Source organism: Lactuca virosa, chromosome 5 (assembly GCF_052849685.1).
Source record: "Lactuca virosa cultivar CGN04683 chromosome 5, Lactuca_virosa_CGN04683_v6, whole genome shotgun sequence".
In the NCBI taxonomy this organism is placed as follows: Eukaryota; Viridiplantae; Streptophyta; class Magnoliopsida; order Asterales; family Asteraceae; genus Lactuca; species Lactuca virosa.
Window position 1 is genome coordinate 218,830,707 of NC_136430.1, and position 72,089 is coordinate 218,902,795.

General features: G+C 37.4%; 2 protein-coding genes across 2 annotated transcripts; both read right to left on the reverse strand.

The window, feature by feature from the left end:
• Positions 1–26,552: 26,552 nt before the first annotated feature.
• On the reverse strand, positions 26,553–29,607 carry LOC145112369 (uncharacterized). Its single transcript, XM_079048539.1, has 3 exons — positions 29,207–29,607; positions 27,323–27,365; positions 26,553–26,645 (listed from the first exon to the last, which is right to left on the reverse strand). Exons 1-3 carry the CDS (start codon positions 29,605–29,607, stop codon positions 26,553–26,555), a joined length of 537 nt encoding a protein of 178 aa, XP_078904665.1.
• An 81-nt stretch (positions 29,608–29,688) lies between these two features.
• On the reverse strand, positions 29,689–30,048 carry LOC145112371 (uncharacterized). The gene has a single exon (XM_079048540.1). The coding sequence runs from the start codon at positions 30,046–30,048 to the stop codon at positions 29,689–29,691; it is 360 nt and encodes a 119-aa protein (XP_078904666.1).
• Positions 30,049–72,089: the final 42,041 nt, after the last annotated feature.

Sequence of the window (72,089 nt, forward strand, 5' to 3'; positions counted from 1 at the left end):
CTGCGACTAATTTACTCAAGGTCTACGAGCGATATTGTTTTATAAGTGTTAAACAATACATATCAACTACTATGTACAGGCAGGGGCCATATATGAAACACCGGAGGGCAGGACCATTTTGGCATTTAAGCTGTTCTGAAATCTAACAACCCTATGCAGCCCTTCCAAACAGATTCCCCGTACCGCGAGCAGTTAAAAGGTATTATAATAACACCTTTTATAATTTATACTTAGCACCTATAGTGCTTATAGGTTCATAATAACGATAATGAACTTAAATATAAGCTATACTTAAAGTAGGGTAAGCATAACTTACTTAAAAGGGGGTTTGTCTAGGAACCGGGCTCTGCGGGGGCAGAACTTCTGAGCCGAATGATCATCTTCTTAAAGCCTTTTGGTGCTTCGGGACTCGCTTCTTAGCACTAGGGAAGTACTAGGGATTGGGAGGGGTTTAGAGAGATGTTTGAGAGAGAAATAAAGGTTGAGGTGTGAAGAAATGAGGGTGCCTTCGCACCTATTTATAGGAGCTGGCTTCAGACTACGTGGGCGTCATCCTCAGAGTACGCTGCACATACTTAGTATGCTACGCGTATGAGGGGGTAGCTGTCAGCATCCGAGGTGAAGACCGTTGAGAGCAAGCGATGGTCCAGATTCAACCACGTGTCCCTATTCGCATCAGCATATACACAACTTCTAAATTCCGTAACTTTCGCATACGAGCTCCTTTTTTGACGTTCTTTATATCCATGTGTAGGTGGTGACGTAATCTACAAATTTTGTTTAGACTCAATTGGCTAATTTTGACTTTATTTTTAAAGTTATATTTTAACAGGATTAAACAGATAAAGTCTGTTAAAAATTCATAAATTTTCATCTGATGTCCGTTTTCATCTGTCTTTCTTTATTTGAGCTCTTATTAACGAGATCTTCGATTCTTATTTAGATTGTGTCGGCTAAAAATCGATTGATCTAAAATTCAAATTCCAAGTTGTGCACTACTACGCTAAATTTTAGAAAAATCATAACTTCCTCATACAAAGTCAGATTTGGATGTTCTTTTTATGCATGCTCTCAGTTTAATGTATAGTACGACTTTCGTTTAGATCCCTAAGGCTAAAAAGTAATTTATCAAAAGTTCACTTTTTACATTACGCGGTGGCGTGCCGGTTTAGCCGTAAAACTTCGACGAGTCATAACTTCTTCATTATAACTCGGATTACAGCGTTCTTTATATGTACGAAACCCTTGTGACATATAATATAACTTGGTCAAGATTATTTATTCTAAATAATCTTCTATCAATAAATTTATTTTTGATGCTTATTGTCTCTAAATTGACTAGCCCGAATTTACGGGCATTACAGAATCGTTCTCTAGAACATCTTTTTTTTATTTAATCACACATCGTACAAGACTTCTTTGTCAAATTACAACTATGAATAGTTCATATTCGGATTCGATGAACAATCTAAACTCAATATTCATTGAGGGGAAAGTATGAATACGATATAAATGCACCAAACGGGAATTTAGGAAAAAGATATTTGAAATCTTTTTTTCTATTACTCTAGATCATATATAGTGTAGTTGGGTATTTTCATTCCCTAAGTCAATTTTTTTTAGCCACACAACATTGCCTTAGGTTAAACTAAAAAAAGACTATTTAGAAAACTAGTCAATGGTGGCCCTCCATGGATTCACCTATATAAGCCGCAACTAAAATTGCGAAAATAAGATCTTGAATACCACTTGTAAATAATCCAAGGAACATACAGGGATAGGAACCACTGATGGTACTAAAGAAACAAGAACAACAACTACTAATTCATCGGCTAATATATTTCCGAAAAGTCGAAAACTAAGTAATAGGGGCTTTGTGAAATATTCTAAGATGTTAATAGGTAAAAGAATTGGAGTTGGTTGAATATATTTACCGAAATAACCTAATCCTTTTTTTAAGACCCGCATAGAAATATGCCACTGATGTGAGTAAAGCCAAAGCAACAGTAGTATTTATATCATTCGTAGGGGCGGCTAACTCCCCATGAGGTATATGTATGATTTTCCAAGGTAAAAGGGAGCATGACCAATTAGAAACAAAGATAAATAGAAACATACTTCCAATAAAAGGAACCCAAGGACCATATTCTTCTCCAATTTGAGTTTTACTCACATCTCGAATAAATTCAAGGACATATTCGAAGAAATTCTAACTGCTGACCGGAATGGTTTGTGGGTTCCGAATGGCCGAACGGCTAGAGTGGCTGAAGCTAATAAGATAGCAGTTATAACCCAAGAAGTAATAAGTACTTGGCCGTGGACTTGGAAATCCCCGATTTTCCAATAAAAATGTGGGCCTACTTCTACACTGGATATATCGTATAACCCATTTAGTGTGTTGATGGAACATGATAGAACATTCATATTGCCTTCTGAGAAAAAGAGAATTTTAAACAAAATTATTTTGCTTCAACCATCTTTTTCTCGACTTGACTACTTGAATCATATATTTTGAATACCAACTAATCAAAATCTATTCCTTGTTATTTTTATGAAAGACCCCATTCATACTTAACATTATTATTACTCCAAACATGCTACATGCATATTCATAAACATATTTTACATATATGGTCTTATTTCAAAAGACTGGATACAAACCAACTATTAAGATTTTCACAGAGTTTTATATATTACATAACTTCCCAGGACTTTATACCCTAATTACAAAAGTGATAATATTAACTAATCTACATCTTCTACCAGTACATGACTATACCGGATGCTTATCACCTGCAATAGTTTAAACATTGAGAGGGATAAGCGGGTGACGCTTAGTGAGTTCAATAACAGTTACAATATAACGCTATGCCATATACATATCAATATGACAGAAGCAAAGAGGGATAAAGAACAACAAAGGCATATGTGTATCATATGATAGGCTTTCCATATCAACCAATAATCTGATTCAATGATTTACAATCAATGAGACATAACAATTTCAACTTGATATACATCAATAAAGCTTCAGCCCAAATGGCACAGAAAATACAATTTTGGATTATCATTTTGCTAGAATATACAGGCTTTCAGCCCTACATAGCCCTATGCCAATACCAGAAGTTATACGAGTCATGCTCTACATGGCCAAAGGCACAAAACCAATATCAGAAGTGATACGAGACATGATCTACACGGCCAAATGCATAAATCCGATACCAAAATAATATGAGACATGCTCTACATGGCCAAAGGCTCAAAGCCAATATCAGAAGTGATACGAGTCATGCTCTACATGATCAACAGTATAAAACTAGAATAACTCAGGAAAGCACATTGCACATATAACGCATAACATACTATTGTCCCTATATTGAACTCACCGTCAAATAACCGAATGATAAAATGATAATTTGGGCAGCACTTCGCCTCTAAAAATGACTTTCTTTGACGAAACCGGGGATTTTAGTTGAAAACCGGGCCTTGCGCGGGCAGAGTTTCAACTTAAAATGATTATTTTCTTGGGTCTTCGGTGCGTCGGGACTTGCTTCGGGTGTTAGGGATGTTTCCTAGGATTCGGGGGGTGTTAGAGTAACTTGAAACGAGGTAGAAGGTAAAAGAGAGTGAAAGTTGTAACCAAAATTCGGAGAACCTCGCTTTCTATTTATATTACCCGAGGGCTCTCAATTACGCTGGGCGTAATTCTACGGTACGCCGGGCGTACTGCCTCGCAGACTTCTTCGTTGGGCGTAACTTCGTATGCTGGTCGTACGAAGTGGATCAGCTCGGACGCGTCAAGGCTACGATACGTGGCACTCATGCGAAGGACTAGGGAGGGTGACAGACTCCGGAGCACTTACACGGGTACACTGGGCGTACTCCTTCGGACCAACCTTGAAGTTTGTGCCTAAAACTTCAAAAATTCGTATCTTTTGCATACGGGCTCCGCTTTTGACGTTCTTTATATGCACGCGTAGGTGATATTATGCTCTACAACTTTCTTTTAGACTCCGTCGGCTAATTTTGAATTTATTTTTTTAAAGTTGTATTTTTAACAGATCGGGACAGGAAAAGTCTATTAAAAATTCATAACTTCTTCATCCGACGTCCGCTTTTGTCTGTCTTTTTACCATTGTACTACTATTGACGAGATCTTCGATTCTCGTTTAGGTTGTGTCGGCTAAAAATCACTCGATCTTTATTTCGAGTTTCGGGCTGTGTACTAATATGCTGAATTTTAGAAAATTATAACTTCCTTATACAAAGTCAGATTTGGACGTTCTTTTTATGAAAGTTCTCGGTTTAACGAATATTACGACTTTCATTTAGATCACAAAGGCTAAAAAGTAGTTTATCGTAAAAATCACTTTTTACGTCATATGACGTCGTGCCGGTTCTGTTTCGAAACTTCAATAAGTCATAACTTCTTCGTTATAACTTGGATTTCCGTGAGATTTTTGTCTAAATGTTTCTAACGAAATAATCTACAACTTTCAATTACATTATTTTTACTTATTTCCAACTTTATATTTTCTTTAGTTTTGATAATTGACTTTTGATTGGAATCTCATAAGACTTCCAATACTTTCCGAATGATTCTAAACATAGTTTTACTTCAAATATCATAAAACTATCTTGTTAGAACTCAATGCTCAAAACCATATAATATTTATTAATATTCATTTTTTTTAACAAAACACGATAACTGAACATGTACATGTATGTTACAAATACCTCATCCTTTTGAGGATTGCGTCCCCGAAATTACAACGATTTAAAAAAATGGGGATATTTTGCTCTTATCTCATTCTTATTTTCCCAAGTATAGTTTGGGCCTCGATAGTGTTTCCATTTGACAAGCACCAAATCCACTTATTTATTACGCTATTCAGTAGTTCTTTCGTTTACGATCTCTTCTGGTTCTTCTACATATCTTAATTTATTATCCAGTTTCACCTCGGATAACGAGACCGTTTCATCATATATGCTTAAACATTTACGTTGATAACTCACATGAAACACATCATGAATACCTGCCAAATCTTCCGACAATTCCAAACGGTATTCTTGCTTACCAATTCTCTGGATGATTTTGAAAGGACCACCAAATCTAGGACTCAACTTTCCTTTCTTCCCAAATCGCATAATGCCTTTCCATGGGGATACCTTCAGCATTACGAAATCACCCACCTGAATTTCTATGGGTCGTCTCCTCTTTTCTGCATAGGACTTCTGTCGATCCTGGGCTGCTTTCATTCTTTCTCGTACAATTTGAATTTTGTTAGTGGTGTCTTGAATCATTTCAGGGTCTCCAAGGATTTTCTGTCCTACATCACGCCAACATAATGGGGTACGACATTTACGACCATATAATGCTTCATATGGTGGAATTTTGATTGAAGTGTGGTAACTGTTATTATATGAAAATTCGACAAGAGGTAAGTACTTATCCCAGTTACCACCGAACTCCAAGATGCATGCACGAAGCATATCTTCTACTGTTTGGATTGTTCTCTCCGTCTGACCATCTGTCCGGGGATGATAAACTGTGCTGAGAGCAGTCCGAGATCCCAATTCACGTTGCATACTAGCTCAAAAATGAGAAGTGAAGCGAGTATCATGATCGGAAATAATCTTTAGTGGCATACCATGTCTTGCAATAATTTCATCCAAGTATACTTGTGCATATTTCTCCATTGGAGCTGTTTCACGCATGGCAAGAAAATGTGCACTCTTAGTTAGTCGGTCGACAATTACCCAAATGCTATCATTCTGTCTCGCAGTCTTCGACAATTTGGTAATAAAATCCATGGACAACTCCTCCTATTTCCACATAGGGAAATTAATACCTTCTGGACTACCATATGGCTTTTGGTGTTCCGCTTTGAATTGTAAGCATATTAAGCATTCTTACATGTATCTTCCAATGTCTCTCTTCAATCCAGGCCACCAATAATCAACTTGTACATCATAGTACATTTTACTTTTACCAGGATGTATTGACAGCTTAGACTTATGGGCTTCATCTAAAATCTTTTGTCTTAATCCACCAATCTTCGAAATCCATAGCCGATTCTTAAATACTTTCAGTCCACATGGATCATCAAGTAAAATATCAACATAATGTAACATCCCTTCCTTCTTCACATTTTCTGGCTTTAAGGCCTCTACTTGCCATTTTTCTAGTTCATCAAGAATAGTGAACTTTACGGTAGTATGGGTAATAACATAACACACACTATTATGATAAACCTTCCTGCTAAGTGCATCGGCAACTACATTGGCCTTTCCAAGATGATACAAGATTTCATAGTCATAGTCTTTGATCAGCTCCATGGATCGCTGTTGTCTCATATTCAATGTTTGCTGACTGAATATATACTTGAGACTTTTGTGGTTAGTAAACAATTGGCATTTTGTACCAAAAAGATAATGCATCCAAAGTTTTAGGGCAAATACTAGTGCAGCGAGTTCGAGGTCATGGGTGGGATAATTCTTTTCATACTCTTTCAGTTGTCTTGAGGCATAAGATATTACTCTACCACGCTGCATCAACACACAACCGAGTCCCAACCTTGAAGCATCGATATACACGGAAAAATCATTATCACCTTCTGGGAGTGATAAGATCGGAGCATGAGTCAAAATATCTTTTAGAGTTGCGAAAGCTTTTTCTTGGGCTTCACCCCATTCGAACTTTACTTCCTTTCGTGTAAGACTTGTGAGAGGTACAACTATACATGAAAAATCTTTAATGAATCTCCGATAATACCCCGCGAGACCCAAGAAACTACGAATTTCAAAAGCATTACGGGGCGCTTCCCAATTCTGAATGGCTTCAATTTTGATAGGATCTACTGATATACCGTCACCAGAAATCACATGGCCGAGAAATTGAATTTGGCGAAGGCAAAATTCACATTTTGAGAATTTAGCATATAATTTCTCCTTTCGAAGAAGTTATAATATTTCACGAATATGAATGGCGTGATAAGCTTCAGACTTGGAATAGATTAGAATATCATCAATGAATACGATGACAGATTTATCGAGCATTGGACGGCATACCCGATTCATCATATCCATGAATACGGCAGGAGCATTTGTCAAACCGAATGGAATGACAAGGAATTCGAAGTGTCCATAACGAGTACGAAAGCAGTCCTCGGTACATCCTGCTCGTGTACTTTCAACTGATGATAGCCAGACCTCAAATCAATCTTCGAGAAATAGCTAACACCCTGAAGTTGATCAAACAATTCGTCAATGCGAGGTAGCGGGTACTTGTTCTTGATAGTCACCTTATTTAGCTCATGGTAATCAATACACATTCGCATCGAACCGTCCTTCTTCTTGACAAACAATACTGGAGTACCCCAAGGAGAGGTAGTTGGTTGAATAAAGCCTTTGTCAAGTAATTCCTGCAGTTGGATCATCATTTCCTTCATCTCAGCTGGCGCAAGATGATAAGGAGTCTTTGCAATTGGAGCAGCACCAGGTACAAGATCAATTCAGAATTTTACTTGCCTATCCAGGTAAATCATCGGGGAAAACATCAGGATATTCATTAACAACGGGAACATCATTTACAGTTTTCTTCCATTCTTTTGAGATATCAACTGTATAGGCCAGATAAGTAGAACACCCTTTCGATATAAACTTACGAGCTTTTAATAAAGAGATTATTTTTAAGATTTTAATTCTTTGTTCACCGTAGACATAAATAGGATTCTCCCCTTCAATAGGAATGTGTACTATCTTTTCATAGCACAAGAGTTCTGCACGGTTCTTCGACAACCAATCCATGCCGAGAATAATATCAAAGTTGGGCAAGGAGATAGGAATCAGGTTAGCAAGAAAATTATAACCTTCAATTTCTATGACACAATCCCTATAGACTTTATCAGCAAGTAATGATATACTTCCCGCAGTATCTACATGAAATGGTTGCGCGAGTGCATAGCAAGCAATTTGAAGGGAATGTGCGAATTCATGAGACACAAAAGAATCTGAGGCACCAGAATCAAATAAGATATGAGCAGGTCTAGAGTTGACTAGAAATGTACCAGTCACAACATTCGGTTCTTCACATGCCTCCTCTGTGGTAATTTGGAATGCACGACCTTTAGCTTTTGGCACCTCCTCCTTTTTAGTTGGAGTACTCTTTGGTTGTTGGACAGAAGCTTGACTCCCCGCCATTTGACTAGTAAGAGTAGGGCAGAAACGCTTCCTGTGGCCAATAACACCACAAGCAAAGAAAGTAACATTCTTCATCAGGCAAACGGGCTTCACGTGGCCTATTTCTCCACATCCATGACAGATCACTGATCCTTTTTCTAATCTGCATTCGCCCGGATGAATCTTTCCACAATTTCGACACGATGGGGACTGAAGAGAAAAATATTGTGACCTACCGCGGCTATGAGAGGTATTATGAGATTGAACTTGTTTGCCAGGATCAGATCGAATGGATTGAGCTGGTGGAATAGATGAAACAGGAACAATTCGATCAACACGTGGATACTTCGGAACAGAAAGAGTGGCACCACATATTTCTAAGTCATGCTCGCGCTTTAGAGCATACTCAATAACTTTATCAAATGACAGAACATCCCGATTAGCCACGAAATCGCGGATTTCATACCGTAGTCCATCCATAAATAACTGAATTTTATCGTCTTCAGTTGGAATATACTTTGCAGCAAACCGTGTTTTTTGATTGAATTGAGTTTCATAATCATTCACAGTCATTCCTCCATGTTTAAGCTCTATGAATTCTTTCTCCAATCTTCTCCTCATGTTTACAGGAGAATACTTTCCTAGCAAACGAGTTTTGAACATTTCCCAAGATAAATTATCCTGGTCATACTCGTTGAGAGCTTCAAATGTTGCTTCCCACCAGACCAAGGCTTCCCCGATGAGTATTGCAGAAGCATAATTAGCCATGTCTTCATTAACCACATGAGAAATACATAATACTTTTTCTGTGTTCTGGATCCAGGTAAGAACAACAATGGGATTAAGAACACCCGAAAACTCTGTAGCACCATTACTCTTGAAAGTTTTGAACGAGGGACGTTTCGCCTCCCCTTTTGAAGATTCTCAGGTGGCTTTCTCTTTACCTTTATCACTATTCTTTTTATGTTCTTCGAGAGTCTGCCGAATAACACCAATAAGTTTATCCACAAGTCGCTCCTCACGAGGGGATACTGGAATATTTACTTCATCAGGTTGAGGATCTCCACCCACATCTGGTGTATGGCTACTCACCTGTTCAACCATTGTTCTGAAAATTTGGAGTAATATAGTATTTTAGAATATTAGGATTTATCATTACTTAATACTTTACTTAAGTCTTTCCTATGGTGTGTATCCATATACTTACAATAAATCCATTCATATATTGAACCTCTGATGGTTTAAGTCTAAATACCAATCTGTGGTATTTAGTTCACTTAAATTACTGCGCTGATACCATGATAAAAAGACCCCTTTCATACTTAACATTATTATTACTCCAAACATGCTACATGTATATTCATAAACATATTTTACATATATGGTCTTATTTCAAAAGACTGGATACAAACCGACTATTAAGATTTTCACAAAGTTTTATATATTACATAACTTCCCATGACTTTATACCCTAATTACAAAAGTGATAATATTAACTAATCTACATCTTCTACCAGTACATGACTATACCGGATGCTTATCACCTGCAATAGTTTAAACATTGAGAGGGATAAGCGGGTGACGCTTAGTGAGTTCAATAACAGTTACAATATAACGCTATGCCATATACAATATGACAGAAGCAAAGAGGGATAAAGAACAACAAAGGCATATGTGTATCATATGATAGGCTTTCCATATCAACCAATAATCTGATTCAATGATTTACAATCAACGAGACATAACAATTTCAACTTGATATACATCAATAAAGCTTCAGCCCAAATGGCACAGAAAATACAATTTCACATTATCATTTTGCTAGAATATACAGGCTTTCAGCCCTACATAGCCCTATGCCAATACCAGAAGTTATACGAGTCATGCTCTACATGGCCAAAGGCACAAAGCCAATACCAGAAGTGATACGAGACATGCTCTACATGGCCAAAGGCATAAATCCGATACCAGAATAATACGAGACATGCTCTACATGGCCAAAGGCTCAAAGCCAATACCATAAGTGATACGAGTCATGCTCTACATGATCAACAATATAAAACCAGAATAACTCAGGAAAGCACATTGCACATATAACACATAACATACAATTGTTCCTATATTGAACTCACCATCAAATAACCGAATGATAAAATGATAATTTGGGCAGCACTGCGCCTCTAAAAATGACTTTCTTTGACAAAACCGGGGATTTTAGTCGAAAACCGGGCCTTGCGCGGGTAGAGTTTCAACTTAAAAAGATTATTTTCTCGGGTCTTCGGTGCGTCGGGACTTGCTTCGGGTGTTAGGGATGTTTCCTAGGCTTCGGGGGGTGTTAGAGTAACTTGAAAGGAAGTAGAACGTAAACGAGAGTGAAAGTTGTAACCAAAATTCGGAGAACCTCGCTTTCTATTTATAGTACCCGAGGGCTCTCAATTACGCTGGGCGTAATTCTCCGGTACACGGGGGTACTACCTCGCAGACTTCTTCGCTGGGCGTACGAAGTGGATCAGCTTGGACGCGTCAAGGCTACGATACGTGGCACTCATGCGAAGGAGTAGGGAGGGTGACGGACTCCGGAGCACTTACACGGGTACGCTGGGCATACTCCTTCGGACCAACCTCGAAGTTTGTGCCCAAAACTTCAAAAATTCGTATCTTTCGCATACGGGCTCCGTTTTTGACGTTCTTTATATGCACACGTAGGTGAAATTATGCTCTAAAACTTTTGTTTAGACTCCGTCGGCTAATTTTGAATTTAGTTTTTTTAAAGTTATATTTTTAATAGGCCGGGACAGGAAAAGTTCGTTAAGAATTCATAACTTCTTCATCCGACGTCCGTTTTCGTCTGTCTTTTTACCGTTGTACTACTATTGACAAGATATTCGATTTTCGTTTAGGTTGTGTCGGCTAAAAATCACTCGGTCTTTATTTCGAGTTTCGGGGTGTGTACTACTATGCTGAATTTTAGAAAAATCATAACTTCCTCATACGAAGTCAGATTTGGACGTTCTTTTTATGAAAATTCTCGGTTTAACGAATATTACGACTTTCATTTAGATCACAAAGGCTAAAAAGTAGTTTATCGTATAACTTACTTTTTACGTCATATGACGTCGTGCCGGTTCTGTCGTGAAACTTCAATAAGTCATAACTTCTTCGTTATAACTCAAATTTCAGTGAGGTTTTTGCCTAAATGTTTCTAACGAAATAATCTACAACTTTAAATAACATTATTTTTACTTATTTCCAACTTTATATTTTCGTTAATTTTGATTATTGACTTTTGATTGGAATCTCATAAGACTTCCAATACTTTCCGAATGATTCTAAACACAGTTTTACTTCAAATATCATAAAACTATCTTGTTAGAACTCAATGCTCAAAACCATATAATATTTAATAATATTTATTTTTTTTAAACAAAACACGATAACTGAACGTGTATGTTACATTTTATCTCTATTTTTAAAATTCAGAAATAGTAACCGATTCGATAAATCTATGAAGGTTCTGAAATTAAATAAGTAATCTTATTATGAATCACATATTTCTTATATAGCCAATATGGCCTTCACAATTTGCAAATACTAATTTGTTAAGAATTAATCGTATTGAAGATATAGCGTCATCATTGGTTGGAATCGAAATATCTGCGAGATCGGGGTCACAATTTGTATCGATTAAACAAATTGTAGTAATTCCCAACGTGATACATTCTTTGATGGGTCGTATATTCTTTGTGCTGATCAACGATGATTATAATATCAGGTAACCCTGTCATATATTTAATCGCATATAGAATACTTTTCAAAATAATTGTTAATTTAATAGCTTACTTTCTAGAATAAGGTAAACTATTAAAAATGAATAAAAAATTTAAAAGCTGATGCAATATAAAAATCTAAAATACACAATTGTCAAAAATAGCAAGAACAAATAATGTTTCTTTCTAGGTTTTAATGATTTGTCTTAATAAAAATAATGACCAACTTACCATTCTATTGGTATAAATGAAAAATGAAAAATGAAAAATGGTGATCTTCTACTTGAAAAAAAAATGTTTTGAATTTTAATAACCAAAAGAGAACATTGCAACACTTCTTGTTGAGTGTTGATAGAATGTTTAATAAACGCTTATTAATTTGTTTTAGAAAAATATCATAGAAAAGATAATATAAAATGACCAAGATACCCCTCCCCTGCGACAACCAAACACAAATATAGTAATACCCAAAAGAGAATCAATGTTTATTATAACATCTTACTTTCAGTTAATTTACTTATATAGCATCCTACTTTCAATGTTATAATGAATAAATAGATTAAATAGAAATAAATGAGGGTACGATCCTAAAATTCACAATAAAATTTACAATAGATATAAGTATCACCTTTGAATAAAAAACCAATATAACAAATTTCCTTGCATGAGCCACCCAATATAACAAATTTCCGAATAAAAAACCAATAGAAAAATCCACAATAAACCTATGATAAATCCACAAAAAACCAAAGTTATTGCATTTAATCAACCATTTGAGACCTGCAACATAGTTTATATATGAAACAATCTACATAAACCCTATGACAAGATAAATAAAATAGTTATGCTTACTTGTTGTTATGCTTACTTGTTGTGGCAGTGCATTGAGTATAAAATAAGAATTTTTCAGCATTTCTTTAAAATCAAGAAGATTGTCGAGTCTACATCATAAGAACACTGTTAGTAAAATAATAAATGCATACATTTTCAGGTATGAAAGATCTCTACAACTCATTTAGTTGGTCAGAGAGTGAACAACTCTACATCATTCCCGTTTTCTTGATTTTCTCCCGTACGACAAAAAACATGCAGAACATCAAACATGTGATGAATCAAATAGACAAAATGGTAGACACAAAAAATGAATAGAATATTAATACAAAGTTGAATAGAAAAATCAGTACCTGAAAACACCAAATAGAAAAATCAGTACTTGGTATAAACATAAACCCATAAATCTATCGATTTTCAAGTAAAATATTAGACAAATAATAATATTAGAAAGTAATAGTTAATACTATAGGGGTTAGTATGTAAATGTGTAAATGTCGTAGACTATATATATATTCATTCTCTGTACGCTTTTACATTGATATCAATATAATCTATTACCAAGTTTGATTTGGTATCAGAGCATTCTACGTTAGGTTTCACAAAAACCTAATCCAGCCGCCAAACAACCTTCCTGCTGTCGCCACTTCTTCTACTGAAAAATCACAACACTGCCATCGCACAAAGATTGGTTTCGTCCTCCTGATTTCACAAAAAAACCTATTACACGGTGTAGATGGCTAACGATGCTCATGTACGTATGTTACTTTTGTCGACTATATTTAAGGCTTCCTTTATACATGTTCAAGGCTCTACATCTCAAGATCTCTGGATTTCTCTTGAGCGTGCTTGTGCTCCACACACATCCTCAAGGGAATATACATTAAAGACTCAACTCCTGAAACTCGAGATGAAAGGTGCCGAAACCTCATCTGCTTATCTGAACAGGGCTCCAACGTATGCTGATGCCCTTGCAAATATCGGTGAACCAATGAAAGAAAAGGACCTGGTCATGCTTGTTAACTCTGGCCTTCGGGACGAGTATAATGGTCTCAAATCTACCATTCTTACTCGATAAATTCCCACTGCTTTCTCCGAAATCCATGGCCTTCTTGCAGATCATGATTATATGGTATGAAAATCTGCCCCAGAACATGAAGTCTCTCCAGTTCAAGCATTCACGACTACCACCACTACAAGTCGAAATCACACACCACTCTTGGCGCCCTCTTCTGACCAGTTGCAAGCATTGCAACAACTCTTGTGTCAACTTGGCATTCAAGCTCAGCTAACCAACAACTTAAATGCTCAAGCTCTCTTTACCAACAGGTATGGAAACAACCGTGGCCGAGGACAAAATAATAGACATGGACGAGGCAACTTCAATCGCAACCAAGGAGATTTCAACAATAAAAATCAAGGTGGAGGTAATTGTAGTCAATTTTCTTGGGCTTCTAATCAGAATACTGTTTTTAGGACATGTAACAGGTGCAGAATAGGCCATGTCCCTTCTCAATGCCCAAACCGTGATCCTACCACTTCCAGGAGACCACCACCCTCGGCCAACTATGCTGACTACCGCTCTCTAGCATCGATCTCCTGGCTCACTGATACAGGATCTAGTCATCATGTTACTTACAATCAATCTTGCTTTGATAATTCCGAGCCCTACTATGGCGAGGATAACCTCCATGTTGGCAATGGTAAAGGCTTACCCATTCTTCACATAGCTTCCTCTAAACTTTACTCACCCAATAAAACCTTTTCTTTAACAAATATCCTTTACGTCCCTAATATTAAACAAAATCTTATTTAATTTAAAAAAATTTTCACTGACAATCTTGTTTACTTTGAATTTGACTCTTCTTTCTTTGCTATAAAGAACACAAAAACTCACAGTACCCTCCTCACGGGTCCAAGTAATGGAGGGCTCTACTCAATCAAGCTACCCTAGATTCAACCACTTCCAAAACTTGCTTTTTCTGCTGTTCGTGCTTCTTCTCAGACTTGGCATCAACAACTTGGGCATCCTCATCCTCAACTTTTGTAGTCTATGATATCTAGATACAATTTACCTTCATCAAATAAATATTTTGTTCTTTTTGTGACTCATGTTTTTTTTGGAAAATCATCTAAATTACATTTGTTATCTTCTTCTTATAAAAGTTCACATATTTTGAATCTTGTTTTTTTGTGATGTTTGGGGTCCTGCTCCTGTTACCTCTATTGATGGTCATCATTATTTTCTTCTATGTGTTGACCACTATTCTAGTTTCATGAGGTTATTTCCTTTAAAACTAAAATCTGATGTCTTTCCTACTTTTAAGCATTTCCTTTCCACAGCCAAACGACATTTTCAAACGAAACTCAAAACTGTTCAAACCGATTGGGGTGGGGAGTTTCGAAATCTCTCCCCATTTTTCTCCTCTCTCGGTATCATTCATACACTTTCATGTCCACATACAAGTGAAAAAATTGGATTTGTTGAACGACTCTATCGCCATGTGGTGGAAGCCGGTCTTACCCTTCTTGCCCAATATCATGTTCCCCAAATGTCTTGCCCAATATCATAACACCTCTCCGTTTGAACTTATCTTCTCGACACAAACCTGATTTTTCTTTCCTTCGTATTTTTGGTTGTTGGTGTTACCCCCATCGCCGTCCTTACAACAAACACAAAATGGATTTTCACTCCACTCTATGTGTCTTATTAGGGTACAACACTTCCCATCATGGATACCAGTGCTTTAACCCCCTGACTGAACGTATCTATATTGTTCGTCATGTACATTTTGACGAAACCACTTTTCCCTTCTATACACACCCAAATGCTCAATCCCCAGCCTATTCACGAACCCTATATTCCCTCATATCCCAATCCTATCCCACTACCTGACCCTCCTGCTACTCCTACTCTACAACCAGAATCTTCCCCAAAACCGCAACTTTCTACATAATCTCCACCGGTTGTCCAAGCACAACCACTTCCTAAACCTCCCCTCATCCATACATACCAACATCGAAACAAAACAACCTCTTTTTCTGAAGCCGAACCACCACCTCCATTGGTCTCAACCATACCACCCAACTTGCAACCTCATCCAAAAAAACCAAACCGTTCGAATCTTTTCATACAACTACAAACTATCATGACACTGAACCTCTAAACTTTACCATTGCTAATGCTCATCCCCAATGGAGGTCAGCCATGTGTGAGGAATATTCCGCCTTGAAGAAAAATGGAACTTGGTCACTTGTGCCACGAACCAAGCATATGAATGTTGTGGACTGCAAATGGGTGTACAAACTAAAAAGAGACCAGACGGGTGCAGTAAAACAATACAAGGCGCTTCTCGTTGCCAAGTGATTTAGATAACAGCACGGTATTGATTATCGGGAAACTTTTAGCCAAATTGTTAAAACAACAACAATTTGTGTTGTTCTTTCCTTAGCTGTTGCACATCAATGGCAATTACGACAGTTTGATATTGAAAACACATTTTTACATGGGGATCTAAAAGAAACCGTATACCTGCAGCAACCACAAGGCTTTGTTGATCCAACCAAGCCGAATCACGTTTGTTTTTTACACAAGTCTCTATACAGCCTGGTTTCATTGGCTCTCTACTTTTTTCTTGGCACTTGGTTTTCAAGGATCCCAAACTGACCCATCACTATTGATTTATTCATCACGGGGTATTCTAATGTACATGCTTGTCTATGTTGATGACATTGTTTTGACATGTAATAATTCTCAGGCAATTAATCAGGTGGTACACAACCTTAGTAAATCTTTTGCAGTTCAAGACTTTCGCGCTTTATCGTATTTCTTTGGTATTGAAATTCGCCATCAACCTGATTCCATAATCCTGTCTCAATGAAAGTATATTCTCGAGTTACTTCAACGTGCAGGTCTCTCTGAGTCCAAACCAGTCGCATCTACAATGACACCAAATGGTAATCTTGCCATTGGTGACAACAAGGCTTTTGACAAACCTGTTCAATATAGACAGATTGTTGGTGCACTTCAGTATGTTACACTTTCAAGACCCGACATCACTTTTGCAGTAAACAAGGTCTGCCATTTTATGCAGTCACCAACCAAGAACTATTGGTCAACAGTCAAGCGTATAATACGCTACCTTCAGGGTACAAACTCTTATGGATTGCGGTTACAACGTAATTATGATCTTAAGTTGCATGCTTATACAGACACTGCTGCTCCTTCCATTACGGCTTACTCTGATGAGGATTTGGCTGGTAGTCCCGATGACTGTCGATCCACCGGGGGATATGCAATATACCTTGGTTCTAATCTTGTCTCGTGGTCTGCTCGTAAACAACGCACTGTCTCACGGTCATCAACAAAGTCTGAATACAAGGCTCTTGCAGATACGGTAGCTGAACTCACTTGGCTGCAAGCTCTTCTGGGAGAACTTCAAGTTCCTCTCAAAACTGTTCCTACTTTATGGTGTGATAACCTAGGCGCCACCTATCTTTCAGCAAATCCAGTCTTTCATGCTCGTACCAAACATGTCGAGGTTGACTTTCACTTTGTTCGTGAAAAGGTAGCACAAAGGAAGCTCTCGGTTCAATTTATCTCCTCACACTATCATATTGCAGATGTCTTCACAAAACCACCGCCCTCTTCTCGATTTCTTCTATTACAGTCCAAGATACGGCTAGCTTCTCGGCCATAGCTTGTGGGGGAATATTAGACAAATAATAGTATTAGATAGTAATAGTTAATACTATAGGGGTTAGTATGTAAATGTGTAAATGTCTTAAACTATCTATCTATATATATATATATATATATATATATATATATATATATATATATATATATATATATATATATATATATATATATATATATATATATATTCATTCATTCCCTGTACGCTTTTACATTGATATCAATATAATCTATTACCAAGTTTGATTCATAACAATTCTTCAATTTTCAAGCATCCGACATATTTTTTACTTAAATCGTGAAACCTATACAAATATCTGAATAAACATATGATGGTACCTAAATAACAAAGAGTTGTCACCTTTTAGAAGCTGAATTCTAGAGAGGAGAAATAATTACTGGACAAAGAGCTTGAATAAAATTCAATAAATTTCAAAATCAATACATTCTAACAAAAAATGGAGAGGAGAAAGACGGTACTAAAAATCTGCAGACAAATTGGAAAAAGGGTGGTTTATGATTTCCATCCCCAAAATAAATGTTCCTGTGATTGGAACCTTAAAAAACAACCATTTAAACAAAAACAAACCAGTTCAACATAAGATCGGCAGAAACTTAAATCAGTGGTCTTAAATTCTCAACTTCTACGAAACATAACAACTAGAACAGATTTGCAAAAAGAAAAAAAAAACAATCTTAAAACAAATGACTCTTTTATTCAACAAAAATTATCAATACGAACTTGGGAATCAAAAACGATGATGGTAGCGTGGTGGTGAGGCTGTGGTTTGGCGCCGTGGTGGTGATAGTACTGGTGAATGACCCGACCTCGAAGATAGAGTTGAGGGGGGGGGGAGAAGAAATAGGTGTTCATAGATTGAAGGGTGTGCGACAACCCAGTTCGTCGTGAGAGAGAATATATAAAGGACAGAAGAAGACGTATAACATTATAGGGCGAAAGAAAGGGCTACATAGTGGAGAGCTTTTTAGCGGGATATGGAATGGAGACCGAGTCAAGATCGATATTGGTTTAATACGTAATGTAACGTCCTGAAAATCATAGGATAAAAATTTCATTTTTATTATAATAAAAACACTCATTTAATATTTAATCAAACATTTGGAAGTTTTTTAAATAAAAAAATTATCAGAGTATATTCCCAAAATCACGAATTGCGGAAAACACGGGTGTATGCGTTGCGATCAGGCCAGGCCCTTCCCTTTCGAACCGGAAGTACTTGAAACCATAAACTGTAAGCACAAAGCGTTGTGAGTTCCCTAAAATACCACATACCATATATAACATATGATCCATACAAGTCATACATATCAAACATGCAATGAGATGCTATGTGCCAACCCTAGTCTTGCCACGAGCCATATCGTGGTCTTCCTTGCCGGGCCGGGGGCCAAAACCGTAGGTCTTACAGACAAGTGCAGGAACCACCTCCTGGTCTTCCATGCAAGCATCACAAAGACAACTAGCATACAATCTACAAGTACTTATCTACTTAACTGCCAGAGTCCACACTCTGGTCTTGCATACAAATTTGCCAGGAGCCATCTCCAGGTCTTTCATACAAATGCCAAGGGTCATCCCCTGGTCTTCCTACAATACATAAACCAATAGGGCCGACATTGGTGCCTTCAACCCATAGAATAGTGAGGAGACTCACCTCGACAGCTGAACCACCGAATAAATCTCTGACCGTTGATCCGCTAGAAACCCCGAGCTATCAAACAAATAAAACCCAATTAACAATTGGCTTCCAAACCAAATCCATTAATCCACATATATGGGATAAAAAGACCATTTTACTCCTCACTTAGTTTGGTCCAACACTAAGGCCCAAACTCCCACTCAAAGGCCCACAACCAAATAATCATCCAAGGTTCACTTATGGCCCAATTTTCCAAATTGGGCTCAAACCCTTACATGGGCCTTACCCTAAATCCCAATAACTTTTCCCTAATCCAAAAAACTTGTTCTCAGATGGCCCAACAATTCCCCAATAAAACCTTTTCTTTAACAAATATCCTTTATGTCCCTAATATTAAACAAAATCTTATTTAATTTAAAAAAAATTTCACTGACAATCATGTTTACTTTGAATTTGACTCTTCTTTCTTTGCTATAAAGAACACAAAAACTCACAGTACCCTCCTCACGGGTCCAAGTAATGGAGGGCTCTACTCAATCAAGCTACCCTAGATTCAACCACTTCCAAAACTTGCTTTTTCTGCTGTTCGTGCTTCTTCTCAGACTTGGCATCAACAACTTGGGCATCCTCATCCTCAACTTTTGTAGTCTATGATATCTAGATACAATTTACCTTCATCGAATAAATATTTTAGTTCTTTTTGTGACTCATGTTTTTTTTGGAATATCATCTAAATTACATTTGTTATCTTCTTCTTATAAAAGTTCACATATTTTGAATCTTGTTTTTTTGTGATGTTTGGGGTCCTGCTCCTGTTACCTCTATTGATGGTCATCATTATTTTCTTCTATGTGTTGACCACTATTCTAGTTTCATGAGGTTATTTCCTTTAAAACTAAAATCTGATGTCTTTCCTACTTTTAAGCATTTCCTTTCCACAGCCAAACGACATTTTCAAACGAAACTCAAAACTGTTCAAACCGATTGGGGTGGGGAGTTTCGAAATCTCTCCCCATTTTTCTCCTCTCTCGGTATCATTCATACACTTTCATGTCCACATACAAGTGAAAAAAATGGATTTGTTGAACGACGCTATCGCCATGTGGTGGAAGCTGGTCTTACCCTTCTTGCCCAATATCATGTTCCCCAAATGTCTTGCCCAATATCATAACACCTCTCCGTTTGAACTTATCTTCTCGACACAAACCTGATTTTTCTTTCCTTCGTATTTTTGGCTGTTGGTGTTACCCCCATCGCCGTCCTTACAACAAACACAAAATGGATTTTCACTCCACTCCATGTGTCTTTTTAGGGTACAACACTTCCCATCATGGATACCAGTGCTTTAACCCCCTGACTGAACGTATCTATATTGTTCGTCATGTACATTTTGACGAAACCACTTTTCCCTTCTATACACACCCAAATGCTCAATCCCCAGCCTATTCACGAACCCTATATTCCCTCATATCCCAATCCTATCCCACTACCTGACCCTCCTGCTACTCCTACTCTACAACCAGAATCTTCCCCAAAACCGCAACTTTCTACATAATCTCCACCGGTTGTCCAAGCACAACCACTTCCTAAACCTCCCCTCATCCATACATACCAACATCGAAACAAAACAACCTCTTTTTCTGAAGCCGAACCACCACCTCCATTGGTCTCAACCATACCACCCAACTTGCAACCTCATCCAAAAAAACCAAACCGTTCGAATCTTTTCATACAACTACAAACTATCATGACACTGAACCTCCAAACTTTACCATTGCTAATGCTCATCCCCAATGGAGGTCAGCCATGTGTGAGGAATATTCCGCCTTGAAGAAAAATGGAACTTGGTCACTTGTGCCACGAACCAAGCATATGAATGTTGTGGACTGCAAATGGGTGTACAAACTAAAAAGAGACCAGACGGGTGCAGTAAAACAATACAAGGCGCTTCTCGTTGCCAAGTGATTTAGATAACAGCACGGTATTGATTATCGGGAAACTTTTAGCCAAATTGTTAAAGCAACAACAATTTGTGTTGTTCTTTCCTTAGCTGTTGCACATCAATGGCAATTACGACAGTTTGATATTGAAAACACATTTTTACATGGGGATCTAAAAGAAACCGTATACCTGCAGCAACCACAAGGCTTTGTTGATCCAACCAAGCCGGATCACGTTTGTTTTTTACACAAGTCTCTATACAGCCTGGTTTCATTGGCTCTCTACTTTTTTCTTGGCACTTGGTTTTCAAGGATCCCAAACTGACCCATCACTATTGATTTATTCATCACGGGGTATTCTAATGTACATGCTTGTCTATGTTGATGACATTGTTTTGACATGTAATAATTCTCAGGCAATTAATCAGGTGGTACACAACCTTAGTAAATCTTTTGCAGTTCAAGACTTTCGCGCTTTATCGTATTTCTTTGGTATTGAAATTCGCCATCAACCTGATTCCATAATCCTGTCTCAATGAAAGTATATTCTCGAGTTACTTCAACGTGCAGGTCTCTCTGAGTCCAAACCAGTCGCATCTACAATGACACCAAATGGTAATCTTGCCATTGGTGACAACAAGGCTTTTGACAAACCTGTTCAATATAGACAGATTGTTGGTGCACTTCAGTATGTTACACTTTCAAGACCCGACATCACTTTTGCAGTAAACAAGGTCTGCCATTTTATGCAGTCACCAACCAAGAACTATTGGTCAACAGTCAAGCGTATAATACGCTACCTTCAGGGTACAAACTCTTATGGATTGCGGTTACAACGTAATTATGATCTTAAGTTGCATGCTTATACAGACACTGCTGCTCCTTCCATTACGGCTTACTCTGATGAGGATTTGGCTGGTAGTCCCGATGACCGTCGATCCACCGGGGGATATGCAATATACCTTGGTTCTAGTCTTGTCTCGTGGTCTGCTCGTAAACAACGCACTGTCTCACGGTCATCAACAAAGTCTGAATACAAGGCTCTTGCAGATACGGTAGCTGAACTCACTTGGCTGCAAGCTCTTCTGGGAGAACTTCAAGTTCCTCTCAAAACTGTTCCTACTTTATGGTGTGATAACCTAGGCGCCACCTATCTTTCAGCAAATCCAGTCTTTCATGCTCGTACCAAACATGTCGAGGTTGACTTTCACTTTGTTCGTGAAAAGGTAGCACAAAGGAAGCTCTCGGTTCAATTTATCTCCTCACACTATCATATTGCAGATGTCTTCACAAAACCACCGCCCTCTTCTCGATTTCTTCTATTACAGTCCAAGATACGGCTAGCTTCTCGGCCATAGCTTGCGGGGGAATATTAGACAAATAATAGTATTAGATAGTAATAGTTAATACTATAGGGGTTAGTATGTAAATGTGTAAATGTCTTAAACTATCTATCTATATATATATATATATATATATATATATATATATATATATATATTCATTCATTCCCTGTACGCTTTTACATTGATATCAATATAATCTATTACCAAGTTTGATTCATAACAATTCTTCAATTTTCAAGCATCCAACATATTTTCTACTTAAATCGTGAAACCTATACAAATATCTGAATAAACATATGATGGTACCTAAATAACAAAGAGTTGTCACCTTTTAGAAGCTGAATTCTAGAGAGGAGAAATAATTACTGGACAAAGAGCTTGAATAAAATTCAATAAATTTCAAAATCAATACATTCTAACAAAAAATGGAGAGGAGAAAGACGGTACTAAAAATCTGCAGACAAATTGGAAAAAGGGTGGTTTATGATTTCCATCCCCAAAATAAATGTTCCTGTGATTGGAACCTTAAAAAACAACCATTTAAACAAAAACAAACCAGTTCAACTTAAGATCGGCAGAAACTTAAATCAGTGGTCTTAAATTCTCAACTTCTACGAAACATAACAACTGGAACATATTTGCAAAAAGAAAAAAAACAATCTTAAAACAAATGACTCTTTTATTCAACAAAAATTATCAATACGAACTTGGGAATCAAAAACGATGATGGTAGCGTGGTGGTGAGGCTGTGGTTTGGCGCCGTGGTGGTGATAGTACTGGTGAATGACCCGACGTCGAAGATAGAGTTGAGGGGGGGGGGGGGGAGAAGAAATAGGTGTTCATAGATTGAAGGGTGTGCGACAACCCAGTTCGTCATGAGAGAGAATATATAAAGGACAGAAGAAGACGTATAACATTATAGGGCGAAAGAAAGGGCTACATAGTGGAGAGCTTGTTAGCGGGATATGGAATGGAGACCGAGTCAAGATCGATATTGGTTTAATACGTAATGTAACGTCCTGAAAATCATAGGATAAAAATTTCATTTTTATTATAATAAAAACACTCATTTAATATTTATTCAAACATTTGGAAGTTTTTTAAATAAAAAAATTATCAGAGTATATTCCCAAAATCACGAATTGCGGAAAACACGGGTGTATGCGTTGCGATCAGGCCAGACCCTTCCCTTTCGAACCGGAAGTACTTGAAACCATAAACTGTAAGCACAAAGCGTTGTGAGTTCCCTAAAATACCACATACCATATATAACATATGATCCATACAAGTCATACATATCAAACATGCAATGAGATGCTATGTGCCAACCCTAGTCTTGCCACGAGCCATATCGTGGTCTTCCTTGCCGGGCCGGGGGCCAAAACCGTAGGTCTTACAGACAAGTGCAGGAACCACCTCCTGGTCTTCCATGCAAGCATCACAAAGACAACTAGCATACAATCTACAAGTACTTATCTACTTAACTGCCAGAGTCCACACTCTGGTCTTGCATACAAATTTGCCAGGAGCCACCTCCAGGTCTTTCATACAAATGCCAAGGGTCATCCCCTGGTCTTCCTACAATACATAAACCAATAGGTCCGACATTGGTGCCTTCAACCCATAGAATAGTGAGGAGACTCACCTCGACAGCTGAACCACCGAATAAATCTCTGACCGTTGATCCGCTAGAAACCCTGAGCTATCAAACAAATAAAACCCAATTAACAATTGGCTTCCAAACCAAATCCATTAATCCACATATATGGGATAAAAAGACCATTTTACTCCTCACTTAGTTTGGTCCAACACTAAGGCCCAAACTCCCACTCAAAGGCCCACAACCAAATAATCATCCAAGGTTCACTTATGGCCCAATTTTCCAAATTGGGCTCAAACCCTTACATGGGCCTTACCCTAAATCCCAATAACTTTTCCCTAATCCAAAAAACTTGTTCTCAAATGGCCCAACAATTCCCCAAGAAACCAAGCCCAAAAGATAGCCCAAACCCAAAATGACACCACAAGCCCAAAATACCCAATAACTAACTTCTCGTCAAAGGCAAAAGTCAAAGTCAAGGTCAACAGTCGATGTTGACCAAACACGCCGTGTTGCCTCTTGGATACGCCGTGTTCTTCAATCATCCAGATAATCGGGAAATCCCTAGCCAACACGCCGTGTAGGCTTGCAAACATGTCGTGTTTGCTCGAGATTCAACAACTTAACCAATAATCACTTAATCCTTAAAGACATATCCCCAAAACATAGATCTGACCTCCTTGAGCTGGATTATCATGTAAAGTTGCCAACTTTACATACATATATGACTAAATGAATATCTTAAGCTAAAAAGGGACATAATAGGGGACTTGAAGCATGCATGAAACCATTCTTCACATAAAGCTTGCACCTTTATGCTCAAGGATACCAAAACAAACCCGGATCCAAAAGAACAAGCCCTTAAACAACTCAACTCATCCAAAGACCCAAAAGGAGACCAAAATCATACTAAACTAGACATGAAGAGATCTAATAATACACAAGCCAAGATGCAAACTTGATACCTCAAAGAGACTGCAAGAAGTGGAGAGATTCAGGATCTATGATCTTCCTTCCAAGCTAAGCACCTTCAATCTTCAAAGCTTACTTTGGAAATGAGCAAAATAATTTGAAGAATCCACTCAAGGATCAAGAACACCACCAAGAAAGCTTAAGGGACGAATTAGGGTTTAAATGGCAATGGAGGCTGGTAAGGAGACAAACCCTTGGGGCTTAAGGAGATTATATAGGGTGCAATTTAGGGTTTCCTTCCCTGCTCCTAACATACCGTGTTTAGACACCAACACGCCGTGTTGGTCTTAATGAAAACCGTTCTTGTCCTTAACTAGACACGCCGTGTTGGTTCCTCCAACACGTCGTGCTCCAGTACCCAAAATAGGATTCATTCCTTACAATTGTTGCTCGAGATTCCAGGTGTTACACGTACGTTCACCAAATAAGAGTTTTATTTTTTCAGTGCATAGATTCATTGTAAAAATCGCAGTATGCCCTTGTCCCTCTTAAAATTCAATGTTTGACTACATATATATACACACACACAACACACACACTAGCCGTTTATATGCGATTTTCATTTGGAAAATATTTAGTATCATTTGGAAGATGTTTAGTTAGGTAATGATCTAATGTTGAAATCGCAAGTGTTGATTGTTCAAAATAATAGTGTTTTGTTGGTTTTAGTTAAAATAAAATTTCGTTGTGATTTTGGGCTAAGACAAAATATGTTGTGATTTTGTCTTAATAATAAAAATATGTTTTTGTTTGTTTTAAAAATATAACTATGTTGCTTTATACGGTTACATAGAAAAACATTTATGTTGGTCACCATTTAAAAATAAATAACGTATGTTGCTTCTTATTTGCTGTATAATTTTGTTGGATCACTATTAATAATCATTTCTCGTTGTCTCAAAACAAATATATGTTAAAAATGTTACCTTTAATCGGTTTTACCTAAAATCGTTTAATTTTAAGTTTGATTGTTTTCTCGTGACCCTGGTTCCTACAACATTTAATTTTAATTTTGATTATATGTGTTGATCCACTAATATTTATATTTTTTAAAATAGTTTAAAAGTGAACATGAGTTTTACTTTTTTTATGATAAAATTGTTTCGGTTTAAAAAGGAATTTAGTTAATTGAAAAGCAATTTTGTGATTCAAACATTATGAGTTATTAAGAAACAATATAAATCTAATGTAACTACATTCCTTGCCATAGTAATCAAATCCCACGAGAGTTTACTCAAATTAGTGACAACAACATCACAAGATACTCTAAAACATCAATTTTTTTTTAATACATTGATATTAGATGAGAAGTTGGGATAAGCATTTAGCCCCAGAACCGCTGAATCAACATAATCCCTATCGTATCTCATATATATCTACAACTTGAAACAACCAACTTTGGGAAAAAGTGGCCACAAGATATGCTTCTTTTCCAAGACTTCGCTGAAATTGCTACTCCCACATTGACAACCAACTTTGGGAAAAAGTGGCTATAAGATATACATGTGGTTTGACAATTGAAAATTTGTATCATAATTAATAGGTAGAATTTAAATTAATTAGCAATAAGTTTCACCTTGTGTATCTCCAACTCTGATTTCTTAGCATATTTGGCATTTTCTTCGGTCTTCACCAAGCTTAACTCAACCTGTTGATTAATAACATTACAAACTTAAACAAAAAAAATAGTGTGTTTAAAGTTGTTTAATTAAACCAAAAGTTGTTATAGAGAAATGGTCAATGGATATTACTGGTTAATGATGAATTGTAGGTAGCTTTCCCTGAAATTAAAAACATGTAGAAATATAGGTTATGTTCCAACATTACAATGAACAAAATAGAGTAGTTAGAGTCGAGATTTGAGTTTTAAAAGAAGGAAGAAACAGAAATATGGGAGCTGTTAGATCTACGTTTGTATGTGGTGCGTATGTGTGTGTGTGTTTGTGTGGTTAGACCCAAGCTTAACATTGGCCTCATGTTTACTTTATAAAAACCAGAAAATATGGTGAACTGAAGCACCAAGATAAGTAACATATAACATGAAATTTGGAAAAATAAAAGAACCCTACACAAGAGAAGTTCTACCAGATCCGTTATCAACATTTTCTCAAACCTATTTCTTTGTTTTTCAAGCCCGTATCTATGTTTTGTATGCTCTAATATTCAAGAAAATAAAACATTGTTGAACCTAAAAAGTTCATGAAAAAGAAGTTTCTAACTTACAAGATGAGTGAGGTCTTTCTATGTACATGTACCCAAAAAGAATTCTCTGATGGTTGATGGTGTGACAGAGAAGCAAATAAATCCAAAACATGGAACTCATACCTCATTCTTCTTCAATATATGCCCTCTACTACTGCAACAAAAACTGAAAGTCAAAAAATAAACTAAATAAAAAAGTTAATCAATAAGATTTCATTGGGTGTAAATAGATAATTGAAATTAATGCGTGTAAGTTTATTTAAAAGCTTACATGGTTTTAAAGGTTTTCAAAGGCTACAACAGCCAAGAGAATTTATTGAACATAAAATACAACTCATCAAAACAAAATGTTCATAGATTTGGAGACTGGTTGTTCGAGCACTTAGGAAGGAGTTTTATGAGTTCTTTATTTAGAAAAATTGAAATTATAATCATGTAAAACAAAAATTTGAAAGTGTTAAATGAAAATTCATAATCAGTGTTTGTAAAACAAAACATATAGGAGCAAAAACCTTATGGTTTGAAACCAATGGTGGTGCTGGTTGTATTTAGGCTACCATATTGGCCGTGACCGAGAAAAAGCCAATATCAGGATAATTTGAACAAACCATATCTGAAACAACTTGAAAAAGGGCATGTAGGTGAAAAAATCCAACATGTAACAGGGCTAATCTCACCCTTGTTCCTTTTCTTTCCCAAAAAGAAATTAAGTTACTAAATCTAATTTCCTTTTACTCCATCAAAAAAAATTAACAAAATAATAGAATAATAAGAATTTTTAAATTCAATGGAGTTAGGGTTTACACTTGGATATGAGGGGAAAAAGAGGAAATCATTTGGTAACAAAAGAAAAAACTTCAAAGTTTTTCAAAAATATGGATAGATAGAACCTGGTGATCTTTTGTCATAGGAAAAATTTGAAGTTATAACTTCCTTATCTTCGTATGATACTGATGTTATTATGCGGAAGGATCTTCGCTTTAGAAGTTTAGGATCCTTATCTGACTTCATTTTAGAAAACTTCACGAAGGATCCCTTATTGGAACTAACTTCAACATGAGGAAAGTCTTTGTATGATGATGCTATAAATATTGTTTACTTTCTGGGGAGCATCCCATCTTCAGATAACATTCTAATGTTATGATTTTATAGGAAGTATCTGGGGAAAATACCAATTCAAGGTAACATGTACATGCTACAAACCTTACTAAATAACTAGGGGAAATCTCAGAACGTATGATAACATGTAAATGTTATAAAGCTTATGTATTTTCTGGGGAAGTTCCCAACTTGAGATAACATGTAAATATTATAAACCTTAGGAATTTTCTTTGGAAGATTCCAACATAAAATAAGATGTAAATGTTATAAACCTTACGAATTTTCTGGGGAGGATCCCAACTTAAGATAACATGTAAATGTTATTAACATTAGATTCAAACTTTAGGATCTCAACTTATGTTCAGAAATGAGAGCATTGCCAAGTCACTGAAACGTGAAATGATCCCATTATTCACATCCCATAGTTCGATAGCATGGGCCCAAGTGAGTTGTATAAACATTAACTCGTGTGAAAGAGGTAATTAAATCTTTAAACCTTAGAGGGGGTTAAGTACCCTTATTCGTAGTAGAGACGATCAGTCTCTATTCTTAGGAAATTCATATTGTGAATCGTCAAATGTTTGCAGTCACGAAGCTCTTTTATGTCAGTGGTCTTTTGAACGTCAGGATCCTTATTTATTCATCTGTCAAAATGCTTAGAGGTCAGCATTCTTGAGTGTTCAACCGTCATGATCCTTATTGGTCAGGATCCTTAAATCCCTGCGTGCATCAAACATTAGCTAAGGGTGGGTGTTAGCCTAGCTGACGGCCCTCCGATATGCCCCCTTTCCTGCGTGCAGCAACCGTCATGGTATTTGAGGAGAATAAATAGTAATAAAAATAAAGGGTAAAAGGTCAATATCATGCGAACCTTAAGTGTGTTGGGAAACGACTAACCTTACTTACATAATATAGGCTTTGAGATGTATAGCATTCCAGGATCTTGGCAAGATGTTTCCATCTACAGTGGCCAACCAATATGCCCCCTTTCCTGCTTCGGCATCTATGATATATGGCCCTTCCCATTTAGGTACCATTTTACATGCACTAGGATCCTTGGTATTTTGGAATGTTTTCCTTTGTACCACGTCTTCTATTTGGAATCTTATGACTTTTATATTTTTATTGTACGCCTTGGTGATCCTCTGTTGATGAGCAGCAATTCGGATCTTGGCAAGATCCCTAAGTTCATCTGTAGTGTCAATATCCTGGGCTAGGATCCTGTTGTTGTCCTCTTGGTTTTGAAGTAGGTATCTTGCTATTGGGATCACCACTTTAGTGGGAATTATTGCTTCTGTTCCAAACATTAATGAGTATGGAGTTTGGCCCGTAGCTACCTTGGAAGTGGTCCTATCTGCCCATAATACGAAAGGAAGTTCTTTTGCCCATCATCCTTTCTCCTCATCCAGCCTTTTCTTCAAGTTGTTGACTATAAATTTGTTACTGGATTCTGCTTGGTCGTTGGCTTGAGGGTGCACATGAGTAGACATTACCATCTTGATTGCCCAACTTGTGCAAAAGTCCCTTGTTCTTTTGCTTATGAGTTGGGATCCATTGTCGCATATAATTTCGGCAGGGATCTCGAATCTGGTCAAGATGTTACGTTTGATGAAGGAAACTACCTCTTTTTCTCTTACTCGGACGCAGGCTTTGACTTCTATCCATCTTGAGAAGTAGTCAGTCATCACTAGCATGAAGACCTTTCCTCCAGGGGCTACTGGCAATTTACCCACTATAACATTCCCCATCTCATGAATGGCCAAGGGGAGATGATAGGATGTAGACCTGCTATAGTTTTTTTGTATAACTTACGTTGGATTATAACAAACCTTAAGATCCTTGTTTTGAACGCCCTTTCGCTTTTCTCTTCTCTAGGGATCGTTCCATTCTAGAGGTATTACATAATGGGTTGGATCCAGGATCCTGAGGTTGGAGAAGGATCCTTGATGTTGGGAGCCTGATGCCGAGTCGTCGAATCGGGATATCCGATTGTGGCAACGTCAGTAGTTTCCACGTGATTGTCGGGATCCTTCAGTCACTTGGCAGGATCCTCAATTTTCAGGATCAATACATGGGTTATAGGGATCATGGTTTCTAGCGGGATCCTTAGGTAAGATCCTAGATTGGCCAAAGCATCTGCTTCAGCATTGTCTTCTCTAGGAACCTGGTTTAGGCTAAGTGTTTCTAACTCTGAGGCCAAGTTTTTGAGGATCCAGAGATATAGTGCTAGCTTATCTCCTTTTACTGCATAGGATCCATTAAAATGGTTAGTTAATAATTAAGAATCAATGAATACTTGGAGATCCTTAATTTAAAGATCTTTGGCTAGCTGTAGTGCCAAGATTAGTGCCTCATATTTTGCTTTGTTATTGGTTACATTGAACTCTCAACTGATTTCTTGGGGTAGGATGTCCCCCTGTGGTGATTTTATTATGATCCCCAATCCAGTTCCTCTTTGGTTTGATGCTCCATATGTGAATAGTGTCCATCTTCCCATGTTCTCTTCTTCTAAAATTTGTTTGGCTTCTATTTCGACTTCCATTTTTAGATCATCACTAAATTCATCCACAAAATCTGCCAATGCTTGGGACTTTATAGCAGATCTTGGTTTGTATTTTATGTCATATGTTCTTAACTTCACAGACCACTTTTCCATCCTTCCTGACATTTCTTGTTTTCTCATAACATTCTTAATGGTATAGTTAGTTCTTATAGTTATAGGATGTGTTTCAAAATAATGTCTTAATTTGGTAGAAGCTATTACTAATGCAAGTATAATTTTTTCAAGGTGGGAATACTTGGTCTCAGGATCCCGGATACTTTTACTTACATAGTAGATGGGATGATGGTCTCCATTGAGATCGTTAGCTAATACTGCACTTACCGTGTTCGAGGATACTGAGAGGTAGAGAATGAGTGGATCCCGGTCTAATAGGTTTACCGATAGAGGTGGTGCACTCAAATATATTTTAAGTTCATGGAAAGCATCTTCATGTTCTTGGGTCCACACGAATCTTTTGTACTTCTTCAAGATGTCGTAAAAAGGCTTTCATCTTTCTGAGGATCTTGAGATGAACCTGTTTAGGACTGCAACTCTTCCTATTAGTATCTGAATATCTTTTGTCAAGGAAGGTGATTTTAGATCAAGGATGGCCTTGATTTGCTACGGGATTGCCTCGATCCATATTTTGGTTATCATGTATCCAAGGAACTTACCCGATCTCATTCCAAAGTGGCACTTGGAGGGATTCAGTTTCATGTTATAATGGTCTAGGATGTCGAAGGCTTCTTCGAGATCCTTGAGGTGATCCTCAACTTTTTTTGGAAATGACCACCATGTCATCGATGTAGGTTACATGGTGTCCCCGAGTTTCTCGTTGAACATCTTGTTGATCAGTCTTTGTTAGGTTGCACTTGCATTTTTAAGACCAAATGGGATGGCAGTGTAGTAGTAGATACCTGTTGTAGTTATAAACGTGATGTCCTCTTGGTCAGAGGGTTCCATCTGGATATATTGGAATCCTGCTGATGTGTCCATGAATGTTAGTAATTCATGACCTACTATTGCCTCTATCATGGAGTCTATGTGTGGTAGAGGGAAAGGATCATTGGGGCAAGCCTTGTTAAGATCCATGTAATCTACACACACTCTCCATTTAACAGTCTTCTTTTGTACCACGACCACCTTAGCTAGCCATCTTGGGAATTTCACCTCCTTGATCAGGTCAGTTTTGAGAAGTTTTCTACTTCTTCTTGTATAACTTGGTTTCTTTCTGGTGCAAATTTCCTTCTCTTTTTGTGTATCGGCCTGAAAGATGGATCAATGTTAAGTTTATTGGTTATTATGCTTTTATAAATACTTGGCATGTCCTCATGCTTCCATGTAAACGTCTTGCGTCTATCCTTGAGGAACTTTATGAGATCATGTTCGACTTGTTCGGGCATTGGTGATCCTATGAGGACTTTGGCTTCAAGATCCTAAAGTTTCAGGGGCAGTTCTTTTATGTCTTGCTCTCTTGCTTCTAGCACGTCTCGTGCACCCCGCCTTAATTTCTATACTTTTCGTGGTACCGTTGAAGATTTCATTGAAGTCTTGTAGCATTCCTTGGATTCTTGTTGGTCCCCTATGATCTTCATTGTCCCCCATCGGGTTGGCATCTTTATATACTGATGATACGTTGATGGAACGACCTTCATTTTGTGGAACCATGGTCTACCTAGTTTGATATTATAAGAGGATAATGCATCAATTACAAAAACCATTGTATTGAGTTTACCCCCTCTATGTAGATTGGTAGTTTTATCTAGCCGATGGTGTGCTTGGTTTCGCCATTGAATCCGATCAACAATGAGGATCTTGCAACTATCTCAGACTCCTGGATGTTCATTCTTTTGAATGCGTCTAGGAGTATCATGTTAACCGAGGATCCTCCATCGACGAGGATCCTTCTGACGAAATGGTTGGCGGTGTAGAGAGTAATTACAAATCTGTCATGGTGAGCATCCTAGATGTCTTGTCCATCCACTTCGTCGAAGGTAATCTCCTTTTTGTTTGTGATTAATGTGTTCTTCCATGGTCCTTTTTCCTTCTCCGTTTTTGATACCTTGGCGTACCTTTTTGCTGCAAAGTAAGAGGTATCACAAGTGTCAAATCCTACGGAGATCATGTTGATTACCTTGACGTTGGCAGGGGGATCCTGGTCTGTCGAGGATCTTCTGAGGATCCTGGTCTTTTTCTTTGGCATCCTTTGCCTAGGAGATAGCTGATCTCCTTCCTGAGAGCTATGCAATCCTCTGTGATGTGACCAAAGTCTTGATGATATGCGCACCATTTAGACTTGTCTTTCCAAGCGGTGATTTTTTCTCATTTTCTTGGTCATCTTGCTTCGACTCTAAGATCCTACATAGCAAATATTACACCTGAAATATCCACAGAAAAACAATAGTCATTAATCTTAGGAGATTCATCTTCCTATCGCTGATGTTTAATGGCATTAACCCTATGATGGTTAGGCTTGGAATAAGGTTTTGATTTATAGGATCTTTGGGGCGAGGAATTGGCCTTCCTATTGGGGTGATCATAAGATCTTGGTGGGTTGCTCCTCTTTTAGATCTCCTTGTCCTCTTCGAGCCTGATGAACCTTAGTGCTCTGCTTCTGACTTCGTCCATTCTCTTGTATGGAGTCACTACGAGGTCTTCATAGAAGGGTAAATCCTTCTATAATCCCATTTTAAAGGCCTCAACTGCAGTTGCCATGTTGAGTTGGGGATACTTAGAGCTTCCCTACCAAACCTGTTCACAAAAGCCCTAAGTGATTCCTTAGGATCCTGAACCACCCGATAGAGATCACTAGTGATCTTTTCGAATGTTCTGCTACAAGAAAATTGATTGTTTAATAAATTAATGAAATTAGCAAACGATGGAATTGAATAAGGGGAAGGTTAAGAAGCCATTTTAGAGTTGATCCTGTGAGGGTGGAACCAAAACCCTTGCACCGGCAATCTTCTTTCAAATGAGTGGGGACGGGAATGATCTCCATCCTCTCTCTATATTGTGTCACGTGTTCCTCAGGATCCGTAGTTCCATCGTAAGGCTTCATACTGGGAGTCTGAAAGCACTTCAGGACTTCGGTATCAGCTATTGCTGGAACAAATCTGGACATCTTGTGGCTCTTGGGGGACACTTCCGGTATATGCTAAACTACTCCGGGTATGCTTGAGATCACTTGTCTTAGTTGTTATAGCTCCTTATCCATGATTGGGCTTAAACCTTTATCAAGATCCATTGAGTTATTATTTTTGATGGGGTTACCAGGATCCTTGTTATTGGGAGTGACAAAGGTTTCGTTGGGATCTTGGGTCGTATGGGCTTGGTTTTTCGGAGTCGGGCCCCAAGCGAGAACAAAAGTCGGTATTGAGGATCTTGTCTCGTGATGAACCGCTGAGGATCCTGGGTTATCAAAGTTCAGGATCTTGGGCTGCAAGATCGAGGGAGCTTCCTCCTTAGGCTTGTGGATTTTTGTCCTCATTCTTTCCACTTCCTTGATAATTGTCCTATTATCCTTCTGCTGTTGGGCGACTTGTCGTTCTAGTCCCTTTATTATAGAAAGATTTCGTTGTTAGAAATCAACACAGAAGGATCTTGGAGTCCTGGGGTAACGACTGGAGAGGTGTTTTTCTTTGGCGTTTCTGAGACTTTCTTGGGAGCTCCAGCCGGCAGTGGCGGAAGGTTTTTGGAGGAAATGGGAGGAATCGAGGAAGAGGATAGAGCCAAATTATTTTGGTCAAAAAATGAACCAGCAAGAATCAACTAAAGTGTATGAGAGGCTGTGATGTTCACAATAATGCAAGTATAAAATGTTGATCAAATTGAAACAAGTTTTTTACAAGGAAAGCCCTTAATCCTTCATAGGATCTCCAGCATAAAACCTTGGGATATGATAATGATCACTTGGCTTGATGATTTTATTGATTGAAAATGGCGATTACAGAGAAAATGTAAAGAGTATAAGTACAACTGTTGTTGTTCTGCTAAGTATCGTGTGTAGTGTGATGAATACAAGTGATTTTTATAGTCTAAAGCTAATAACAAGAACTCCGAAAATTCCAGGATCCTCCGAGATCAACTTATAGATGTTGCTTGACTTGGGTTTCCGGGTCTTTTGCATGGTCATGACGACTATTCGTTGAGAATATGTGTTGGCTTGATTATTTCTGCACATGTGAGAAAGATAATAGAGTATATAACCATTATAAATATTTGAAAAATAATATTCAGGATCCTAAAGTATGCTTGGGATCCTGAAGTTTGATAATCCTAAGGTTTGAGGATCTTGATTGTAATTCTGAGATCCTAGCCCTAACAACACGTCCATACCTAAGATGTTTGGAAGATCACGAAGCTACAGAAGATCTAAAAGATGTACATGGAAGAGATTGTGGCAACCACACTAGGAGTAGATCCTTATGCTCCAAGATACTAAGGACATGGTACTATTGGACAACAATGAAAAAGGATGCCTTCTTGCATGCACAAAAGTGTGATGCTTGTCAAAGACATAGTAACATCCTTCATCAACCAACAGAACATCTATACCCCGTCATGTCCTCCTAGCCATTCATGAAATGGCGAATGGATATAGTTGGCAAATTACCAAAGGCTCCTGGTGGAAAGGTATTCATGCTAGTAATGACATACTATTTCTCAAGGTGGATAGAGGTTGAATCCTTTGTTCAAGTAAGAGATAAAGAGGTAGTCAGATTTATTAAATGTAATATCTTGACCAGGTTCGTGATCACATCTAAAATCATATGTGATAATGGGTCTCAATTCATAAGCAAAAGGACTAGAGACTCTTGCACCAGTTGGGGAATTAAAATGATAACTTCCACTCATGTTTATCCTCAAACCAATGGTTAAGCAAAATCAAGCAACAAAATCATAGTCAATAATTTGAAGAAAAGGCTAGATGCGAAGAAAGGAATATGGGCTAAAGAACATCCTTTCGTCTTATGGGCAGATAGGACCATATCAAAGACAACCACTGGTCAAACTCCCTATTCTTTGGTGTTTGGGATAGAAGTTGTCATCCCAACCGAGGTGGTGATCCCTACAGCAATATACAAACTCCAAGATAAAAAAACAACGATGAGATTATGTCCCAAGATCTCAACACTATTGATGAACTCAGGGATCTTGCCAGGATCTACATTATAGCTCATCAACAAAGAATTGCAAAAGCTTATAACAAAAACAAAAAAGTTTAGAAGATTCCAAGTAGGTGACTTGGTTCTTAGGAAAATGTTCCAAAATACGAAGGACCCTAGTGCAAGCAAGTAGGGCACCCAAATGGGAAGGACCATATCTCATCGAATCAAAAACAGGAAAAGGAACATATTGGCTAGCTACCCTCGAAGGGAACATTTTACCAAGATCATGGAATGCCATACACTTAAAAACATATTTCATGTAAGTCAAAGTATTTCGTTTTCCAACAAAATGCAAGGTACACATTCTTTACATTTTGTTTTTGTTTGAACTCTTTAATTTCAAAGAATATTACTGAATTAAGCATTGGAGGACGTTACCCAGGCTAACGCCCACCCCAAGCTAACGTTTGCCACGTGAAAAAGCTCGAGGATCCCAGAAACTATGAATAGAGATTGATCATCTCTCCTACGATTAAGGGCACTTAATCCCCTCTAAGGTTTAAAGATTTAATTACCACTTTCACACGGGTCTAGTTTTTTACACCTTGCTTTTATGCACGATGTCTTACTGTGGGATGTGAGTAAGGGGATCATTTCACGCTTAGTGAATTGGCAATCCTCTTGTTTCTGAACATATGTAAAGATCATAACGTTTAATCAAAGGTTTATAACATTGACATGTTATCTTAAGTTGGGCTCTTCCCCATCAATTTGCTAAGGTTTATAACATTGACATGTTATCTTAAGTTGGGATCTTCCACAATAATTTTCTAAGGTTTATAACATTGACATGTTATCTTAAGTTGGGATCTTCCCCAGAAAACTTATAAGGTTTATAACATTAACATGTTACAAGCTGGGATCCTACCCAGTTATTTTCTAAGTTGGGATTATTCCCAGTTTCTTTTTAAGGTGGGATCCTCCCCAATTGTTTGCTTTGAGCTCAATAGGGATCTTCAAAGATGAACTCCTAAAGTAGGATGCTTGCTTATATGAACTATAAGATCATATGGAAATAAAGGGATGACTACTTGAGGCTTCTCCCAAGTCAAAAGATTATAAGACCTAAAGATCACCAGGTTCTATATATATCCATATTTCCTAAAAGCTATTTTTCCTACGTAATAACTAAAGGCTGATTTTCCTAAGGATCCCAACTGTTTTGAGATCCCAAGCTGATGACCAAATTAGGTTATTAAAATCCCAAAAGTTCTCGTAAAATGTGAACTATTTAGGATCCTAATTGCCTACGGATACTCAGAAGACATATTTCTACAATCACATCAAACTTATCAACCACACAAACCGAGGAAATATATAAACAACCATAACATTAAAAGGGTTGTCCATCAACCCCACAAAAAATAATTTTTTTTACACTCAAGATGTTAAAATGTTTTTAAACTAATCAAACCTAAACCTAGGCTTGATCACCCCTAACTAGAGTCTTCTCTATCTTCTTCTTATTCTCTTCCTGTTCCTTCTTCTTCTTCTTCTTCTTCTTCTTCTTCTTCTTCTTCTTCTTCTTCTTCTTCTTCTTCTTCTTCTTCTTCTTCTTCTTCTTCTTCTTCTTCTCTTGTTCTTCTCTCCTCTCCCCTGCAGGATCCTGACAAGCATTGATAAGACTACTGGTCAACATGGCCAGGGCCTCACACCACCCAACTACGTCCCAGGATCCGACGTTCTCGATATCCTCTGCTAGCTTGATTTTTGCCTCCCAAACCACCTCGACGACACTGCTCCTGGCCTCAACTATCACCTCTCTGATCTCCGCCACATGTTCCTCTTCTTTTTCTGCTTTCTCCTTGACCAATTTCTCCACCCTTTGTAAAATCTCCTTGTTGGCTGCTTCTTGTTGCTTTAAAGCATGTTCCGCTTGGCTAAGCTTGGCCTTTGGATCCTCATAGGAATGAGAAATATTGCCAGCTACCTGTAAAAGACAATGGTGAGAAAAATGCAGGCAGATATAAGAAAATACAAGGATACATATGGATTGCGAGAAGGATATCAATTTCTTCAACGCCTCGTCCACCTCCAGATTCTCCAAGTTAAAAACCTCAGCTGATTTCCTCTTTTGGGATCCTGGAGTTTTGACAGTCAGGTATATGGCACCTTTCTTGGGAAGGAGAATGGACGAGGACTTTTCTTTCTTGACCACCAATTGGTCTTTGGACATGGCAGATTCAATGTAGGCGAGGGTAAATCGAGCACCAGAATGTGTAGACTTGAATCCTAAACATTGCAAAAAAGTTTTATCAGTTCAGGATCCTTCATAAAAAATGAAATAAAATTAAGGATCCTTACCAATGGACATATGGATAATGACAGCTGAACTTTCTTGATGGCTAGGTTGATCGAGCTTGAATGATCTCTCAGTCTTAGGAAGGGCAAAGAAATTCTCAATCATGTTTTCAGTGTCTTCATCAAGAGGAACAAGATCTTCAAACTTGAAAGCTGCAAAAAATAAACAAAATAAGGAGTGTGAATTTTAGGAATGGAGTCACGTCTCATGAAGAAGTATTTTCATTTCCATGTGCCATCATTATGCTTGGACTTCAGAACCAAGGGTGACTTATCATTTCTGACTTTTAGTAAGAAATGAGAGTTCCCGAAGTTAGAAAGATCATAGACATAAGCTAACTCATTCAAACTGATGTTAAGACTTGTCGAGCGGTTTAGTCGATCGATCCAATAAATGATCCTTCAAAATGCTGGCATGGCTTGAATATACGACATTTTGGTAATCTCAAAGAATTCAGAAACGATTCGAAGAAAAGGATAAGAAATACCTAGGCTGAAAATATGTTTAGGAAAACAGACCCAAGAAGAAGAAATAAAGTCTGGTTGGATCTTAACATCGAAAGGTCTGAAAACGGTGTCGACATGAAAAGCCCCGACCAATTTCAGAGCTTCAATGTCGTTGTTGTCAAAAGTGCAAGATTCCTCGTAAGACAAGGCCTTGTGATCCACAAAATCATCATCAGGAACACCAATGAAGCTTGCGTGAGAGTGAGTTGCTTTTTCCCATGATTAAAGACGAAAAACATTAAGGAGAAAAAAATAGGGAAAGTACCTTCAAAAATATCCAATAATGTCTGGAAGGGAGCTAAAAGAGTATGGTGGAATCAAGAACCTGAATGCCCTATTTATGCAAGAATCGCGGAAAGGTAGAAGCGTGATTTGACAGATTATTATGCCTATTTAAACAACTAGAAATCTATCTGTTATGATTCAAATTACCTTATATGTTAAAACTTCAAAATCTTTAATCTTATTTTTAATTTTAAAAAAATTATACCTTTAAAATATTTGAAATTAACCTAAATATTTTGTAGGTATAATTTGGGGGAAATTGTTAGGGCCAATATCCTCAACCCTATTCAGGATCCCAGATCTTCTAGAAATTTCAGCATCGCGAATATACCTCATGATCCTGACCATTATTTATATTATTCACTAACACTTCTAACATATATACTTCTATTCTTTTTCTCACATGTACAAAATTAGTCAATATAAGACTCATTTTCAATGAAAAAGCACTTCAATCAGGAAGAAGACCAAGGAATACCAAGTCAAACCAGCATATTCATTTTTATTTAATAGGATCCCAGGAATATCGAACTTATTGTTACTTAGACTAGACTATATATATGCATGTATTTTGCATACAACACACACCTAGACTTACGGTAACACTTGTACCCGTATATTCATCATTTAATGTGTAACTCATCTTTCAATTAATACAAATTAACAAGGCATGTGATCATTATCACCTCCTAAGGTTTTGTGTTGGAGATCCTAGCAAGGATCAATGGCTTTCCTTGTAAACCACTTATGTCACCTACTCTTGATTTGCACAGTTTTCTCGATTACAACATTACAACCTCTCTTATAATTTGGTTGATATACACTTGATTAAATTTTGACCAAAACAATTTACTTGAGCTGTAGCTGATTGCATGCATCACACTCCTTTGTTTATAAAATCCATTTTTAGAGAAATCATTTTCCTATTTTAAAATATTTTATTAATCCTCAGTTTGAGTTCAGGCGCCAAATAGTGTGCTGGAATAACTGAAACCAAGGCTCTGATACCAACTTGTAACATCCTGATACGTAATTTATATACTAGTTCTTTATTTATAAACCAAACTAATCTAAAGTAGCTAATATGCAATATACAGTGTACCTAATCGAATAATAGTATAGTTCAGGTAAGTCAGGTATCGAACACAGGGTACAACAATGATTAATAGTTAAGACATCTACAAAACTTAACTAAATAAAATAAGCAAATAAAAGGGTGGGGGTTTCTGGCATTGCAAGTCCAAATTACTTAAAACAATAAACAAAAGCAAATTTAATTTCAAAAGAAACAGAAAACAAATTTTAAGACAATATTAAAAGAGACTTATGTTTAGATGCAATTCACTTACTTATATGGTTGATTTAATTGATAGTGCAATGGATTAAAGTTTTGTTGCATATTGATTCCTAAATTGATTAGAATTATGATCAAGAGACTAATCCTTTAGTCTAGCAAGTTTATTCATTCAGTGATCAAATAGACAAAAAAAACAAGTAGACTAATATTGAATTCGAATTACGTAAGAATTTAAATTATGATTGATATAAATGGTTATAAATATCAATTCAGTACATGAAATGGTCATCATATATTAACTTTTACATTAGCTTAAATTATGATTAATTTACAAACTTTTCTTGAAACAAACAAACAAAAACAAAATTCACTTTACAAAACATGATGAAAACAAAGCAATTAAGTGTTTGGAAGTAATGTTGCCTTTAAATCACTTCAAAGTCAAGCTTTCAATTGACTTCTGGACACCAAAGCCTCCAAGGGATGTCTTTGGTCTTCAAAAGTCAGCAAAAAGCTTCCAGCATAAGTTAGGGTTGAAGGGAGAATCAACATATTTATTGTTTCTGAAATTCGCTTCCCATGTCGTGGCAAATAGGCTACATGGCGTGGCGATCATCAAAAAACGCATATTCTCCAAAGCAATTTCTTGCTCGTAAATCATCTCTTCTCCATGGTGTGGCAAATAAATATCCACACCATGGGCCTCAAAATCAATGGAACTTTGACTTTTGTTGACTTGATCCAAGTTTCCTGCTTCTAGCTACACATTTTTCTCCCTTTCATTCCCCATCATGTTTTTTCTGCTACAAGACAAATTTTAAACATATTAAGCACCTTTTGTCCTAAAATAAGCACAATTGTAGCTAAAAATATTAAGATAATGCGTAAAATATATAAATAAATATGGCAATATCAAAATACCCCACACTTGACTTTTGCTTGCCCCAAGCAAAACTGACTTTATTTTTATTATACCATCACATGAAAATCTTAGCCACCAACATTACACAAGATAATCAATTTTGAGCTCATCTATTACACCGAAACCGCAATGCATGTATTTGTGTCAAATATTCCTAAGTACTTCCTAATCCAAAATACTCACAATCTTCATAACCACTTCCAACTTATTTTGAACGACATTCATTTTATGCATCCCTTCGAAAATATCCTCATAAATCTTTCTTAACCTCAAGGTAACTTTTTATGACCCCAAGCATACATATGGAAAAATAACATAAAAAGATATATTATAATAAAATAAAATACTCATTTACTTTTGGCAGTTTCGCTTCATTCTTCAATATCTTCAATCTTCAAATCTTCAGACTTTGTAGGATTTTATTCACTTAACATTTCTCTTCTTTTTCAAAACTAAAAACCTAAAGGAAAAATTTATGCTTAAGCAAAGGAGCTTAACTTCAACCCTTAGTGGTTAAAGGCATTAGTCTAAAGAGCAATGACTACATAAGCTTTCCATGATACTTTTTGTTGGATTTAGGTATCCTAGCTCATAACTAAATTGGTATATCCTTGAAATAGAAGCGAGGTCCTTTTGGTTTTCCTTCATAACCAGAAATAGCTAGAATTGATATTAGGAGAGAGAGAGAGAGAGAGAGAGAGAGAGAGAGATAAAGAGAGATGTTTTGTTAATATATATTATCTGATTAATATATTAATTGGAAATAGATTATTGATATGTTAATTTGTAATGTGATTAATAAATTAATATGATATCAATAGTTAAATAATTGATTTGTTAATTTATGTGACTAATAAATTAATAAGAAATCAATTAAACTTAATTAATTATTAATCAGAATTAATCTGGAAATAATTTAGGATTAATTGGAATTAATTAAAGGTGCAAGGGCTGAATTATAAATGTTCAATAGTTGAAACAAAGAAGCAATTCTAGAAGAATCCAAGGGGTAAACAACATTGTGAGACTTTGTAGGGTTTCCAGAAGCCTACCGGTTTCATAAGAGGAAAGGATTTGAATTAGGATTAAATCTGTTACTGAATCAATTCTGATTCTGCTTTACTTACAAGTTAGCTAAACTATAAATAGGACCCCATGACTATTAATTTACGTTCATGACATTCCTTAGAGTATTAGGAACGTAATTTCCTTCTCCAACCTCTGTCTCCTATTCATTCTAGTGTTTCTAGGGTTTTTTCTAGAGCTTGTTCAAGAAGGATTTTATTGATTATTTACAACAATAATCAAATGGTATGTAAACCCTAATCCCTTTGTGAATTTCAATAATAAGAAAGTTTTCATAGGGTTCTTTGATGTTCGTAGACTATAGTTATCAATAGAGAAAACTTCGATTCAAATAGGTTACATGTGAACTTAAGGGTTAAGTTTTATGCCACATGATTTTTAATATAACCTATAAAACTCATCAGTGGTATCAGAGACTGGATTTTTTTCTATTGATTGTGCATAATAGTGAATAGATTAAAATTAGGGTTTATAGAAACTAAACCCTAACTGACTTGAATTTTTTGCAAATGGCAAGGGTTCTTGAAACCCTAGCTTCCACCCCTTAAATTTCAAAAATGGATAGGGTTCCTTAGGGCTTTCTAGTTTTCTTAATTATTGTTTTAAAAGCCTTAAAATAGAATAATTAAAATTAGACAACCCAAACCCTAATTTTCGAAAATTAGATAGGGTTTTTGATTAGGATTAAATTTGAATTATTTAATTAATTTTTTAATAGAAAATAATTATTTAATCATTAAATGATTTAAATTAATTTTACTAAAAGTTAATCAAAAGAGAAAGATAAAATAATAATTAGTTTAAATTTAATTAATTAAAAGTTTAATTTAGATAGTTAAAAGTTTTAACCTTGTATTTTGAAATGTTTTAAAATACACCCTTATATATTTATTATAAGATTAACTACTATATGTATAAGAAAAGTCATTCAAATCAATAGTAGGCCTCATTCACGAAGCCATACTCTAAGGGAGTATAAGGAAACAACATATAAACTGACCGTCATTAGGTGTCCAGTCTCACCCACTGCTCTCTTGTATGGTGGAGGGTCGTTAGCCGAACGGATTTGATAGGACATAAAGGGTTTTAGATACTGTAGCACAACCAAGTTTAGCGAATTTACACATTTAGTCACTCAAGTATTTTATTTGCTCAATAGACCATTAAAGTTCACTTTTACCTATCGATTGCATCATTATAAGTCCTGATACAGGTAGAACCGGTTATATTTATGATGTGACATTTTAAATTAGATTTCTTTTATATCAGTCAACACACTCACACTAACTCAAGACCTGGACATTTCGCTTTAGTTCATCTGATTCAAGAGTTTGGTTTCACCCAAATGGGAATCGCTGGCGAAGGCCTTCACCTAGTTTTTGGAGTTAAACATCAATCATGTTTATGCCGAAATCAAATCAAACCACAAGTGGAGATCACTAAACTATTTTTCTCTGCCGCCTTCTCATGATAAACGGTTTCCATACTCTCCATGAACTCCGACTCAGCTGGAAACTCCAAGTAATTGCACCCCACTTCAACAATGCAATTGAGGACGAGCTTAGCTTGGAAGCCATCTGACATAGATGGCCATTAACTCTCTAATTATCAGATGGAAGAACACCAAATTTTATGATTTCATCACCTTAGAGATGCACCATCGATAATTATTTCCGTCAACTGAATGTCACATCTGCAAGAAAATACACCATCACCACTGATTTCATCATATTTGAGATATACCATCACCACTAATTTCGTGAGTTCATCACCCCTCACACACTAATCGGCTTTTTTCCTTCATTTGGTTAGTTCTTTCCCTGGATTTGAATTCCAATTACTTTCATTAGTTTTCTTCTTTTATTGAATGTTCAAGTCCTTTTCTCAAGAAGACAAAGCTAACAATACATGTGAAGATAAATCATCAGTGTTGGATGAACAATTTAAACCCCACCTTGTTTGTTCTTCAGCAACATTCAAAGGTCTTCCAGTAAGATGCAAACATTAAAGAAAAAAAGATGAAACCTGTAAAATCAAACTTTCAATTTAGTTTTAGGTACGATAAGATTGATCAGGAGGCGACAATAGAGGGAGATTGGGGGTTAGGAGCTGCCAACTCCCTGAAACCATCGACCTTTCTTTTCTTTCTTCTTCCCATTGCGACCTAGTCGACATGAACTCCCTATCTCTTTTCTTCTTTCTAATCGTGGCCTCTAAATCATAAACGATTTGCCATCTTTCTTTGATTTTTCTTTGTCTTGAAGAAGAGGCTTGTTCTGAGATTTGGGTCAACGGGGGGAAGGGATGGGGAAGAAGATGATGAGTGGGTGGGCATCAATTTCAATTTCACATACTAAGGTAAAGGGAAAAGCGTTGATTTTAGATTCGAACTTGACATTTTTCTGTACCGAGTAGTGGTGGAGAGCGTCGGAGGTGAGGCGTTGCAGGGAGGTGGTATCGTCGGAGATGAGGCGTCACCGGAGTTGGTTTCGTCAGAGGTGAGGTGCTGCAGGAGGTGGAGAATAAACGAACGGATTTTAGGGAAGAAGGTCCAACGCAGTGTTTTCTTTATATATTACGATTGTGAGTTAAGGAAAAAAAGAAAAAAAAGCCATTTAGATTTGGATTTTAATTTTGAAAAAATTAAAAAAAAGCCACCTAGATTATAATGTAACCTGCAAACCGGATAAAATTTGGTTCGATCCCTTAATTAGACGGTCATTCTTAACTTTAATGACGAATTGTGCACAAAAAAACTTCAGTGACTACATGTGTAAAGTTGTCAAACTTCGTTGTGCTACAGTGTCAAAAACCCGGACATCAACCTCATTAAAAGTATAATGATATAAAGTACTAGAACCTTGTTTAAAAATCCCACTCTAGTTACTTTAGGAAAATGTGAAAAATATGCTAATCCATGAACATGCGCATCATTCTTTACATGTCGTTAGTGGAGCATGTGTGGTTAACAGACTCACTTATGGAGACTATAAAGAGATATGATCATTGTTGATGGAGCGTGTGTGGTTAACTAGAACATCAATTTGCGATGATAAAAAAACTCGCATCCCAGTCGCAAAAGTGAGAGCATAATCTGAGATTAAACATGACACTGATAAGATTCAATGAGTAATCTGAGATTAAACATGACACTGATAAGATTCATGGTTATTCACATCTCGTTTGTGATCCTCGGCATCCCAGTCACAAAAGTGAGAGCATAATCTGAGATTAAACATGCCACTGATAAGATTCAATGAATCTAAAAAGATCTCGGAGTTTCATAAGATTTAAATTGGTAAAAGTCTTATCTACCTAAAATAGATTTGAATTTGACTACGGCATCCCTCGTCAAAGTTCGAATAAAAAATATGGAACCTAGCCTTAATTTAAATTTATGGGTTAATAATTACAGATTAAAATCAACTAACTTGAATTCTCTATTCTCATAATTCTAGATGTCTTATGAAGATAGAAATGGTCTTCCTCATTCTTTTGGAAATGGTTTTCCTCTTCCTTCTAAAGATGATCTTCCACATTATCATCAAGGTGAAAATGTTTTCCCTTCATCGGGAATTGGTGGAACAGGACATCATGCTTCTTCAACTCTTCCACCTCCTCCTCATGTGACTCTCCCAATGTCATGTTTTCCTCAAGTTGAAAGATATAAGGCTACTCAATCCCTGTTGGCATGTAAACATCAAGAGGGAAACTTTGTATGTGCGCATGTTCTGAAAATGAAATTGTACATTGACAAGTTGGAAAGATTGGGTGTCGTTTTCCCAAGGAAAACAAGCCATTGATTTGGTTTTTCACTCGCTTCCAAATTCATATGATCAGTTCACTAAGAACTTTTATTTGAGAAATATCGACGTGACCCTAATTGATCTGACCCAAATGTTGACTATTGCTGAAGTAGAAATTCTTAAAGTAGAGATGCTTATTGGGTCTATTTACAAGGTTTCCGTGGACATTGAGAATGGTGAAAATGGTGATCCATAAAAGATTTCTCTTCCCAATGGAAAGGGGTTGTCCATTTGTTTCTACTACCAGTTGAAGGGGCATTGTTTGCGAAACTGCCCAAAGTACTTGCAAGAACTCAAAGATGGTAAAGTCAATTCGAATGATTTTACTTCAGGTACATCCATTATCTAACTCCATTTTTCTTACAGGTTGCTATTCATAGACACTTAATACGTGATGTGATAGTCACATTTTAATGATATTGAAGGATCTAAGAGAAAGAAGGAAGCTTAAGCAAAGTGAGCTAAATCAGATCGTGAGAGATGGACTTTTTCCATATGGTTCGAGAATAAAAAATTGGAGTTACTTTTAAGGAGTTAGGACAATTTAATAGATTTCTATGAATATTAGGAGATGTCTAGAAACATAGTTTTTCATTTTATGCGGACAAGTTCTAAATTTTCGTTTATTTTCAATAAAAGTGAAATTATGCTTTATCTGGATGCCTTATTTGTCCTTGCATTGATATTTATGAAAGTGTTGGTTGCGTTTCAAAGATTAATTGTGGATTTGATTCTTATGATATCGGTTGTGGTATTGTCATTAACCAAGTGAAAAGAATTGTGTGACGCACGCGAATCTTGGTCATTGGAAAATTATGACTAATTCATTGATCACATGGCTATGTGAGTCAAGTGAAGGACTAATGGATCTAGTACATGTAGATATGGACTATTCAGATCCACCACAAAGGACGATAACTCTATTCGTCATGATTTTCAGATGTTTCGGTAAATATGATTGTGTTTATAAGATTAAGCATAATTCTGATACTTTGAAAAAGTAGTTGAACGAATAAGAAGAATCTATTAGGCAGAAAGATAAAAGTTTCTCTAATCTGAAAGGAAAAGAGATTAATTTAGTACCATGTTTTATGATCATCTTAGTAAATGTGGATTTATATCACAATTGATTCTCGAATAATATCTTAGTGCAATTGTATGACTAAGAAAAGGAATCAGATATTGATGGAAATAGTCCGATCAAGAGATGAGTCATACTTCATTCTAAAATAAGTTGTAAAGCCATACTCTATTAACTATGAATTATATCATGAAACTTTTTCCAAACTAAAAAGGTTGAAAACACCTACAAATATGTGGAGTAAAATGTTTTCTTACTCTAGGACATATGGAATTGGAGTTGTGATGTTTTCATTAATCGAGAAACAAAAGATAAATTGAGACCTATTCTATGAAGTGTTTTCTTGTCGAGAATCCACACGACCTTTTATATATTTGTTTTAGCTTGAAAAGGAATGTTCCTTAAGAGAAAACTCATATGTGAAGAAGTCAGTAGGATTCGTATTGATCTTGAGAGTTTCAAGAGTCAATCGACAATAAACCTTTTAGTTATCACTAACACGCGACCTGAGGATGATAACCTATCATTTTTGCTTGACACGTTCTTATTTATGTGCACTTCAAGTTGAGTTGGAAATGCTTATGAGTTCTATGTTTTCATGTAACTGAAAAAGCAAAAGCTCATTGATCAGTGAAAGTACATTGATCAATATGGATGAGATGCTATACAACGTGGAAGCACCGATAGGCTCTTGTGCTACTAGAGGGCAAGAAATTTAGAAATAACAAAGTTCAGCCCATGAAGGAATGCTAAATTTGAATTTATTTTTGTCCTAAACCTTGTTGCATGGTTGTAGGTTGGAAATGTGGATTTATATCACAATTGATTCTCGAATAATATCTTAGTGCAATTGTGTGACTAAGAAAAGGAATCAGATATTGATGGAAATAGTCCGATCAAGAGATGAGTCATACTTCATTCTAAAATAAGTTGTAAATCCATACTCTATTAACTATGAATTATATCATGAAACTTTTTCCAAACTAAAAAGGTTGAAACCACCTACAAATATATGGAGTAAAATGTTTTCTTACTCTACGACATATGGAATTGGAGTTGTGATGTTTTCATTAATCGAGAAACAAAAGATAAATTGAGACCTATTCTATGAAGTGTTTTCTTGTCGAGAATCCACATGACCTTTTGTATATTTTTTTTAGCTTGAAAAGGAATGTTCCTTCAGAGAAAACTCATATGTCAAGAAGTCAGTAGGATTCGTATTGATCTTGAGAGTTTCAAGAGTCAATCGACAATAAACCTTTTAGTTATTACTAACACGCGACCTGAGGATGATAACCTATCATTTTTGGTTGACACGTTCTTATTTATGTGCACTTCAAGTTGAGTTGGAAATGCTTATGAGTTCTATGTTTTCATGTAACTGAAAAAGCAAAAGCTCATTGATCAGTGAAAGTACATTGATCAATATGGATGAGATGCTATACAACGTGGAAGCACCGATAGGCTCTTGTGCTACTAGAGGGCAAGAAATTTAGAAATAACAAAGTTCAGCCCATGAAGGAATGCTAAATTTGAATTTATTTTTGTCCTAAACCTTGTTGCATGGTTGTAGGTTGGAAATGATAGATTAGCATGGATGGGAACATATGCACCATAAAATCTAGGTGGCAAAGGTTTCGCTCTAATTCATGAGAATGATTCTGAGGAAATACTTTCGCAATTAGATTATAAGATCTGATAAAGATCAATATGGATGTTGGTCGTGTTAATTATGTTCTCAAATTCACAATATGATTACGACATCCCTCTTTGTATTTCAAAATGTAAGGAATGGCAAGAAACTGTTTGAACTTTTAAGAGATATATCTATATGTATTGAAGGTTTCGAACACATGTGCATATGCTATCCAATTAATGTGTATAAGCTTAAGAAGTCTAGTTGGAGACTTAGTGAAGCATCGCGTAACAGGAATCTGTACATCAATAAGAAAGTCAAGAGTATTGATTTCTAAAAGTCCAGTTGATTTCTAGGTACATGTCAAAGCGAGTGGCAGAATAAATGTTATGCTAGTATTGCATGTTCACAATACTATTCATAGGGAACAAAGTTTTCAATTTGCAGATTACAAAGTTTGGGAATTGTTTCGCTTCAGTGAGAGGGCACTCATATTTCTTTTCCAATCTAAAGGTTTAGATTGTATAGTTTAATAGAACTTAGTAATATATATATATATATATATATATATATATATATATATATATATATATATATATATATATATATATATATGAATAGCATGTTGAAATGGTTCAACATAAGAAATACGATATATAGAAATATTATAGCAATAGATTGAACAAATATGAAATATTTATGTGAGACATAACGAATCGAGTCCCATATGCTTCGGATATAGGATTGATTATATATGCTATAATATTCACTTATTTTAATTTTTCAAATGCTTAGAGCATTGTAAGAAAAAGGACTAGGACTTTATGTGACTAAAGTTGTTAAACAACTGTCAAGAACATTCTACAATTATACCAAAAGATTGGTTGATTGTGGAAAGTTAGAATTATGATATTAATTTGGATGGACTATACTTACATGATTCTGGATTTGATGAGAATAAAACTTGTAAGATCAATAGATTCAAACAGGTAGAGAAATCAAACAGCAAGAAAGGAGAACAAAGTTGTGCCGAATGATTAAAAGTACTGCCTTAGAAGAGCTCGATTAAGAACTGCTACTGTAAAGGCAGAGTAGGGTCACAAGATCATTACTAATACACGGTGCATGCATGCACTATATATAATCTAACCCTAGCACACTAATATTGGGTGGATAGGCCCAACCTGTTACAAAAGATGAATAAAACAAAACAATACTATTGTTGACACAACATAAAATAATCCCAACAATCTCCCCCTTTGTGTCAATAAGGAAGGAAGATTGTTCATTGTTGTTGTCGCTTTTGTACTTTGAACAACTTTGGCATTATTCCCAGCAAAGACTTGCGAACCAGGACATACCAATTGATCATGTCCGAATAACACTTGTTGTCCGCAACACTGTTCACTTTATTCTAACTTAGGAAATCCACGATGTATTCGAGACAGGAAGAGGAGTATAGATGCTTGTCTGGCAAATAGAAGAAGGGTATGTGAAAGTTCGCATATGGTTTCTCTCTTATCTGAAATGTGACACTCCAATCCTTCTTTCGTATCCTTTCCAATTTCATCGTATCAAGATCCTTCGGAGGCTTTGGGGAGAACAGTGGGTTTCTTGTGTAGAACAGTGGCAATCTCCACATCCATCTTCACAATCTATTGGATGTAACATACCAACATTCGTTTTAGATGTGCAATGATAGGCTCGAACATCTGTGGATCCTTCATCAATAGAAGTAACAGAGAAATTTAATCGAATGGGTTGAGGCAGGGCATATATGCGAGAGTAAATTAATGAGTTGAACTCACAGCCCCATGAGAAACCTTGAAACGAGCATTGATGAAGCTCTCGGTTTCAATTGGCTCATGCACGTTAACAACTATGATCTTCTTTGAGCTCCACGTTTCGTATTGTGGCCTCATGTGCTTTAAATAAAACGAACATAGAGCCTGATGAACACCTTTTTCAGCCGGAGAAGCATTCACAATTAGGTCAAAGTTGCGAAAGAGAAAAGCCTTCGGAGTAATAGGTATATCAAGCTGTGGGTACAAGGAATTCTCCAAGTCGAATGACCCACCAGGCTCTAGCCAGTAATCATTCAGATTTTCGACGACTTCTTTCAGAATTCGCTCAAGTGTTAACAGAGGAAAGATAGTTTTTGAGCTTTCAAAGTTTCCTCTGCTTCACGAGCAAGCCTTGCTTTCTCTTCTGCTTCTCTGACTATACGATTATTTTCATCGATTTCAGCTTCACGAACCTTCCTTCGTTTCAATTCATTTTCATCAAGTTCTTCCTCTTCACTGTCATCGATAATTTTCTCTTTGCCTCTCGAAATCGAAGCTGCATTAACCTTAGATTCGTTTATTTCAGGCTTTTGTTGTTGGTGATCATCACCACTAGCTAATTTATTGACTTCTTCAGTTGTCACTGTCTTTGCCTCTTTCGTTGCTTCTCCCCCTTGTTTTAGAATGGAAGATTCCGAAACACCCTAAATCCTATCTATCATAGAAAAGATAGGTTGTAATTTCTCTGCGAGATATTGACGAACGAAAATAGTAAGGAGAGAGTTGCGAGTTTCTATCTAATTGTGCAACTCAGCATTCGCATCAGCAACACAGCTGCGAATGACAACATTCTCTGACTTGAGATCAGCAATCTGGTTGTTGGCATTTGTTAACTTCACTGAAAGAACCTTCACACGCTCAGTATTCACAGAAATCTCATCCATGATCTTGTTTTCATGAGCCTGATCAACCTGAAGTTTGTCGATTTTTGAAGAGATGGAAGTGTGAAACTCTGCATTATCTGATTGTATGGCTGTGCGAACCTTCTCAAGAGCTTCCTTTTTAGTGTGAAGAGAAGTTACAAGATTGGAAATCACCTGATTCTCTTTTGCAATGTTTGACTCAAAGGATGTCTGGAAAGTACCCATAAAGGCTTGAGCATCAGAAATTGGTTTCGCGACTTTTTCGGTCGTATCCTTGGAAGTCTATGCAGAATCAGCAACAACTTTATTGGTGAGAGCAAGGTTGGAAGTATGTTCCATCGTAAGTGTTTACAGTAAGGCTTTGATAGAGGGCTGAGAATATTCAGTAGTAGAAGAATCCTTGGAAGACTCGATTAAAGAATCCAGCTTCGAATTCAGTTCCTTGAACTGCTTTGCTGACGTGGGAGCATCATCTTCATCACTTTCTGGTTGGATTTTGAAAGGACTAAAATGAAAACCCTCAAATGTGTCCCGATCATCACCAAATATGGTATCTGGATCATCTTGACACAGTGGTGAGATGGGAGTAGACTCTGTGCCAATGGAAATACCAGAAGCCCGTACCCCCGTATCAGATACGTTGGTAGTGACTGGTGGCGTACTTGTGTTTGATGTTGTGGTTGCTGTGGAGTCCGTGAACAGTGGAGTAGATGACGGAATTGAAGCTTGAGGTTGCAAAACACTCGTAGAAACATTTGGGAAGGGAGCGATTGAGATTGGTTTTGTCATAGTAGTGGTTGATGGTGGAAAAAAAATATTGAAAGAAATCATCGGAACTAGGAACTGAAGTTGGCATATTGAAGGTTACCACATGATTGGCTTGAATAGGAGTGGGCTGTGAGATGATAGGTTGCGAAGACGCTGCAGTATCATCATGTTCATGCTGGACTTTCTCTGGACTGTGAATGTCCGAGACGATGTTGGACTGCGAATCCTCCGCATCGCTTGGTGAAGGAGTTTGTGGTCTGCGAGCAACTCACTTCACTTTATTCTTTGGGGTCTGGGTAGGTTCGGAGGGACCAACCTTCGGTTTTCGTTTACCCCTTTCTTAGGCTTATTAGCCTCCTCTAGAACCATTCGCATTACAGAGTTCATTGGACGAGGACCAGAAGCCGGTACACTACGATAGGCTTGAATAATATCACTCGCAGCTGGGACGTTACGAAGCATCGTCTCTGGGATAAATCCGATGAAGGTAAATAATGAAGTATCTGAAAAATTAATGTTTTTGGTGTGCAAAACTTGACTGTTAGCCATACTCGAACCCTCTATCAGCGGAATGTGGAGACGATCGATAGCCCTCTGAACAACGATTGTCCAAAAACGTGCACATGATATCTCATTGTGTCGTGTTGAAGAAAGTGTACTCTGGACAAGTTGATCCCAAAGCACTGTCCCGTAGTCGAGATTAACTTCGGAGTAAACACCATACATGATTGTCATGAACATCTTACTGGCACAGTCGGATCCTGTTACCCTTTCAGAAAAGCTTTTGAAAATAAGGGTAAACAACCCATTCCACACTGGCGGTAGGTTAGGCTTCTTGAATTTGGAGACATCGGCAAGGTATTCACGATATCCCATATTGTAGAACATCTCCAGAATTTCAGAGTGGGAAATGGATTCTGGATCAACTAAGTTACGGTCTTGAGGAAGCCCTAGCAGGCTACATAACATGGACTTAGTGATGCGAGTTTTTTCGTTATTGATTTCAAAGGTAATATTCTCTTCCCCCGATTGGTAGCTAGCAGTCGAATACGCCTTGGACAGCTGAACCAAGCGTACGTTCTCAGTCTTTGTCAGAGTGATAACCAATGGAGAATAGCGCAGGCATTCAATGAGTGGTTGGAGAAAGGCGTCGTACTTGGATGGTTCAATGTCCAGGATGAGATTCTGGTTAGCCTTGATGTTGAGAAATGTTGATTGTGCCATTTGTTCAGCGATTGATGGGGTTTTAGATGAGGCTGCCATTGTTGCTTGGTGAAGAAGAAGATGAACAATAGAGAGAGAAATTTACGGGAGAATTTCGAGTGCTTTTGATAGTGGTAAAGAATAATGAAGTGTCAAAATCTTTTTATAGGGTACGATTAGAGAGATAAAAACTGACGTTTGGTGCTTTGAAATCCCGATAAAGTAGCATTGAAAAGTGTGACAAGCTGGCGTATGACAGGCGTGTGTCAGGCGGCGTGATGTCAGCGTCAGTTTGAAATTTGCACACGCCATGATCGCAACTTTATCCATTAAATATCGACGTTTTAGTTGCTAACTTTCGCAGTTGCTCACTTTCGCAATTGATAACCATATACTGTACTCCGAACCCGAAAGTAACTATTAGGACAACGAACCAGTTTTTTGAAAATCACATGGATCTTCATGCAAGAGTGTGCCAAAGATAAATAAATAAAACAAGTTCTCTAAAGGATTCTAGTGATGTCATTAAAGACACAAAGCAGATGGATCTCGGGCAACGATATCTTTTTTCGCATTCAAGAGAGACATTGAAGTGCTTTTGTGGTGTCCCGATGAATTACGATCATCTGTTTGTGGAGAAAAGTGAAAGGCTTCTTTTAATAAGGCAAAAGGGGTGGCTTCCTCTTAAACTAAGTCCGAAACTCAATGTAAGTCCGAACGTTCGTATGAAGTACTTGTCTGACCAGTGTAGCCATAAGAACAAGTATGCTTTGGAAAAATTTTGAGTGGTTGGATAATTTAGAAATCTCAAGAAAAATAAAAACTGGATCTTATGGGTAGAAACGTCTTAGGTCTAGAACATTTCATTAAGATCTCGCAAAAATAAAAAGCGATTTCAAGGTACGAACCACAGAAGTGGAGTTTCGTCAATTCCATGGTGATTAATCTAGAACATTGAAATTGTTCACCGTCAATTCGTAAATATGTGTCGAATTTTGGGTTTCAATCAATTCGTGGTGATAACGAATTTAAGATCATAAACACAGAAATTGTGCAACCGTAAACCTCAGTGGTAATTTCTGAGAGTCTCAATGGTTACAAGTGTGGAAACGAATGTGATGGAGAAATATTGGAGATGATTCCAAAGAGAAATGTACCTCTGCTATACGAAAGTGACCAAGCAGTCAACTCTTAACTCAATGTGAGAAGAGTAAGGTAGCTCGATGACTTATGTGAATATCAGCCTGATTAGGAAGAAATGATTGGTCTTATCAATTCATTAAGCCTTCAAACATAGTCTCAGATGCTTCAGACTACATCCAGCAACATGCTTTTAGGGACACTTAACTAGTGTAAGGATTAGAAATTCAATACCTGCCTCATATTTCGTAATTGAGAGTATCATGATATGTTTTGACAGTCCTGCTCAATTATCTATTATTTTTGATGTTATAATAAAAATAGAAAATATTTTTGGATTTTTGAGTTTTCTAAAAAAGAAATAAAAATCAGAAAAAAATAAAATATTTTTGATTTTTGAATTTTCTGAAAAGGAATAAAAATAGAAAGAAATAAAATATTTTGTTTTGTTTCTTTTTTTTGAATTTTCTGAAAAATAAATAAAAACAGAAAGAAATAAAATATTTTGATTTTTGAATTTTATGAAAAAGAAATAAAAAAAGAAAAATTAAATAAGTGGAAACACATGAAATATACAAAAATATACAAGAACCTCCGAACCTTCGAATGAACAGTGGACTGCGAGCCACTACGAGTGTTCGCGGATGAACACTAAACTATGAATCACTGCGAGCTTTCGCGGATGAACAATAGACTACGAATCACTACGAATGTTTGCGGATGAATAGTAGACTACGAATCACTACGATCTTTTGCACTCATTCGCAGTTGAACAGTTGACTGCGAATTACTACGAGCGTTTGCACCCATTCACAGTTCAATCAATACTTTCTTAGAGCGAAGGTGGTTTCAGAACTGATTCATCTTCAATCATTCCTAAGCCTTGAAGAATGCGATTAAAGGTTTGTTCTGGTAAGGATTTAGTAAAGATGTCAGGCAGTTGATCAACGAATCTAACAAAATGAATCTCAGCATTTCCATCTTCCACGTGATCTTTAATATAGTGATACCTTAGTGCGATGTGTTTGGTCTTGGAGTGCTGCACTGGGTTGTGACAGATGCAAATGGCGCTTTTGGAATCGCATTATAAGGGTATTCTTTTCATGTTTATGCCATAGTCCCTTAACTGACTTCGAATCCATATCACCTGCGAGGCACAGGATGCACCTGCAATATATTCATCTTCGACAGTCGATAGGGAGACGCAAGTCTGTTTCTTTGATTGCCAACTGACGAGTTTGCCGTCAAGAAATTGACATCCTCCAGTTGTACTTTTGCGATCAAGACCGCAACCTCCGAGATCAGCATCAGAGAATGCTTGCACAAAGAACCCTGAACTAGATGGATACCAAATTCCGAGCGAGGTTGTTCGTTTTAGATATCTAAAGATGTTCTTCACAACGATCATGTGGGGTTCGCGAGGATTTGCTTGACACCTAGCACAGTAGCAAACAGAGAACATAATGACTGGACGATTAGCAGTTAGATACATTAATGACCCTATAATTTGGCGATAGAGTGTCATATCAGCAGCTGGTTTGTCTAAAGACGGTATTAGCTTTGTTCCGAATGCCATTGGAACCTTCACCTTTGAATCTCCCACCATTCCAAACTTTACAAGTAAGGTCTTCGTATAAGCCTCCTGGTTGATAAAGATTCCTTCCTGACTCTGTCTTATATTCAAACCAAGGAAAAAGTTAATCGGACCCATTGAGCTCATCTCAAACTTAGTTTCCATCATCTTTCGGAACTCAATAGTTAATCTAGGATTAGTAGATCCGAAAATGATGTCATCAACATAGATTTGGACGATCATCAAATGGTCACCATCTTTCTTGCGAAATAAGGTTGGGTCGACCGAGCCTTGTTTAAATTTAGACTGTTTTAGAAATCTAGTTAGAGTTTCATACCAGGCTCATGGAGCTTTCTTCAGACCATAGACTGCTTTGTCAAGAATGTAACAGTGGTTTGGATATTTTTCGTTTATGAATCCAGGTGGTTGTTCCACATACACTATTTCTTGTAATTCCATGTTCAAAAAGGCACACTTAACGTCCATTTGATACACTTCAAAGTTCTTGTGTGCTGCATATGCCAGAAAGATGCAAACTCACTCCAGACTTGCTACTCGTGCGAAAGTTTCTGTAACGACCCAAATTTTACAAAGAAATTTTTCATTTTTAATTAGTCAACCATTTTCATAAAACATAAAGATTCCAATAATCGTTTTCAAAACCATCAACATTACAACATTATTATTTTCAAAACATCAGAGTGTCCCCCAAACCAGATTGGAAAAGAAAGATAGAGTGCACGCCGCATCATCACACCTTGCCTTTACCTTTGGACTCGATGTACTTGAAACAAATCCACAAACGGTAAGTTGAAAGCTTAGTGAGTCCCCCAGAGCATACCCCACACAAACCACATATCATATTAGCTATAAAGCTACCTCTACCACATATCACATGTCAATTAGCCATGAAGCTATCTCTACCGTTAGCCACAAAGGCTATCTCTACCATCAGCCATAAAGGCTGTCTCTACCATTGGCCATAAGGCCGTCTCTACCGTTAGCCATACGGCTATCTCTACCGTTAGCCACAAAGGCTATCTCTACCACATATCATGCACAAATACATATCACACCACTACATAACAAGTAAACCAACTATCGCAAAATGGGCCGGCCTTGGTGCCTTAGACCTATTGGTATGGTGAGAAGACTCACCTCACAAAGTTGAATCGGCAACTGAATTCAGGTATGCCCTATGCTGCTCTTCCCAACTGCCTATAATCAATGATTAATTAACTCAGCATAATCCCATAAATACCCCCAGGGCCAACCCTGGTCAAACTCAAAGTCTATAGTCAAGGTCAATAGTCCATATTGACCTTGACTCGTCGAGTACAATCATTCAGTCGTCGTGTTCCCTGCTTAACTCATCGACTCGCCGAGTCACCCGAGGGACTCGTCGAGTTCCTTCGTGTTTACGGCCGTAAACCACCAACCGTACACCTTTGACCGTAAACCCCTGGCCGAACACTCTTGGCCGTACACCCTTGGCCGTAAACGAGAAACCCTCTCGACTCGCCGACTCACTTGCACGACTCGTCGAGTCCCCCAAAGTTCATCATGATTACGGTCCTTTCCAGTGGGACTTAAGGTCCCAAACTTTAGATCCATCATCTCCTATTATAGATTTCACGTAAAGTTACAAACTTTACGTGCATGTAGGGCCTTTCATAACCGTAAACACCAAAACTAATCCTCCAACAAGGTTTTCATTCATGGGGAGGGAATAAGCTTATAAAGCATGCAACTTTATGATATTTGGGACCTAGTCAGGTTTAGATCTGGAACCATACCCTTGTGATATGTCCAGATATAGGCTTGCTTCCATTTCCTCAAAGTTGGGTCATGAACTCCCAATTAAAATATAGGCTTAAAGTAACAGATTCATACCTCAATTTGATGCCCAAGACGAACTAGATGATAGATCCAGTGTTTTCCCCTTGATTCTTCTTCTCCAAGCTTGGATTCCTTCCCAAATTCCCAAAGTCAAGCTCTCAATGCACATACTTCACACACCAGGGGGTTTGCGGCCGTACACAATCTCTTGTGATGCTAAGGGAGGCTACAAGAGCGTTTAATGAGGCTTATATAGGGTCAAACCCCAAAATTAGGGTTTTTCATTAAACAACCCTGAATCGTCGAGTCACCCTTCTGACTCGCCGAGTTACTTCCGATTCCTGCCCCTGAAATACGACCCTACTCGACGAGTTGAGCTCCCAACTCGTCGATTCCATGCTCAAATCCTTTCCAATTCAAACCAGGTGTTACAAGTCTACCCCACTTGAACTAGACTTCATCCTCGAAGTCTGCTGACTCAAACAAATTGGGGTAATGATCTCGCATCTCCTCTTCCGGTTTCCAAGTCCATTCAGAGCCCTTCTGATGTTGCCATTGCACTTTCACCAGTCTTACTTCCTTATTCCAAAGAGCCTTCGTATTCTTATCCAAGATGGCAACGGGCTTCTCGATGTAGTTCAATCTCTCATCAACCTGGATATCACCTAATGAGACAACCGCAGCCTCGTCTTTGACAAACTTCCGAAGTTGCGACACATGGAACGTGTTGTGAATCTGGCTAAGCTCCTCTGGCAGATTCAAGCGATATGCTACTTTGCCCACCCGGGCCGTGATCCTGAACGGGCCTATATACCGAGGCCCCACCTTTCCCCTCTTCCGAAACCTGATGATCCCTTTCCAGGGCGACACCTTCAGCAACACGGAATCCCCCACCTGAAACTCAAGGTCTGATCGCCGTCGGTCGGCATAGCTTTTCTGACGACTCTGCGTGTCACACCCCCAAACATGAACGACGGAAACGTTCGGGGGCGGAGGATGTCATGCTCAATATCATAACCATAGTGAAGAAAGTAAACACAAACATCATAAATATAATTTAAAAGGGTACATCGTTGCAAAAAAAAATACATGTTTCCAAATAAATTACATATGATGTCAAAATAGTTCAAAAAAATCTGCGCCTTAGCGTCTTGCGTTCAAAAATCTTGTGGTTACCTGTATTACTGAATACCTGAGAATACAAGTTGTTTTTTGTCACACCCCCAAACCAGAATGGCGGAAACATTTGGGGGTGGATGACTTCACGTCGTATCATAACAATTGAATATTTGTAAAGAAAGTAACCCAACCATCATAAATATAATAAAAGTTACATCGTTGCATGTAATACATGTTTCAAAAGAATACTACAAATATGATGATTTAAAATGTTTTGATAACAGACGCCTTAGCGTTCCTTCTCCAAAAGCTGATGGTTACCTGTATTACTGATTCCCTGAGAAAAACAACTAGTTTTGAAAAAGTGTCAACAATTAAGTTGGTGAGTTCATAAGCGTTTTTGTACTAAAATTTGTATGTCTTTCGGTAAAAATAACTGAACGTGTTTCCAGAAAATCCAATATTTTCTATGTATGTGTGATAGTTTAAAAAGGTTCCAAAGGCTGGAATGCAATAGTATCCTTCATGCTAAAATGGTGAAAGTGTAGTTATACATATATAATGTAACACTGAATGCATTTAAGAGTCTCGTAAATCAAAATATTTCGATATTCCATGTGAGGTTTATAACCATGCTATTGACCCAGACTGCCTGTAACAACGTTCTTCAGGCGTTGCAGTGTTATGACCTTTGTCACCCCAGACTTGCCGGTCTAACTGTAGCTAACAGTTTAGGTGCGGGATTGTCAATCCCGTATAGATCTATACACAAGTATCACGCTCTCCCTACAAGAGATTATGGTTTATAATACAAGACTTGAAATGCGTACTTGACAGTACGGTGAAGCCGGATGTCTCACAAAACTTAGTATCAATAGATTTACGGAATGAAAAGTTCACATTACTTGTAAATAAAAGTATTTCCCTTTTATCGTGTTGATGTAAAGTTGTCATGAATATTTCGTAAACTATACATATTATAGTTTTTCAAAAGTGTGTTCCATTTGGTGATAAAAACTTGACGTAATACCAACTTTGCATATAAAGTGTAACGTTGATATTAATGTTGTTTAACATTTATAAACTGGATGTGAGTAAAATATTCGAAACCATATATAACGGTGCGTATTTGAACATAAGTTTTTCTCGTGTTTCACTTGTATTTCCCCCCTAAAACATGAAAAAGACGTGAAAATGTAGGGGTATGAACTTACTTGGTTGAAGTGGTGGCTTGAAGAAGTTGAGACTAAAAATCGAGCAGAACTTCGACTAGAAAAGCTGATCTCTCGGGATTCTCGGGAATTCTCGAGACTCTCGGGAGCGTAGAACTTCCTTCAGGGCTTGGATATGAAACCGGAATGTCGGGATAGCCTCGAGAGGTTAGAAGTGCGAAATTTGGGAGGGAATGTAGTAAACTTGCAACCCAGATCCGTAACCCTAGCACCTTTTATATAGGGGCTGGACATGGTGCGAACGCGGAGCGTTCCTGCTGGGTACGCAGGGCGTTCCCCTGAACGCAGCGCGCTCCGAAGCTGAAATACGTCATCGCTTACGAACCTCGGATGGGATGGCGAAGGGACAGGTTTGTGAGTACGAACACGGGGCGTTCCCTTAGGGAGCGTAGGGCGTTCCCTTCGGACCAGGCTCGGAAGTTGTGCCCCGAACTTGTAAAATCCGCAACTTTCGCGTATGAGCTCCGTTTTCGACGTTCTTTATATGCACGCGAAGGTGAGAATATACTCTACAACTCTCATTTGGACTTCATCGGCTAATTTTGACTTTATTTTTAATAATATATTTTTAACAGGCCGGGACCGGTAAAGTCTGTTAAAAATCCATAACTTCTTCATCCGACGTCCGTTTTCGTCTGTCTTTTTACCGTTGTATTATCATTGATGAGATCTTCGATTCTCGTTTAGGTCGTGTTGGCTAAAAGTCGCTCGATCTCTATTTCGAGTTTTGAGCTGTCTACTGCTACTCCGAAACTTAGAAAAATCATAACTTCTTCATACGAAGTCAGATTTGGACGTTCTTTTTATGTACGTTCACGGTTTAATGATACCTACAACATTCATTTAGATACCTAAGGCTAAAAAGTATTTTATTGAGATTTCACTTTTTACGCTTAACGGTGTTTTACAGGTTGTGTCGCGGATTTTCGATTGGTCATAACTTCTTCGTTATAACTCGGATTTGAGTGTTCTTTATATTTCTGAAAACCTCGACGCGATATCTAACACTTTATATATCCCAATTGAGACTTTATAACACTTCATTTTTGACGCTATTTTTATTGATTCAAAATAGTTTATAATATTTTTTACTTTTTGAACATTACATTGACTCGAAATATCGGGTTGTCACATCATCCCTCCGTTAGAGGGAATTTCGTCCCGAAATTTAATCTAAGACAGAGTTTATGGACTAGGAAAAAGATGTGGGTACATTTGTTTCATCTGATCCTCGTGTTCCCAGGTGTATTCAGGTCCTCGTTTGGCATTCCAACGGACCTTCACTATGGGTATGCGACTTTGTTTTGTTCTCTTAATTTCCCGATCAATGATCTCTACAGGTCTTCCACGAAGTGGAGACTCTTGTTGATTTCAATTTCGTTCAGAGGGATGACGTGAGTCTCATCGGACATACATTTCTTTAGGTTCGACACGTGAAAGGTAGGGTGTACGTTATTGAGTTCCTGCGGTAATCGTAGTTTGTATGCCACCGGGTCGATCCTGGCAAGGATCTCGAATGGTCTGATGTACCTTGGGTTTAGTTTCCCACGCTTTCCGAAACGTATTAAACCCTTCCAGGGTGAGACTTTCAATAGTACCCGGTCCCCAACCTAGAATTCCAAGGGTTTCCGTCTTTTATCCGCATAACTCTTTTGTCTGTCTCTTGAAGCCTTCAGTCATTCTCGGATTTGGACAATCTTCTCGGTAGTTTCCCTTATGATTTCCGGGCCAGTGAGAGTGCTTTCGGGTACTTGACCTCTAGCTAGTTGCGTGTCACCCACTTCAGCCCAACACAGAGGTGATCTACACTTACGGCCGTACAGGGCTTCAAATGGAGCTTGATGCTAGTGTGATAACTATTGTTGTACGAGAACTCAACCAATGGTAAATGGGTATTCCAAGCTTTACCAAAATCGATCACACAAGCTCTTAGCATATCTTCCAAGGTTTGAATGTTTCTCTCACTCTGACAGTCGGTCTGTGGGTGGTAGGCGGTACTCATGTCTAGCCTCGTTCCTAGAGATTTTTGTAGTGACTGCCAGAACCTCGAGGTGAATCTACTATCTCGGTCCGAGATAATGGATATTGGTACACCATGCAGTCGTACAATCTCCCTGATGTATGTTCTAGTTAGTTTCTCCACCTTATCTGTTTCCTTTATTGGTAGGAAGTGCGCGGATTTGGTTAACCTGTCGACGATCACCCAGATGGTGTCAAGTCCACCTGCTGTCTTGGGTAACTTGGTTATAAAATCCATGGTTATCCGCCCCCACTTCCACTGGGGTATTTCCAGTTGTTGCAACAATCCCGAGAGCTTTTGGTACTCTATCTTGACTTTGGCGCAAGTCAGACATTTGCCTAAATAGGTAGCGATTTTGGCTTTCATGTTTGGCCACCAATACAGGTTCTTGAGATCCAGATACATCTTATCCGATCCAAGATGTATGGAGTATCGAGTCTAATGGGCTTCATTCATGACAACATCTCTGAATCCGCCAAACTTCGGCGTCCAGATCCGATTCATGAAGTAACGAACTCCGTCATCCTTGACTTCAAGATTCTTATCCATTCCTCTTAAGGCTTCATCCACCACATTTTTGGATTTCAAGGCTTCTATTTGAGCTTCCTTGATTTGTGTGGACAGGTTTGAATGGATCGTCATAGTTAAAGATTCCACTCGGCGGCCCGAGTATTCCTTTCGGCTGAGGGCATCAGCTACTACGTTAGCTTTCCCGGGATGATAATGAATTTCGCATTCGTAATCGTTTAGTAGTTCTACCCACCGCCTTTGTCTCATGTTGAGTTCCTTTTGATTGAGGATGTGTTGAAGGCTTTTATGATCGGTGAAGATTGTACATTTCGTGCCGTAGAGATAGTGCCTCCAGATCTTTAGAGCGAAAACGACTGCTCCTAGTTCGAGATCATGCGTGGTATAGTTGACCTCGTGCGTCTTGAGTTGTCTCGAGGCGTATGCGATGACCTTCCCTCGTTGCATTAGGACACATCCCAGTCCCTGGTTTGACGCATCACAGTAGACCACAAAGTCTTCTGTTTCTTCTGGCAAAGATAATATAGGTGCGCTGCATAGGGCTCGCTTTAGTGTTTGGAATGCAACGTCTTGTTTTTCTCCCCAGCTGAAGGTTACACCCTTCTGAGTCAGGGTGGTAAGTGGCTTAGCAATCTTCGAGAAATTTTGTATGAACCTCCGGCAATACCCGGCAAGGCCCAAGAATTGTCGGATTTCCGTTGGAGTCTTTGGAGTTGTCCAGTTCTCGATTGCCTTGATTTTGGAAGGGTCCACGTGTATCCCCTCCTTGCTGACCACGTGACCTAGGAAATCTACTTTCCGAATCCAAAATTCGCACTTTGAGAATTTTGCGTATAGCTTCTCTGTCCTTAATATTTCCAAGACCTGTCGGAGGTGTTGGATATGTTCCTCCTTGCTCCTTGATAGATGAGCATATCATCTATGAACACGATCAAAAATTTGTCCAGGAAAGGATGACCTACTCGGTTCATCAAGTCCATGAACACCACCGGTGCATTTGTCAATCCAAAGGGCATCACTACAAACTCGTAGTGACCATAGCGAGTTTGGAATGCCGTTTTGGGAATGTCTCCTTCCAGGACTCGCAGCTGATGATACCCAGATCTTAAATCGATCTTTGAGAAGTAGCTCGCTGCTTGTAGTTGGTCGAACAGATCGTCTATGCGCGGTAAGGGGTATCGGTTCTTGATCGTGAGTTTGTTCAGTTCCCGGTAATCGATGCACATGTGAAAAGATCCGTACTTCTTCTTTACGAACAGAACCGGTGCTCCCCAAGGTGAGAAGCTCGGTCGGATGATTCATTTGCTTAGAAGCTCGTTCGGCTGGATAATTCCTGCATTTCTGCCGGTGCTAGAAGGTACGGCGATTTTGCTACTGGGGTAGCTCCGGGGATCAAATCGATCCTGAACTCGACCTGACGTTCTGGTGGGACTCCTGGAAGATCTTCAGGGAAAATGTCGGGGAAATTGCAGACTTCCGGAATGTCTTTAATGTCTTTCACTTCTCGTTTCTTGTCTACCACGTGGGCTAGGAAGGCATGATATTCTTTGCGCAGGTATTTTCGGGCTTTGACGTAAGAGATGATTTGTAAATTGGTACCGCGTTTGTCACCATAAATGACAAGAGTTTCACCACTTGGAAGATTTAGGCGAACAACCCTTTCGTGACACAAAATATCGGCATGGTGAAGGCTTAACCAGTCCATACCGTGTTGGGTTATGAGCATTCTAACACTCCTAAGTGTACATGCAACCCTAAATACCTTGGATCTATGTTTTCTCTATTATACATACAATTATGAACATCCAAGGTATTATCCTAATCTAGCATACAAAATAATAAATATAACAAGATAGAATACATACCTCTTTGATGTAGAATGTCTTCATGAAGCTTGAGTGCCTAGTGCCCCAAGTGTGACACCTCAAATGGTTCACACAACACCAAATACACTTGGAATAACTTGAGAGAAAGTTGAACACTCCTTGAAATCGTCTAGCCCTCACACTCACACATTAGTGCACGATTTCTTGAGCCATGGGATTCTTTTATATGGTGGCTATTAGGGTTACACCATGTAACTCATAACTTTACCCATTCCTTATGCTCCATGGATTTTAACCTCTATGGAGTATCCATGGGTCACCCCATGGACTTAGTCCAACATAAGGAATCTTGGATCACAAGCCCACATATATAAGAATGAATGATTTACACAATCAACCCATATATTTAATTAGTCTCCTTTTGATCACTTAATTAAATCCAAATTAATTCTTGATCAATACTAATTAAATAACCTTATTAATATATTAGAACTTATAATATATTAACCAACCTTAAGTGTTATTTCTCTCATTATAGTCTATCCAAATGCATGATGCCATGCAACCCAAATGGACCATGCCGGGTCGGGTCAAGTCTTACCAATTATAGTTATGGACTTAGACATTAATCTAACAGTCTCCCACTTGGATAAGTCTAAAACTATTATTGCGTATGACTTCAGGAACCGATCAGCAATCGTAGCTCTCAAAAGCTTCTGTCGAACTCTGACCTTGTCGATGAACTCTGACCTTTGTCAATGACTTGTCCATTAGATAAGGGATCATATATTCCTCCATTCTAGATATCATATGGACTGAGACATGGATTATCAATCATTCTCTCTGTCCATTTGTTGTTACCCGATTTCCGATTCATGATGACTGACTGATTGAACAAATCAAATCAGTCCTGGCTTGGCCAAGCACTCACATGTATCATCTTTAAATCGTCGAGGGGCCCACATATATCGCTTTTATCCCAAAGGTAAAAGGAATGGATAAACTTCGACTCATATGTCTTGTTCTACTACTTGTTGAATCATACACAAAGGCGCGTTTTATAACATCGAGTTAACAATGCGTTTTCGTGCAATCAATGTATAACCAACTCATAGTAACAACTCATATCTCTAGGTTTGAAGAATATAAGATATTATCGTCTCATGATCACTCGTGATAAAATCCATGAAGTGATTCAAATGAGCGCGGGTTGAATCCAATACTCAGAACTTATGAGCACTCATGAGTGTTGTAGCACCACTTTGTCCACCAACTTGGACCTCTACAAACCAACCCATGACAGTCTTGATTCATATCTACTTCCAACATATGACCGACTGTGGATAGTTTGAATAACTTAGTCATTCGGGAAGAATAACCTAGTTTATTCTGGAAGTCAAAACATGCAAAATGAAACACAAGAATAATTGAATCTAATATGGTATCAAAACCTATGAATATAAATAAGACACTTTTATTTATCACCATACTGATTACTCATTATTCATTGTTTCGGTTTCATCAACTTTATACTTGAATTAAAAACACTAGTTGTCCCATGCTCCAAGCAAGTACACTATGTTTTTCAAAACAATAGCTTTGCCATACACCAAGTATGCACTCTATGTTTTTCTATGATGCTTACTTTGTGAAATAAATCAATTGAACATAATTTCAATGATTCACACTCCCAACTCCTTATCGAAGAATGTAAGAATTCCAAATTCTTATCATTTACTGAAATCTGTTTAGATTTTAATCTTGTATGCACTGACCCTCTTGTAATGAATATGTACAAGGTCATAAAGACTTGTCAACGGTCATTACAGGGCATTCCAATGAAGATCAACTCCATGGAAACTAATTCCAACAACATTGCTTTGAATATCCTTCTTGCATTAAGTTTTCTAATCTTACACAGATAACTTCCACCTATGGAGACAACTCCATATTCTTATTTTGACTATCACTTCTGAACAAGAGATGCCTCTTTTCAGAATATGTCAATATGGTCCTTCCAAAATTAGCACTATACTTCCAACTGTCCCTGAGCAACCAATCTTTGGTAAACCTTAGATTGTCCTCGATAATTGCTTAATCCTTTTAGTCATATCCAATTCTAGACCTTTCCCTTCTTAATGCCCCAGGCATTTGGAAAATTTTAGAAATAATGAATATTATAACACATGCAATCGATCCTATATCCGAAGCATATGGGACACGATTCATGATGTCTCACATAAAGACATGATACTAGACCAATCCTTTTGCTACAATATTTCTATTTGCCAAGTTCTCATAATTCAGATTATGAAAAGGGATGCCGTAATCATAATCTAATTTTAGAACGCAAATAATAGACCCATATATAGAATTTCCTTATGTTGAGTCATTCCAACACAAAATTCATATATATCCTTGACTAAAGATGATTAAAACCTCAATCTAAGCTTTTAGAATTGAAATGAAGTATAATTTCCTATCCCTTAATTATAGCAAAAACAACTTTTCAACCCCTGCAACTCCAGAAATTGAAACTTTTGTTTTCTATAATTAACATTGCTAACTTGCAACCTTTATCATAATTATCATGCTCCCACTAACATGATGATTATTAGCATAACACTTATGCTCCCACTAGCATTGACATGTACTCAGAAATCAGCTGACTTTCTTACCAAAGTTCAGATTTCTGATACTAGATTGTTTTGATAAAACTTTATCAAAATCATACACCTCTCTTAGATAGCTCACATGTGTGTCTAAACAATTTTAGAACTATGAAAAGGGATGCCGTAATCATAGTCTCAATTGTTTAGACCTTTGCCACTTCTCACAAGTCCATGTTAGTGTGCCGGTAAACCACACACGCTCCACTAACGACTTTGAGAATGCAAATATCACAATTGCTATCTAGCTAAAATCTACTTAGTGAAAGTGTTTCCTCACCATCATTTTCATGAATCGGAGAGAAACCTTATGACACTAAGATTTAATAGTGTATGTGTTCTTATCCATGTGAATTTGTCAAAACCATAATCACAAGACAAGGTTAGTGACAAATCCAAACTCATATTGATTAAACTCGTGCAATCTTAAATTCTTGCCATTTGGCACCTCAGGTGCCTGCCATTGCTTCCAAGTAGTTGTGCAACCAATTGAGAACTCTCAGAACTCCTATGCAAAGCCAACTTGAATAGGCACAAAAATTTCAACACGATAGGTTATAAACCTCAAGTCGTGTGCTAGTGAAGGACTTTAGGTTTTATTCTTGATTAAGTCTTGAAACTTTCAAGAGCTTTAAGACTCCCACTGTCCTCTTGACATATAAGACTCCCTTGTCAAATATTGAAGAGATAGTGCAGATTCTTTATCAAGACTAACACTTTACACAATTGGCCTAAGTTGGTCTCTGTTTTATCCAAAACATCACAACTTACCAATTTCAAATGTACAAGAGTAGATAACCTTTTACTCTTACATTTGACTAGTGTTAACAAACCCTCTTTAAGATATGTCACTCAAGTTACAATCTTGGAGTATGACTCTAAGAATTGTTTTGGAACGAAGTATGACTCATCTTTTTGATTTAACCATTTCAACAATTCATGACTCCTCTTCTTAGTCATAAGAATGCACTAAGGTGACTTTAGAGGACCAATTGTGATATGGTATCTTAATCATTAAGATGATCATAAACATGATACTAAAGTACTCTCCCATCTTTTCAGATTTGAGAAACTTTTATCTTTCTGCCATACTTTGATTCTTCTTATTCGTTCTGTCTCACATTGAAACTTCTCCAATGCTACAGACTTATACTTAAACTTATAAGTATAACCATATTTACTGAACTTAAGTGAATCATGACGAATAATCTTCTTGATCTTTTGTGGTGGACTTGACCAGTGCACAAGAATGTGTACTCGATCCCTTAGTCCTTTGCTTATTCACATAAGGAATTAGTCTTAATTTTCCAAGCTGAAAGTTCTCATTCATCATACTATACAACTTGCATGATTCCAAGTTTCGGTCCAATTGAACCTTAGGTGATGAGAATCTTTCCTTATTTGGTAATATTAGACACTACCACAACCGAAAGAATCAAATCCATTTTTCCAATATTGCTATCAATGAAATCTTATAAGCAACAACTTTTCACAAATGCCATTGTAAGGATACTTAAAATAAATAAAATCAAAACCTTTTTCTTTTATTTTAAAACTTTGCGGAAAAACTTATCCTTACAATCCATATGAAAACCTTGTTGTTATCTATTCCTAAGCAATATAAATATCATAACTCTTAAGTAATAGCCCAAAATTCTGATCACCGAACCATGCGATTAAAATCCATCTTCGCGATCAGAATCAGCATGTACTTAATAGAGTTAGACAATGGACTTTACCTGAAGTAGAGCCAAACTTATTGACTTTAACATCCTTAGGTAAATTTGGCAGCTTCGTAACCAATGTCCCTTCCTTTGGCAATAGTTACCTATGGACCCTTGATAATGAGACTATCTCAGACTTCGCCTCTCTCTTTACCATTGGGTCAACCGAGTTGACTATGGCCGATCCCTTTCCATTGGGAAGAGAGAGCTTTACTGGATATCCAATGTCATTATTGTCAACGTCCATAGCGTTTTAGGAAGTTGATCTTAGCAAATAGATAAGATCATTAAGGGTCTTGTCTTAGTCTGTTTCATAGGATTCCCAAAAGAACTCACTATGTGACTTAGAAAGTAGTTGAGCCACCAACTTTCTCAAGACTTTGACACCCAACTCTCCCGGCTTGTCAATATGTGACTATATCTCCAAGATGTGATCACACCTAGACCTTGCCTTGCCAATAGGGCTTGAGTGACCTTAAACTTTTTAGGAACTTGTGGGTTAGGGAGAATAATTGGAGGAGGTGAAAGAAGTATGATATCCATGGGACATCATCTTCATTTAGGAAAGCTTGTTTCAAGAGATTTGGGAAGATCATAAATGTCTAGACCAGACATCTTTTTGGGAGATATTCAAGATAGTTGATTTAAAGTCCTTAATATGACACCCAATATGAAATATTAAGGCTAGGACCCAACAAACTATTTTATAACTTAGAAGAGGGATGCCGTAATCCAAGCTATAAAATATTTGAAGGTAGGTGAATGACGATTCACCAATTTCCACCATGAAAAACGAAATAATTTATTAGGTTTTAATTGGATTTGAAAGTCCTAGATCTTTGAGATTCATTGAACTGTTCAAAGGCATGTTTCAATCTCGAGTGTGCCCTTCAGGTTTTGTAACTGGGATGCCGAGGATCACAAAACAAGGTGTGAATAACCATGCAAATATACTTGGTACCCTTAATATTTACCCCTTAATCAGTGTGCCGGTTAACCACACACGCTCCACCGATACTATGATAAATATTAAGTTACCCTTTGCCTACCTTGTTAAGTCCAGGTTAGTGTGCCGGTTAACCACACACGCTCCACTAACGACTTAAGCAAAGTGCAAAGTGTAATTTCATGTGTTAGCACCAAATTCACATTTTCCTAAGTAACTAAGATTGGGTATTAATAACATTTTAGTTACTTAGTATTTATCATTAATACTTTTAATGAAAGGAGAATTATAGTCATTGTCCTACCCGTTCGGCTAACGACCCTCCACCAGTCAAGGAAGCGGTGTGTGAGAGTGGACATCCATTAAACTGCCATTTTATAGGCAGTAACCTTATACCCCTCTTATAGATCGGCTTCGTGAATGAGGCCTACTAATGGTAAGACTGACTTTACTCTTATTCATATATATAAATATTATTAACTTATAATATTATAAAGTATAAGGGTTGAATTTTAACTTTTAAAATTCTTAGGGCTAACTTGGAATTAAAGTATTCATAAGTGAAAACTTTTCAAATTCCAAAACTTGAGGGCAAGTTTTGAAACTATTCAAAACTAATTAATTCCATAACTTATGAGTTTAAAGTAGTTTTAATTGTAAAAAAAAAAAAAAACTCTTCAAGTTCCATAACTTGAGGACAAGTTATGGAAGACTTTAAACTAATTAATAAAAAAAATAACTTTTTTTTATTGTAACTTATGGAACTAATTAAGGTTACACTTTTTTTTTAATTTAATGAAGAGACTCTTGAACCTCCATAACTTGTGACAAGTTATGGAGTCATAAAACCATTTAATTAGAACTAGACTCTTCATTTTGTAACCTTTGCCAACTTTTATGAGTTTTATGATTCTTAAATGTGACTTTTCATATAACTTGAGGACAAGTTACATAAACACACTTTGGAATCAACTCTTAGATTAAAATGGATTGAAAACAACTATTTCACACAACTTTTCTATTAATCTAAGAACCTCATAAGAACAAGATAATTCAAATCATCAATCTTCAAGAAATTAGCATGAACATACAAACTAATACAAATCTTGAAATTATGACAGTTATCTTAGAAATTGGATTAGCATGAACATTACCACATCAAAAACAAGTTTATAAGTCCAAAAACATCTTAGGGTAATGTTCCTAGTCCAATTCCAGCCAAAACAATCGAATATATGCATCCAACTCGATTTTTCAGCTACTTTTGCAAGTATAACAAGAAAACAAAACTAGGCTTTGATACCACTGTTGGGTTATGAGCATTCTAACACTCCTAAGTGTACATGCAACCCTAAATACCTTGGATCTATGTTTTCTCTATTATACATACAATTATGAACATCCAAGGTATTATCCTAATCTAGCATACAAAATAATAAATATAACAAGATAGAATACATACCTCTTTGATGTAGAATGTCTTCATGAAGCTTGAATGCCTAGTGCCCCAAGTGTGACACCTCAAATGGTTCACATAACATCAAATACACTTGGAATAACTTGAGAGAAACTTGAACACTCCTTGAAATCGTCTAGCCCTCACACTCACACATTAGTGCACGATTTCTTGAGCCATGGGATTCTTTTATATGGTGGCTATTAGGGTTACACCATGTAACTCATAACTTTACCCATTCCTTATGCTCCATGGATTTTAACCTCCATGGAGTATCCATGGGTCACCCCATGGACTTAGTCCAACATAAGGAATCTTGGATCACAAGCCCACATATATAAGAATGAATGATTTACACAATCAACCCATATATTTAATTAGTCTCCTTTTGATCACTTAATTAATTCC

Bases quoted from the DNA above. Each gene is read 5' to 3' on its own strand.
- LOC145112369 (XM_079048539.1), bottom strand. From the start codon at position 29,607: ATGTTTGGAACAGAAGCAATAATTCCCACTAAAGTGGTGATCCCAATA. The intron at 27,366-29,206 runs GTAAGTAAGGTT...TTTGACTTTCAG, and splicing joins CATCTCAAAGCCTATATTAT to TTTTTGTTGCAGTAGTAGAG. The intron at 26,646-27,322 runs GTATGAGTTCCA...ATTAATCAACAG, and splicing joins ATATATTGAAGAAGAATGAG to GTTGAGTTAAGCTTGGTGAA.
- LOC145112371 (XM_079048540.1), bottom strand. From the start codon at position 30,048: ATGGGGAATGTTATAGTGGGTAAATTGCCAGTAGCCCCTGGAGGAAAG.